The 56,060-nt window shown below is 34.8% G+C and overlaps 5 protein-coding genes across 6 annotated transcripts; 2 read left to right on the forward strand and 3 right to left on the reverse strand.

Annotated features, from left to right (window-relative positions):
• Positions 1-2,137: 2,137 nt before the first annotated feature.
• Positions 2,138-8,425, reverse strand: LOC110721539 (probable WRKY transcription factor 12). Its single transcript, XM_021900712.1, has 4 exons — positions 7,630-8,425; positions 7,287-7,375; positions 6,278-6,439; positions 2,138-2,611 (listed from the first exon to the last, which is right to left on the reverse strand). Exons 1-4 carry the CDS (start codon positions 7,999-8,001, stop codon positions 2,446-2,448), a joined length of 789 nt encoding a protein of 262 aa, XP_021756404.1. The 5' UTR covers positions 8,002-8,425; the 3' UTR covers positions 2,138-2,445.
• A 13,736-nt stretch (positions 8,426-22,161) lies between these two features.
• LOC110721540 lies at positions 22,162-28,307 on the reverse strand. The gene is made up of 5 exons (XM_021900713.1): positions 27,748-28,307; positions 26,489-26,893; positions 25,562-25,654; positions 24,067-24,206; positions 22,162-22,801 (listed from the first exon to the last, which is right to left on the reverse strand). The coding sequence occupies exons 1-5, from the start codon at positions 28,195-28,197 to the stop codon at positions 22,363-22,365; spliced, it is 1,527 nt and encodes a 508-aa protein (XP_021756405.1). The 5' UTR covers positions 28,198-28,307; the 3' UTR covers positions 22,162-22,362.
• A 447-nt stretch (positions 28,308-28,754) lies between these two features.
• LOC110721541 (ribosome production factor 2 homolog) lies at positions 28,755-33,619 on the forward strand. Of its 2 annotated transcripts, XM_021900716.1 has the most exons (8): positions 28,755-29,160; positions 29,358-29,434; positions 29,561-29,764; positions 32,068-32,313; positions 32,412-32,654; positions 32,804-32,869; positions 32,980-33,127; positions 33,195-33,619. In XM_021900716.1, exons 2-7 carry the CDS (start codon positions 29,366-29,368, stop codon positions 33,106-33,108), a joined length of 957 nt encoding a protein of 318 aa, XP_021756408.1. In that variant the 5' UTR covers positions 28,755-29,160; positions 29,358-29,365; the 3' UTR covers positions 33,109-33,127; positions 33,195-33,619. The 2 variants fall into 2 exon arrangements, with proteins under 2 accessions (XP_021756408.1, XP_021756407.1); XM_021900715.1 differs by having other exon boundaries at positions 28,756-29,160; positions 32,980-33,619.
• Positions 33,620-35,532: 1,913 nt separating this feature from the next.
• LOC110721542 (ELMO domain-containing protein C-like) lies at positions 35,533-41,196 on the forward strand. Its single transcript, XM_021900717.1, has 9 exons — positions 35,533-36,196; positions 36,965-37,074; positions 37,460-37,528; positions 37,704-37,819; positions 37,899-37,953; positions 39,083-39,203; positions 39,770-39,817; positions 39,917-40,011; positions 40,369-41,196. Exons 1-9 carry the CDS (start codon positions 36,115-36,117, stop codon positions 40,468-40,470), a joined length of 798 nt encoding a protein of 265 aa, XP_021756409.1. The 5' UTR covers positions 35,533-36,114; the 3' UTR covers positions 40,471-41,196.
• A 2,619-nt stretch (positions 41,197-43,815) lies between these two features.
• On the reverse strand, positions 43,816-46,093 carry LOC110721543 (nucleoside diphosphate kinase 1). The gene is made up of 4 exons (XM_021900718.1): positions 45,929-46,093; positions 45,599-45,647; positions 44,967-45,198; positions 43,816-44,179 (listed from the first exon to the last, which is right to left on the reverse strand). The coding sequence occupies exons 1-4, from the start codon at positions 45,977-45,979 to the stop codon at positions 44,065-44,067; spliced, it is 447 nt and encodes a 148-aa protein (XP_021756410.1). The 5' UTR covers positions 45,980-46,093; the 3' UTR covers positions 43,816-44,064.
• Between the last annotated feature and the right edge of the window lie 9,967 nt (positions 46,094-56,060).

Here is a 56,060-nt window from a genome sequence, read left to right on the forward strand (position 1 = left end):
TTTTTTTTAATTTTTTTTGGATATGTTCCTTTTGTTGGCTGCTATCAGACATTAGTTGGCTGATATATTTCTTTGGTTAGCTGATATCATTATTTTGTTGGTTGATATGTATATTTTAATTGTTGGCTTATATGTTTCATTGTGTTGGCTGATGTGTTTATTTTGTTGGCTTACCTATTGTTTTTGTTTGCTAATTTCATCCTTTTGTTGGCTGATATGCTTCAGTTGTTGGCTGATATGTTTCGTCTCTTGGCTGGTAAGTACCTTTTGTTGTCTGATATATTCCTCTTGTTGGTTGATATGTATATTTTGTTGGCTGATAGGTTCCTTTTGTTGGCTGATACGTTTTTATTAATGTTTGATATGTCCATAATATTGACTGGTATCAGACATTTATTAGCTGATATGTTAGTTTTTTTGGCTTATATGCGTCATTCTCCTTCTCCCTTTTTTTTTATAGAACGTCATTCTCCTTCTTCTTCTCCTTTATTCCTCACTTACTCTTAATTTCCTCACGCCAAATCCTCACGCCGCCCCTCAGTCCTTCGATCTCCTTCGTTCCTCACTTCCCCCTAATTTCCTCCTCCACAAATCAGTCCGGCCACCCCCCGCCACGTCGTTTTTGCCGCCGTCGTTCAAGCCTACGCCAGGTCGCCGCCACTGAACCCAACAGCCACCGTTCCAGCAGCCACGGCCAGCCGCGCAGCCAGGCGGAGTGCCCAACCACGCAAACCAGCAGCGAACTCCACCGTATCAGCCGCTGCTTCACATCTAGGGTTTCTAATCGCGAATCGGCATTTTCATATCGTCATCGTCGTCAGCAATGGAGTCGTCATCGTCATCATCGTCGTCTTTATCGTCATCTCCTCCGCCACCGCACGAAACATATTGGGTGCGGACCGCACCCAATTGTTTGTGAAAAAGACCGCACCTAATTGTTTGTGAAAAAGACCACACCTAATTGTCCGTGGAAAAAAAAAAAGGAAAAATTGCCCGGAATAATCCCACCTTTGGGGCGTCCGCTAAAAATAATCCCACCTTTGGGTTATTTTTAAATAATCCCACCTTTACCTTCAATCTGCTCCCAATGGTCCCACATGACTGGTTACATGTTAAAAAGGGGTTTTTTTTTAAGTACACGTGTCACCATACAATTTGTCTAAAATTTTAAATTAAAAAAATGAATTTAAAAAAAAAAAGGGGATTCAGCCAGCCACCACCTCCACCAGCCCAGCCGCCGCACTTGGTCATCGAATTGCAGCAAATCGGATCGGAGCTTGTGGCTAAGGAGAGTGACAAAGGCCGAAATTGTGGCGAGGGATTGTGAAGGAGGCCGGAATCGGAACGAAGATGGGGTTTTCGAGGGTGGCGAGATGATTTTATGGACTGGAAAAGGGACAAGGGAAGAGGAGAGGGCCGAAAACGTGGCGGGGGAAGGAGGTTAGGATCGGGACGGGGAAAGGTTTCGAAGGTGTTTGGTGGTTCAAGGGGAGGGATACGGCGGTCGGCACGTTCAAGGGGGGGTACGACGGTCGAAACCTGGGGTTTTCGAGGGTGGAGGTTGCCTAGTTTCGTGAGGGAGGGGGTTTGGTGCTTCAGGGGTGGGGATCTTGGTGACCAGAGCCACGGGGCAGGGGTGTAGGGGCGGTGGGGAAGGTTTGGGCTGGTGGTGGTTTTAAATAATTATTAATTTTATTTATGTTTTTCTTTAAAAAATAATTTAACTTTTTTTTTAAATTTTTTTTTTTTTTGTCAAATCATAGGCTGACACGTGTCAAGTAACTTATTATAACAAGTTACATGACCGATTGGGACCATTTTGAGCGGATCAATATCAAAGGTGAGATTATTTAAAAATAACCCAAAGGTGGGATTATTTTTAACAGAAGCCCCCAAGGTGGGATTATTCCGAACAATTTTTCCAAAAAAAAAAAAAAAAGTCGTATTGCAATAGGTGGGCTATTGCAACAAGTTTCAATAGTCCAAGATGACTTTTTTTCAATGTAGTAAATTGTTGCAAATCTTGCAATACTCAAATATATCTTTGTTGAAGTTGGTTTAACAACAAACAAAAATTAGTAATGAATTTAGTGACGATATTAAGGAATTTTTAAGAGAGAAAATAAAAGGACAAACAATAACCACTTAGTAGTTAGTACGCATCGTCGGAATCACACGTACTTTCATTCAAGGTACTTGTATACATATTGATATTTAATATCACGATTATATGTTATCAAAATTGTACTACACACCTAAAGACTAAAGAAAATCGAATACTATCTTATACATATGCATGCTCTCTACTTTTTCCTTACAAATAATAGGTACGTACTGCTAAATATTTGGCATCATATTATACAATAATATGATACTGTATATGATTATAGACATGATAGAATAAGAATAATACTAATAACATAGGAGTATTATTATTGCAATTAACTAAAAAGAAGAGAAGCATTGATCATGATCGGAAGAGTTGGAGTCATCAAACGGAGAATGATTATGCCTGCCTTCATAAGTTGTTATTACCATTCGACAATCTTCAGATAGCCTTTCCACTCTTTTCTTCACTCTACAATTGCTATGTGTGCATCGGTAATAACTCCTGTAATATCGAATTATAATCAGTAATACGTGACAACAATGAACTAGATCGAGTTCATTACATCAACAATCATGTATTGTGGATGCCTTTCACACGTACATAGAGATATTGGAAACACACATAGAGTTAACGGTCTGTGGTACTAATAAATTCTCTTTACATATTTATCATATATGAATGTTAATGTCCCATTGTCACCAACCAAGATATTGCATCGATCCTCAGCTCGTCTCATCAGTAAGTAATTAAGGTGAGGGTATCACACTACGTTACATAATTTGTTCACCAACTGTTCTCCCATGCCTTTCTTGGTCGGACCAAATCAGCCGATGATTGGTTTAGGAAGAAATATACTATAACTACGTGATCATAACGTATGAGAGGCTATCTATGGCCTTATAGGGTCACCTATCCTAATTAGGGCGGCCTGTCAAAACAATATTCAATTCAAAATCAATGGAAAATCTAAGCGAAGAAAAAAAAAATCGTGTTAAGTTTTCCCCAATTGGTATGTAACATGTCAGTCATACATCTGAGTATACGGATTTCTCTATACAAAGCATATTTTGACAGCAACTAGTTAGATCAATTACGTCGTACTTAGTTTGACTTAAAGAGTATGCATTATGCTCATTGGAATTAAATTTTAACCAGGTCAGATGACATCAATATTAGATTTCTAGATCTATAATTACCTCAATATATATAGACATATTTCTAAAACCTTCTCCACAACTAATACAATCATCGATCAATCTATTATGAATTTATAATATATACGAAACTCTATATTAACTGTGTATATCTTTATTTTATAATTACCATTAATATTACTACGTAATATATATACTCAGGATCCTTTTAGGTTTAATTTGATCACTGTATATCTTGTCTTATACCCCACCATTTTTTTTTTGCCACGTAATCAATAAAGGCGTGTTATTTTAAAATATTTCCAAAGAGTCAAAGACCACTACCATGCAATAGCTACATAATGTGGCAAGAAGAAAAAGAAATATACGGAATAGTAGATAAGACGAGACGCAAATTGAGAGATGTTTTTGGGCAGACCAACATCCCCAAAGACACTATTCCTAAATACATGTGTAACAGCGTTAAGAGTATCCTTTAGAACGTACGAAACCATGATTAACTGAAACTTTTTAAGAAGAAATAACAAGCATATATAGCATCAACTGCGCTGCCAATTGATAGATGTAATGCACTTGTTGAATAAAATCAAAGTAACATAAGATATATTCTAAAATCAACAATATTACAAGTACAAAAAGACGACCTATATAGAGAAATGCTAGCCCACTACCCGGGAGTGACAATACCAATATATGGCCTTCATTCAGTCACACATCTCACATTTAGAGATGTCAAAAACTGATCCAACCAACCCAAAAAAACTCGATTCAGATTTCGACTTGTGTGGACACATGATTCAATTTTGAAATACACCCGACCTATCCCAACCTTACCGAACCCAACCCAGGTACCCGAATTATTGACACCTCTAATCGCACCTCTTGAATCAAGTCTTCTAGTCACACCTATTGAATCAACCCCATTATGAACTTATTAACGGGACATGGACTTTAATGTATAGTGCAACTCTCTTTTTAACCGAAGAATTATATACTACCTCCATTTCATATTTTTTGCAACTTTGGAATATTTTATCTCACAAATAATACCCCAAAGTTGCAAAAAATATGAAACGGAGGTAGTAAGCAATTTTTTTGGTTGACTATATTCAGAGGGGGACCTTCCACCGGGGCCATTTAGGGCCCGGCCCCCGGTAAAATATAGTAACTAATTAGTTAATGAACTTAAATAACCTTATTTTACTTATAAAAATATTAGAAGATAGTGATTAATTTGAACGAGAGGTAAAAGATTTAAATATCGACCCCTCTAATATTTTTGACCAAGATCGCTACTGACTATATAGTTTACAAAAAAAATTCGTTGCCCAAAAGTCTCACAGCAAAACTATATTACAAACTAAAGATTATAATCTTGCATGTATCTTTTACTCTTTTTGAAATCTTGGTATTATATATGCCTAGCTAGCTAATTTTCTCTGTCCCTGAAATCTAATTAATTAAAAACTAAGGCCATGCAAAGTTACGTCACGTTATTCCATGCAGCAATTAACTTAGGAACATTGAATATATTTTTGCACTAAATAACCAAAATTAGGGATCTTTCAGAAGATACTTAATTAAACCGATCAGAAATACAGTGTACTAATTAAATAACGCGTTTATAATTTGAGTGACGAAAAAAGAAAAGAAAAAGTTAGCTAAGTGGTGAAATAACTTGGGATAGATCGAATAGAATATTCATATAGTTGTATAGTGAAGTAATATAGACCTGCTAGTCGCACAATTAGTTAAGATCACAATATTAAGCAACTAATAAGTCGCCTTGCCAGCATCAAAAGCTACCAAATTAGTTATACTAATGATGTTTCTGTTGATTTTACAGCTATTGATCTGATCTAAGTCCATCAGCAGGTAATAACCAACGTAACATTTAACAATTCAATCACCAAATTAAATTCTCCGTCTTCATGTAACAACTAAGGCATGCATATGCAACGCTACCAATACTGAATGCAAAGACCCTAGTATAGTTAGACCAATCTCAAATCCTCCTCATCTCGTCAATAAGGGTATAAAGACAAAATTAATGACTCTAAATTATAAAATGTGACAAATTTTTAACATTTTTAAAAAGACTAATTTTTCAGCGTTAAACATAGTTTTTGAGAGGGGGTATGAATACATATATAGGGGATCTGTGGCATTATATAAAAGCAGTGCACATTCATTTCTCGTATGTGCTTATCCATGTGTTCCACTTTCTTAAAACCACACTATACGTATACCACACATATATTGTGGTCCAAATTTGCCACATTTATGTACTAATTTTTCACTTGTGATGCTCTGAAAATGTGAGCTTGCAACACATTATTTTCTAGGATTTGACACTGGGATTGGAAACGTTACAGATGATTGATTGTGGAAGGATGATGAGAAAATTGGCGTAACCAATTATAACGTACATTTTAAGATCTTGTGTTATTTTATTCCCAAAACTCCGTCCCTTGTTTTTCAATAGTAGTTTCAAAGAAATGCACTACTAATATGGTGCAGCTGTTGTACTTATTCCATTTACTTGTAGTTGTAATAGTTTGACTAACAGAGTAAGTATATAGTTATGGAAATTGAAAAAACTAGTTTTTGTACTCCTTTGTTACTAAAAAGACCTTTCTACTTACATTCTACATATGGTCGAATTTATGCAATACAATGTTAAAGATTACTCATGAAATGTCTTACATTATAAGGATAAGATATTACAATTGACTATGTCATCGAAATATTAACGATGCTATACTATAGACAACCTAATTACTAACTAATGATCCCTTAACATTTGTTAAACACCAATCTAAAAGTATGATTTGCACATTAAACTCATTAAATAATATTGGATGGTTTGATTTGATATTTTTTTGAAGAGTAAAATTGAAGCTAGTATAATGCGCACTTTTCAATTAGCAAACCATCAATCAAAATCTCAACAAATTAACTTAAAATGAAGCAAATTAATTAAGTCAATGAAATTAAGTATGTATTTAACTACCTTGGATGAAGACTATTCTTGACAACTTTCTGACCATATTTGCGCCACTTATAACCATCTTCAAGTACGTCGATGTCACTCCTTGTTTGAAAACAAAACCTTGGCTCCCTTAGCTTCCTCCTTATCTTCATCTTGTTCTTTTCTGAGCTCGAGTTCTTCCACCTATATCATTACAATAATTTTGATAATGTACAAGGTGCAAAAATTGATTAATCGATAACTTATCATCTTTAGAAACAAATCACACAATAACTAATGAAATTATGAAAATGCTTATTGCATTGAAAGTATTAGAAGATATATAACATTATTGACAATAAGCATTAATTAACTAAGCACGAACATTATCTTGTACAACCACATCATTTATCGAGCTACAAATCAAACACTCCCTTTATCAGACTGTCAAATTAATTGTAACATTAGCATAGTATGTATTTTCAACTATTAATGTGACAATTAATTAAACTTGAACTAATGTAGTAGTGAACAACAATATACAACGTGACATGGCACGTGCACGGACATGGTAGTCATGAATCTAGCATTTATTGTAGTTGCACCTTATGCAAAACAAGTTCATGAATGTGTACGCAACGTAAATGACTTGTCTTAGCTCAATTAATAATCGAATTTTAAGTTCAAGTTCAATGCCTAGGGCAGTTTACATTTGAATTAGTGCATATATAATAGTATTTCTTCAAATCGAACCAATAATTATTGTTTTATAGATACACTAGTTAGACTAATTACTACACACATTTCTTTTCTTTGGAGAAATTTTATTTAAAGGATGATAGGTTGCTAAAAGATATATGGAGTAGCAAAACATTTATAGTACAACAAATAACCGAGAAGGATAGTAGACTAAGACTTCATTCTTATCCGTAACCCTTCTCATCCCTCCGTTCTTTTTTTTTCTTCCTTTTTAGATTTTTTTTTTTTTTTTTTTTTGAGACAATAAAATAAAACAGAGGGAGTATAGCTCAGAGATGAAGATGACTAGTACCAAGAATGCTCAGCTCCATCGTTATCGCGGCCATTATTACCATTGGAGTTGTCCCCAGCAAAAGCTTTCGGATCTGATGATCCTTCAACCTGAATAATCACCATGTAAATTATACATTATTGTTAAACAACATCATATATACACTACTATAATTATCATACAAATACAAATATATACTGTACTATACAAATAATAATCATTACTTTAACACTTTGGATTAATAGTGCAATTTTATATAAACTTAAAACATAGGTATATCTCCAGGGTTTCCAATATGAAAAGAACATAATATATATATGCATGTCATAAAATTTAAATACTATATATAGATATTCATATTAACCTGTTGATCAGTAGTATTGTTACTACTATTCCAAGACTGCCTTGTAGTGACATAATTATCAAAATTACCAACAAGCCCCTTAGTAGTGGTGGTGGCCGCGGTGTTGTTGCTGTGTGAATCGGATCCCCGATGATCCGTGATCTGATACGGAGGCGGTGGCGGAGGTGGTGGTGGGTGGTGGTGACTCAAGAAGGTGGTGAGCATAACATGGTTAGAATGATCAGATAATTCCAAGGATTGAGGAAACCCTTGTAAATTAGAAGGATTATTAGTAGTATTATTAGAAGTAGAAGGATTATTTGAATGAATCAAGGACATGTGGAGGTCATAGTTTGGGAAATTTGTGCTACTTCTAGTATGATCTCTTTCCATGATATAATGATAATATTCAAGTGGTGTTATTGTATGATTTTTGCTTTTTTTTTTTAGGAGAGAGAAAGAGGAAGAGATGAGAAATATTGGGGTTTTTTCTTCAAGAAGTAATTATAAAACCCTTGAAAGTAATCATGGAATATTTTAGTACACACACATAATACAAGCACTTTAGTTTGATATATACTATTTCAAAAAAGAGAAAAATAAAAGTCACAAATTAATGTTTCAGCTCTTTTTGCTTTTTTTTTTTACCATGCTACAATTTTTTTTTTTCCTCCTTAAAAAACAATAATTTTTATATGTAACTGTTTTCTGGCCATTTAACAACTCGGAGTATTGCTCGATCAAAACCAAATGATAGCTAGTTTACTAGTTATCATTTCAATACGAGGTATATATAATACAGCTTAATTAGTAAAATTAATTATACTCCGTAGTGATTACCTTATAACATTAGTTATTTACTAAAATAGCGATGTAGTGAAATTAAACACTCGATCTATAATTTGAATATATTATTTGATTGAATTGATGTTCCTCAAACTAAATTAACTTTGACGGAACTTAATTTACATTAGCAAAATTATGGGCTCGCATTTCCTCTGAAAAAGATACTTCTACAAGGTACTCGTACAAGATAGGACTCAAAGTGGAAAAATAATTAAAATGCATGCATGAACATATATATACTCCGTATTAATTATTAGAAGGTCCATATGATCATCATATATACCACCCGAAACAAGTAGTCTTTTGTTATTTTGTAATTAACTTATACTCAGGAATCTTTTTCCCTTCTCCTATCTTATGACTTACTGTACAATATTTCTTCTTACATTATTTGAATTACTGTTGTGAATTAGGTTTCTGCCCCAAAAAATATTCTTCATGCTTTAATTTAATTTGGTAATGATTGTAAACAATAATGGCATTAGCCATGATCTAAGACGAACTAAGCTAGCTAGCACGATCGAGCAGCGGCAGGCCACGGCCCATGGCTAGCTTACCTACGTGTTGCATGGCTCGCTTGACCATGCTAAGTGCATGCCTTTGTGTTGGTATTGCTACAGTTTTTGGCCTTAATTTAGACCTCTTGGAAAAATTAAGAAGCTTATAATTAGGGAGTTTGCGAGTGTTTGTGGTATGGAAGAATGTTTATATTAATCATTTAGCATTTATCATTTAGCATATAATTAGGGGTATGAGAAAAAGTACTTTTCCCAATTACCAAGAAAACATGAAGATCTTCTAGATGAGAGCATAAACAGTGTAAGAATAGATGAATAAAGATGGGATATAATAATGTTTGGACAGTCAAAATGCAATATATTCCTAATTTGTTTTTTTCATTCAGAAAAACCCTATTCAAGGCCTGCTGAAAAGACCCTCCCAACATCCATATCATATCCTTCAAAATGCCAACAAATAGCAATTACCACCCTCAACCTTTTTAGTATATTTAACACTATATTTAGAGATTTAGATAGTGACTTAATTCCAAGTGAACCTATTAGCTAGCTACCAATCTCTTTCCTATTATTTTTCAAGAGAGAATCTAATGATAGCTGCTAAACAAACGACAATGCCATTTTCCTAACAATGTTTATTTACACCTCCTCGATCAAGAGAAACGTAATATGCTACCAATGGAAGTCATTACAGAGAATAAAAAAGTATGTAGATGGTGAGCCTTGAACTTGTAGTATCAGAGTTTCTCACAATCACCACCGAGCTGAGATTATTTGGTTTTAATAATCAATAGTACGTATGTATAGGTTATGCTTCAGATTGAGTTTTTGTTCTCTTAGTTTGAAATAAGGTGTTTTAGTCAACTTTATAAAGTATGATTTGTTTGATTTGAATTTCACTAATAATATAGTTTATTTGGTCAAATCTTATCATCTTATTTAACTAGATTTGATTGACTTTAATTTTACGTTAATGTATAATAAAAAATATGATTGTCAAGTAGGATCTTGTATTGTAAGATTCGTCTTGGTATAATTCTAATTGTAAGGTCAAACAAAGACAATGCACATCTATCAATAGTTAACAGGATGGCAGTTTTAAAATGAATAAAATGAGAAGTTGTCTTGTTATTCAATTCACAAAACAAAAACACATTTTACCAATGATGACTACGTTCCATCAACAATTAGCTGTAAATTAGATACTACACGCAATAGTATGATGCACACTATGTTTTTGAATATGAATAATGAAGAGGTCAATTATATTTTGTGAATGATTCTGAAACATGGAGTATCATATACATAAAAACAACGGTTACGTGGTAAAAATTGTCATAATCCAGGAGAAAACCCTTAGCTTACTTATAACATGAAGAAAACAATTAGCTTACTTATAATGATCAAATTGATTCACAATGCAATTGTCACACTTAATCATACAAGACTGGTGCATACACCTTGCAATATAATTATTCCAGTATCCCACAAATGAAACACATAATGAATTGCTTGACCACTAAATACAAAGCTCAAGTAAATAATCACTTAAACATGAAATTAAAGAGAAACAGAAGTTGACAACTGATAGACTAGGAAACCAATAGAATTGTCATTTTCTTGGTCACGTGTAATTAACCCCATCCTCTTGCATTATTGATCAAAATACTTGTATATACGAGGTAAAAAAATCTGATTTATTTTTATTTTTTTTGTCTAATTATGTAAGAAATTCTAACTCGAAATTCAAATATATAAATTAAATGAATTTTAAAAATAAGAAAAAACATTTATAAATAATTTTCTCATAAAAAATAAATCATAAATCAGGCAATAAAAAAATTAGTATATTGGTTACCATTTTAATAATTACTACCATAGAATTTTCATTCAAAATAACTCAAAATTAAAAATACGGTTGTAAATTACATATGAAGTGATATTTAGAAGAATACATGCGCTAATTTTGTTTTTTTTTTTTTAATACTCTTTTTCATTGAGTATATTATTGTAAATGAAGGATTTTTTAAAAGAATTATGATTTATGAATTATGATGTATATTTACAGAGTATATAAAAAGTGAGTAGCTGGAAACAACAGTGAAAAACACTCGATCTTCTGTCGAGTGATCGAATTTCAATAAAATGAGTAGTATTTGGATTTGAGATATACAACCTAGTAGAGTCCAAAAAAAACAAGTAAGAAAGAAAGACGGACACAAGGCCCTACAAAAAAATTTGTTGATGCTAATGACAACTTAAGTAATGATAATAACAAGGGTAATTTGAGGACAAAAAAAAATAATTGTAAATTGTGACTCTTCTTCTTTTGATTATCGAGTCATATATAGCCCCGTCCTGTCTTGAAAATTAAATAAGTCTAATAAAATACTCTATAAGACTATAAGTCTTGACTTATTTTATTTCACTTTTCATGGCATCCAATTCTCCAAATACACATTTGACCATTAATTTTTTTTCTTTCTTAATTAATATTTATAATCACTATTAAAAATTAAAATTATAAAACACATTATTGAAACAAATCTAACCAGACTAATCATTTCTTATTTTGTACTTCTTATTTAGTAGTGAAAATAATAGTCAAAGTAAAATCGAATAAGTAATATGAGTTGGAATATAATTCTTTCACTATTTAATGGGGCTTGATTTTGACATTAAAATGTTTAAAAGTATGTATATCTTGATTATGCTAATCTCTAAACCATTTGTGTCTGGTATCTCCTTTTTCCAAATAATTAAAGTTTCACTTTGCAGCCTAAACACGGCCTATTAGTCAAATCACACTCCCATGATTAACAATCAGAGAAAGAATTATGCCCGTAATTTGCGTAGCAAAAATCTAAATATAACCTAGCTAGCTTAATGAAGAAACTTAAATATTAGTAACAACCTAACGGCTAACATAACGGTTAACGCCAAAGATTAAAAAATAAAAAGCATTTAGTAGTGCATAGGGAAGAGTAGTTAGGGTCTGAACTTAGTAAAAGGTCAACTAACACATATTTTCCTAAGACAAATATTCAATATTAAGCTTTTTTTTTAAAGAAAAATTAAGCCCTCCTTGGATAAAAGGAATGAGATTTTGTCATAAATAGTTTTAAACTTTCTAGTGATCACTAATTTCACTAAATCAATATGTGAAATTGTTATTCCTCCGACTCTCCGTAAACTTAAATGTTTTGGAAACTCAAAAATTGCATAACTCGAATTTTCAATTATAAAACAATAGCGTTTAGTAATAAAAGTATAAGAATCAAGTAAGAGCTTAATGTGATTCTCATAATCTCACTACCCCAATTCTGTAGTTGGAGGATTAGGGTATTGAGGTAATTGTTAGCTTATGGGTAACAATATTTAGACTCTGTTCTTTTAAGCTTCTGGGCAGAGCAGAACAGATTTCAGCAGAGCAGGGCAAAGCAGAGCAGAGCTTATAAACAAAAACCTACAAAGTCAATCGATTTACAAGAAAGTAGTGGGGACGCGAGATACAATCTGAGCCCCCACCCCTCTAGCTATAGCGAACCCGATCCTGTTGAAGATGTGAGCAGCTGCACGAGCACCAATATCCCGAGTCCTAGCGAACGCCTGAACCCGCTTCAGCAACGCAACAGCATCCCTCTCTAATTCCCCCAAAGAAGAAAAAGAGAAAGGAAGAAAACCATAGCCAATAGCCCTGCAACGCGCCCCATACTTGTCTCGCTTCCGCTGAGCCGCAACTGACACAACACGACCAGGGACAAAGTCAGACAACCCAGATTGCGTCAAAGGGGAAGACCCCGTCAAGTCAACACATACATCAAAGCCTCTATCCAAGGAATAAAGCAACACATATGCTGGTCGAAGAGCTCTGTCGTTCCCTCCAGTCAACCCAACGTTAACCTTCTTTCTTGCAGAAATCCCAGAGCGAAAACAAATATCAACAAGGGTATCACGAACAACGTTGTGCCGATGTTTAATACCCACCAACCCAGCACATGACACGACATGATCCCCATAAATATTCCCATCAAAAACCCTTGAGCAAGCAGAACACGGTGTCAAAACAGAGAACAAGAGAACACCCAAACGGTAGCAAAGAACACAACGGTAAATCTTACCATTCATAGTCTGACCCAAACCTGATATTGGGATCGCTCGCAACCAGACAGAAGTGTGATCCCCCTGCTGGGATTTCCATAAGGCAACCTGACGCGGAAATAAGGAGAAAATGGATTCTACAGATGCAGTGACCTTCGCAAAATATATATCTGCCAATTTCTTCATGAGTTTGGGGGTAGCGATCTCACTAGGGTTACGCATAGATCAGTCTCCACAGTCCTATTAAAAAGACTAAGAGCACCATCGAAGGCTGGTCCTAGATCAACAATACCAGAATTGCGAAGAAGCGAAGCCTGAAGACTAGAAGACTGCAAACGCGACGCAAGGAAAGCATAGTGCCGGACATCACCCTCTGAATAGACACCCAATCCACCAAAAGAAAAAGGTAAGGTGGCAAGTCGCCATTGCCAATCACCATAACCTGGCCCCGAAGTAGTTACAATACGCTCCAAAGAAGCTCGAAAGGCCATATTAAAAGAAATCTGGGCCGCTTCAAAAAGATGAGGAGGACAAGTGCGCATAGAAAAATAGAGTTTTGAAACCCCAGTACATGCGCGAAGTAGTAACAACTCACATTGGGGATCATTAAGCTTAGCAACAGCATCCATTAACACGATGGTCTTTGACACTCTCTACGAAACAAGCTCACCACAGAAAGAGGAATCCGCACTGACAGGACCACCAAGCAACTTAACACCATGAATAGGACGAGCAATATTTGGAGGAAAGACACCGACCAGACGGCTACGTGGGTCCTCCGTGGGCTAGAAAACTTCCGTTTTTTGAACGTTTACATGGAGGCCGAGACGAGGTCTCTCACCAAAATCAACTCCATAACCTTTCCTACTACCAAGGTGTCACCAATAATAGTGCCATCATCCAAATACCAAGCCTGCAAACACTAGTCGAAAAAATCCCTGATTCGGCACACCAACGGATGGAGCACCAAAGCAAAAAGCAAAGGGCCAAGAGGATCATCCTGCTACACTCCCTGACATGACCTTAAGGTATGCTCCCCATAAAACAATCTGGCTGGAGAAGAGTAACAAAATTCAACCCAACGCGAGAGAACTGGACAACGGAGGCGGACCTCACGCAGTAAAGCCGTGCGGTCAACCAAATTAAAGGCATTCTGGAAATCCACCAGCAACATAGCGAGGCCAACATCACCACCACGAGCCTCAACCAACTGATTTATTATTATTATTATTATTATTATTATTATTATTATTATTATTATTATTATTATTATTATTATTATTATTATTATTATTATTATCGCATTTTTATCATTAATTTTTTTTTTTTTTATTATTATTATTATTATTATTATTATTATTATCTCAAAAACAGACAAAGTCATACAACCTACAATAAATTAGTGGGAAGTCAAAATACAATCTGGGCCCCCACTCCTCTAGCTATAGCAAAGCCTACCCTAGTGAAGATATAAGCTGCAGCACGAGCCCTAGTGTCTTGCGTCGTCGAGAACCTCTGAACCCACTTCAGCAACGCAACAGCCTCCTTCTCTAATTCCCCAAGCGAAGAAAAGGAGAAGGGAATGAAACCATATCCAATCAGCCGACAACTAGCTTCATACTTCACCCGCTTCCGATGAGCCGCATCAGCCACAACCCGTCCAAGAACAAAGTCAGATAGCCCTGTATGTGTCAAAGGAGAAGACCCTGTTAAGTCCACACATACATCGCGACCACGATCCCAGGAATAAAGTAACACATCAGCACGTCTGAGGGCCCCGTCATTCCCTCCAAACAACCCTATGTCAACCTCCTTTCTTGCTGAAATCTTAGATCTGTAGCAGATATCAACAAGGGTATCCCAGACAACATTATGCCGATGTTTAATACCCACAATACCAGCACACGACACCGCGTGATCACTGAAAGTATCCCCAGTAAAAACCCGAGAACAAGCAGAGCACAGCGTCGAGATAGAGAACAATGGAACACCCACCTTGTAGCACAACACACATCGGTAGGTCTTTGGGTTCATCGTCTGACCCAACCCAGAAATAGGGATTGCCCGAAGCCAAGCATAGGTGTGATCTCTCTGATGCAATTTTCACAATGCTGATTGCCAAGGAGACAAAGAATAGGCGGATTCTGCAGAAGCGGTAACCTTTGTGAAATATATATCTGTCAATTTCTTCATGGGTTTAGGGGAAGCAACCTCGCTAGGATTACTCATAATGTTAGACTCCACTATTCCATTAAACAGACTCAACGCATCTCCAAAGGCTCGTCCATGACCAACAATGCCAGCATGTCGTAAAAGATGTGTCTGCAACCCAACAGATTGTAACCGAGAAGCAAGAAAAGCATAATGACGAACATCACCTGCAGAATATACCCCAAGCCCTCCAAACGCAAATGGTAAGGTGGCAAGTCTCCATTGCCAATCGCCAAACCCAGGCCCCGAAGCAGTAACAATACGCTCCAAGGAAGATTGAAGAGCCCCGTCGAATGTGCGCTGAGCCGTCTCATAAGTACTTGGAGGACAAGTACGCAATGCCAAAGTAGAGTTTAGAAACTCCGGTACATGCCCTAAGTAACAATAGCTCACACTGAGGATCATCAAGCATAGCAACCTTATCTATAAACGCAATGGTCTTGGTCACCCTCTGCATCACAAGCTCAACACCAAAACCGGAATCGGAACTAACAGGACCACCAAGCAACTTAACACCACGTAAAGGTCGAGCAATATTGGGCGGAAAAACACCCACAAGCTTGCTTCGAGGGTCTTCTGTAGGCCAGAAAACTTCAGTTTTTTCCACATTAAGATGTAACCCAAAACGAGGTCCTTCCTCCATAATCAACTGCAGAACCTTCCCCCACCAACAAAGTGTCACCAATAACAGTGTTGTCATCCAAAAACCACGCATGAAGACATAAGTCAAAAGCATCTCTGATTTTACAAACCAGGGGCTGTAAAACCAAAGCAAAAAGTAGAGGACCAAGGGGATCACCCTGCTGCACTCATTGACACGACCATAAGGATTGGTCCCCATAATACAATATGGCTGGATTAGAATAGCAGAATTCAACCCATCGCGAAATGCCCGAACAACGACGACAAACTTCACGCAACATGACCGTACGATCAACAAGATTGAAGGCATTTTGAAAATCCACCAACAACATAGAAAGACCAACATCAGAACCACGGTCCTCAATCAACCGATTCACAGCATGAAGAATTGCCTCACCACCTGAAGAAACCCCAACGCCAAATTGAAGACCATCAAAATAACTTCCTAAAGACTGGCCAACCATAACAGCACCCACCTTCGAAACCAGACGCCGCCAAATAATACCCACAGCTATAGGACGAATACCACCACTGGGCTTGACAAGTAGGGTAAAAGGAGGACTAGCAATATACTCTCCTAGTTCCATAGGACACTTTCCAGCTAGAAAGAGATTAACCACGCGGAAATAGAGTCAACTAACTCATCTGATATAGCCACAGCAGCACCACTCAAGCAATCCAGAAGGTGCTGAGCACGTAAATCGTCCCTACCACATGATGTGCCACGTGGAAAACTCTTAATCCGATCCAAAACAACAGTAGAAGTAGTAACGAGATGAAGGCCATCAACAGGTATATCAGGCAAGGATAGAGCTGGAGAAGTAGGGTGTTTAGACTGTAAATCCGCGAGAGTGGCGTCATTATAAGGAGCAACGCCTGAAGAAGAAAGAACCCGGACTGCAGCAGTGTAATGGCCGTCACAAATCTTCCTACGACATTGCTTGATATTACGCTCCTCCAAATCAAGGTCCTCATCACCAACCATTGATAAAGTAGGAGAATACTCTACCAAAGTATCCCTCACAAGCTGCAAATTACCACCTGGTGCACTCCAAGAACAAATAGCGCGGGAAATACTCTCTTCTTGATGCTGACGTTTTACCGAAGACCTAGACTCAGAGCTGCTCCGTGGGCGAAAGGTTTTAAGGGTGCAAAGAGGTAACACTAACAAAGAGACCCAACTAGAAATGTCATCAGGCCTAGAGATCACCTTATCAAGGGCACCTTTCAGAACCCGAGAAAACCCCAAACGACCTTGGGAGGTATAGACTTCACAGTACGAAACCCCTTGGAGAACAAACAATGAAGAAGAGCCACATCAAAACCAAAATGTTGATCTTGCACCAAACCACCTATGCGCCCAAGCTGAGCCGAAGAAGAGGGAGCTTATGGCTTGGAGAAACCATGAAGCACAAAACGAACAACACCACCTCCTTCATCCGGGGGTGACACAATCTCACTCGGACTATGACGACACTTAGCCCGATGCGTATGCATTTTGTAGCAAACCTCACATAACCAAATCCACATACGCGAAAAAGTAACTTCAGCCTCAGTATAAACAGCCAAATTAGAAGTAAGAGAATGTCGTGTGATATCCCGCGCACCAATACAAAAATGACGATCACAAAGATGTTTGATAAGAGAACTTCTACTAAGGCCATTGCCACGTCCATCTTGACAACCCCTAAGACCCACAAAGGGGCAATGAAACTTCAAACGGGCAGCCGACATAGCTATACACAGCCACCCCCAAAAACTACAACAGAAACTAGCCGCAAGAAACACCAATAAAAACCAAGACACAACAACTAACAAACCGCCCAAAAGCTAACAAACGAGAAAACCACTACTGCTCCCTGAAAAACACCCAAAATCCTTGAGAAAAACAGCTTCCAACCGCACCAAAAATCATCCAAAACTGCACCAAAAATACACCCAAAATCCTCGAGAAGTGGCTAAAATAAACCACTGCCTCACCACTGCCTGTAACAACCAGAAAATCAACCAAAAATACACCCAAAACGCCTCACCACTGCCTGAAACAACCAGAAAATCATCCAGAAGACTTCCTGGAAAACGGCCAGAAATAGCTTGAAACTGCTTGAAACTAAAACTGCTTGAATCGCGCGCTAAAACAGCTTGAAATTCTCCGGGAAATAGCTGCTCCAAACTAGAATACACAACTTGAAATTTGCCGGGTAATAGCCGGTCGAAACTGGAATACACGGCCTGAAATTCGCTGGGAAATAACTCTCCCAAAACTGACCAGAAACGCTGCCGAACGCCGATGAATTCGCAACCTAAAAACGCCTGAAAACAACCAGCAAAAAGGGTTGATGCCGCCGCACGCCGGTACTATTAGCCGCCGAAATAGCTGCCGTAGAACCTGCCGAATTATTGCCGTTGAACCTTACGGATTATGGACGTGATCGTAGAACCTAATTGCACCCTAATCACCCCATAATCGCCCCTCCCCTTTTTATTATTATTATTTTAATTATTATTATTATTATTATTTTCACATTATTATTATTATTATTATTATTATTATTATGATATCAAAAACAAACAAAGTCATACAACCTACAATAAATTAGTGAGAAGTCGAGATACAATCTAGGCCCCCACTCCTTTAGCTATTGCAAAGCCTACCCTAGTGAAGATATGAGCTGCAGCACGAGCTCCAATGCCTTGCATTGCTGAGAACCTCTGTACCCGTTTCAGCAACGCAATAGCCACCTTCTCTACTTCCCTAAGCGAAGAAAAGGAGAAGGGAATGAAACCTTATCCAATCAGCCGACAACTAGCTTCATACTTCATCCGCTTTCGATGAGCCGCATCAGCCACAACCCGTCTAGGAACAAAGTCAGATAGCCCTGTTTGTGTCAAAGGAGAAGACCTTGTTAAGTCCACACATACATCGCGACCACGATCCCAGGAATAAAGTAACACATCTGCAGGTCTGAGGGCCCGTCATTTCCTCCAGACAACCCTATGTCAACCTCCTTTCATGTCGAAATCTCAGATCTGTAGCAAATATCAACAAGGGTATCCCGGAAAGCATTATGCCGATGTTTAATACCCACAATACCAGCACACGATACCGCGTGATCACCGAAAATATCCTGAGTAAAAACTCGAGAACAAGCAGAGCACGACGCCGAGATAGAGAACAATGAAACACCCATCCGGTAGCACAACACACATCGGTAAGTCTCTGCGTTCATTGTCTGACCCAACCCGAAAATAGGGACCGCCCGAAGCCAAGAGGAGGAGTGATCTCCCTGCTGCGATTTCCACAATGTCGATTGTCGAGGAGACAAAGAAAAGGCGGATTCTGCAGAAGCGGTAACCTTTGTGAAATATATATCTGCCAATTTCTTCATGAGTTTAGGGGCAGCGACCTCACTAGGATTACACATAATGTCAGACTCCACCGTTCTATTGAACAAGCTCAACGCATCCTCAAAGGCTCAACCAAGGCCAACAACGCCAGCATGCCGTAGAAGCCTTGTCTGCAACCCAGCAGACTGTAACCAGGAAGCAAGAAAAGCATAATAACGAACATCACCTGCGGAATAAACACCAAGCCCGCCATACGCAAAAGGCAAGGTGGCAAGCCGCCACTGCCAATCGCCAAACCCAGGCCCTGAAGCAGTAACAATACGCTCCAAGGAAGATCTAAGAGCCCCATAGAATGTGCGCTGAGCTGTCTCAAAAGTACTAGGATGACAAGTACGCAATGTAAAGTAGAGCTTAGAAACTCTGGTACAAGCCCTAAGCAACAACAGCTCGCACTGAGGATTATTATTATTATATTATCATCATCATCATCATCATCATCATCATCATCATCATCATCATCATTATTATTATCATCGCATTATTATTATTATTATTATTATTATTATTATTATTATTATTATTATTATTTGATTTTTTTTAGATTTTTTTACTCTTTTTATAACATTAGAAAATGTGTTAAATAATATAAAATATTAATTATTATCATTAAATATTAGTTATTATTATCAATTAATAATATATATTAATTATTAATATTATTAATTATTATTATTATTAAATATTAATTATTATTATTTATAAATACTAGTTATTATTATTAAATATTAATAATTATTATTATTATTATTAAATATTAATTATTATTAATTATTATTATTATTATTAATTATTATTTTTAAGCAGCACAACGCATGACAGAGTAAAGCAGATTTCAGCAGAGCAGAGTACAACAGCTCAAAAGAACAGGGCCTAGTTACTTTTCAGAATCATTGTGTTTTTTTTATAACTTGAAATTCATTTTTCACTTGCAAGCATCTCAATGACTCGCACTTTGAGGAAGTTAATTATCAAATAATATATACACCTAGTATTCTTAATTCCTTATCCTATTCTATTTGCCGGTGTTTAAATATTTTGATATATTGATCTCTTTATCTACTTTTCTTTTTAAAATGTGTGTTATAAAACTATGTTGCAAGCTAAGTAAAATAAATAAAAAGAGGGTGTATAATGTAGGAACCAATAACTCAATAAAGATTGGTAAAGAGGTGGGGAAAAAAGAAGGTTGAAAGTTTGAAACCTAGGAATGAAGAAAATAAGATTTACAACTAATTTTTCAAATTTCACTCCTCGTGTGAAGTTAAAATCAAATGCAACTATTAAGCAATTAATCAACCAAAAGAAGAACAGTGAATAAAATGAAAAACTGACAGAAGAAGAAAAGAAAGAAAATAATAAGTGGAATAGAACAAACTCCACTGAATTCCATGCAGCAATTATAACATTTCCAATTAAACCTCAAAAGTCTTCACAAATCTAATGATGTTATAGATCGCTCAATATTTTTACTAGGTCCCACTATGTGTCAACCCCTTTTTTATGTCTAAAACTCTCTTAATTATTGAAATAAAAATAAAGGTTAATACAATACGCAGCCCTTAGGGCTACATATAAGTACTTAATATACTTATTTTTTTTAATATTAAGTTAGAAATTTATCGACAATTCACGAGTAAATCGGTGTAATAAATGTTTATTTATTGTTTATTCTTTCCACTTTTAGTTTCTTATATGCAGCTTTTAGCTGTATATATCTTTTTCCAAAAAGTCTATCATTATTGCGATTTTCTAACATTATGCTTCATTTTAATCCTTGATCAAGGTATTCATTAGTTGAGACTTAATTATCGATCACCAAACTATGGATTTATTATACTATTTGGAATGTTCATAAATGGAGACAGGATAATTTAGGTGTTTGAAGTTTTTTTTGTGTTTGATTTCTGATTTTACAGAAAGAGGTTGTAGTTGTAGAAAAATAATATAAGGTCCTTTTTTAGTGAAGTTTCTATTTGGATATGAAAAGAGGAAACATTGAAAGACTTGAATGGTAGACTTATAAAGATAGATTAGACAGTAGTCACCCTTTTAACCCCATGACTCAGACACCAAAGATTTCATCAAATACCTCATTATTATTGTATTGTATTGTATATTCATCAATCAAAAAAATAAAAATTAAATAGTCGCCGAGATAGGGAGAGTGATTGGGTTAATTCAAGAGACTTGAAAATTAGTAATTGACATTGTACATGTTTTAGACATTTCAGTGTTTTTTTTTCTATTGGATCACAATACAAGTTACTATATTTTCACCTTTAAAAAAATGGAGAGTATGTCACAAGAAAAGTGCAAAAAAACATGCATCATTTTCAATTTGAAAGCTTTCATACAAAAATTTGAGTTGTTTTTTCTAATTTACCTTTTTTTATCTAGATTATAATCCACCATCTAGAAATATGGAGTAAAAGATTAAAAATACATTTGAAATTGTTGAGTTGAATTCCGCTATATATTTATGTCTATCTCTAATTTGTTTTTTTTTTTTTTTTTTGACAAGAACTAATGTGTATTGGGTTGATTGTCTAATAGATTGACAAAGTTTTTTTCAGGGCCAATCCAATCCAAGCCGGAATCATGAAAGATGAAGAATGATAGTGGATAGCCTTCTCGCATAAGTGTTAAGGTTAACATGACTATTGTGAGTTTGTGACACAGTGTGTGTGTGATTAGCTATTTTGGAAGTATGATCAAGGTACTTCAGAAATTCATCTACTTGGAAAAAAAAACCCAAGCCCAATTTTGGGGCTTTAGTCAGTATCATCAACTTTAACCTTTAGCCTCCCAACTCACCAAGCCTATCAAGTTTCATTACCTTCGATACCTGATTACTTCTCTTTCAGAAAACAGCTATCTAATTTCGCTTATTGGAATTGGAACATATACAGAGTTACAGTCAATCCATCCGTCCAATATTATGAGAAGGATGGATATATATTTTACTGTAAGAAAAAAAGGGAAAATTTACACTAGGAGAAACAATGTAACAAACCTCGTAGCAGAAGATTTACACAGGAGGTTCTGACCACCTCCTCTTTACCTCAGATTTATACCGGACCTCTTTGAGTTTCCCGTCTGTTTCATAATCTCTTTCCATTACAAGGTTGATCCCTTCATCAGAGTACCACCCAACTCCAATGCAAAGGATTCCATCATTGTTGACATCAACATAAGCAGTGACACCACCTGGGAGCCAAAGAACAGCCACATCCTGCATGTCTATCATCTCTTCTTCCCCAAAGTAAGCAGGAATCTCTGGCAAGTTTCTCTTTTTCATGGTCTCCATGCAAAGATGAACAAAAGGAGGATTGTTGCTTATCTCTGCTGTTGTCTCGTCAGCAAAGATGGGTGTAGCACTCATCTCAAACACCTTCCATGATCCTGCAAGCTCTGATGGCCGTGTTCTCTTTCTCTGAGAAAATGGCTTCATATCAAGCTCAACCTCACTGTTTCAAATAGATTCAGGTCCACGGACTTGTTAGGCTTCAAGTCTTCAAGATAAAAAGTTCAATGAGTAGTATGACTGTACTCTGTAGAATAAGCCTACATTATGTATACTCCATATTTCATACAAAGATGTACAGGCGCAACCCTGACTGCTGCCCGCATTATCAGTGTTTCACGGAGTTGCATACAGAAGATAAACAAGCATACATAGCAAGCACTAGTTCTAAGTTCTAACAACAAATTTAAGATGGCATTCTAGAGCAATCCCGTCGCATATTGCAGACCAAAGTCCAAAATATGCAATAAACCCAGTCATTTTTTAAGGATTGATAAAATGATAAACATACAAATCTATAATCCCACTAACAGTGGATTATTGCAGCATAAACTGATTTCCTAAATGGAGTTTTTCAAGAGAGCCTTATTAAATATTTTCTCATTATATCCACCAAACACAGAGCCATTCCTGATTTTGAAGTTTTAGAGCATATTCCTCACTAAAACCAATAAATCGACACATGAAATCTTTTTGCAGTATCACTTACATAAAATGTACTTCGTATGATATTAGACATATCTATAATTTATGCAATTTGAGCTTTTTTTTCCAACTAAGGATAAAATTTCTATCACAAGTCATACTGTGTAGAAGTATGATAGATTTCAGAACAGCCTACACAAATGGGAGCAAGGATAAAGTTGAATCACGAAGGTGCTTTAAATTTATTTTTAGAGCTGCACAACATAGAAAACATCCATCCTTCAAAAATCACATTCAAAAAGCCTCAAGTGTTTGTGTGTCCTCTGAGATTAATCAAACACAACGAGGAAGTAGCAAACTTTGCTATGCAAAAAATTATCTTCACTAAAGACAATAAAAATGATTCAGCTGTGTCATAAAAAATCCAAGCAAATAACAAACAGTGACAAACACAAATTTTTAGAGCATGCATCAATTAGAATAAAAGACTCCAAACATATAAATTCCCAATTGTTTCATAAATGGCATTCTGCAAGAAAAATTACATATGGACTTGTTGATCGACAATCAAATCAGAACTGAAACACTTGCTAATCAACTCACAGTATACCATGGTAACTGTTATGATGCAAAAAGGGGAGGCAAATATTAACAGCATTTAGAAATTTTAAGACATTAAATTCCAGCTAAATGTAAAACTCATCATGAAATCATAGATAATACAAGCATGACAGTGATGTGTAAGTTTCCTCGCATACTCAAGAACAAAAGAGGTGCCTGTACCTTTGCTCCTCAAAGTTGGCAGGACCAACCCATTGTTCTTCATATACAGCAACCCTTAGTATCTGGATGTCTGCGCCACCATTGCTAAATTCAATAGTATGGACAATACGCAGTCTCTTGTGGCATCCCTTAACTAAACACTAAGAAAGAAAACAAAATTTAAACCCTTTAGACAATCAATCAAATATTATTCAGGGAAGCATTGTTTTAAAGAACACGATAAATCTTGGAGCATCTAGAGTAAAGGTTGACCGATGAACATGAGTATTCTAATAGAGGTACTATTGTTAGTACCAAATTACCAATCATAATAGATGCCCATAAACTTTATCAAGCAATGCATTTCTTCACAGCATAATACCATAGGGGCATATAATTTGACATCAAGATTATATACTCCAAGAATCAAATGTAAATATCTTTAAAATGCTATATACTACCATATCAACCGATCCCAAGAGAGAATGAAAAAATCCATGAGTGCTATATGAATTGGGGTTCTGAATTCATGAGATCGAATTCTAATGGTCAAAAGGGGGAAAAGCTTCAAGAAAATGCTGGAACCTCTATAGTTGTGGGATTGAACTCAAAACAGAACTCAAATGGTAAGGCTGCTGTTCTGAACGATAGAGTTAAGGACGAGGAAAATGATAGCGACATTGATAGGAAGGCCGACGAGTTCATTGCCAAGTTTAAGCAGCAAATTAGACAACAAAAAGTTGCTCCAAGGAGTGACTCAAGCAGACAACATAAAAAATCTTTGTATCAAACTTAAAGTTTGATTAGTCTGCATAAATCCCTTTTCATTTCTATGTTTTTGCACTCTTCTTGCACTATACTGATCAGATCACATGTGAAGCTTATGTATCATTGTTACATTTTACTGTGTAACTTCATTATATGGCAGCTACGAAGTAATTCCTTTGATGTAATATATAGTATGTTTTGGCCTTAATTCACTGTTACAAAAACATAGCAGCTAAATGTAGAAGAGAAAAGCAAACAAACATTGGGTAAATAGTTACGACAACTACCAGTTTAGTTTTGTAAAAATTCTAATTTTTTATTCTTCGAAATTAAAATCAGTTTTATCTGGAGCACATATGCTTTACATTTTATAAATTTAAACTTTCTAATTCCAAATGAAGTTTCCTTCACTAATTAACATGTTAAAAAAAATACAAGACTCCAACCAAGGGGTGACCAAGCCCTTATGAACACCTTCAAGGATTTTCTTTCTGTAATTTACGAAGTACGAAATTAATGCTACAATGAGTTAATGACTACAAGATCAAGAAGTCATCAGTTGGGACCAAGAAAACATGGTTCTTTGTTTTCAATCCAGTTCCAGGAAAAAGGAACCTCTGTTTTCAATCCAGAAGGACCGAAACTAGTATGATATAAACTAGTATGATACAACCAACTTTTACAACAAAGCAACAAGGTCTACATGACATCACATTTCACAAAAGTATTTCATAGAATCAGAACCTACTTGCTCAAACTTGTATGTTGGTGAAAGATAGTACTCAGACTCATCAATGTCACCAACTGGAATGTCAACTGGTCCTCTAGAATAAGATCCATCCTGCGGAGGAAAAAAATATCATAGAACTTATCAGCCAGTAGTAGGTAAGAGCAAGAAAAAGGAGTACTGTTCTCCTGTAAAGAATCAAGCACACAGCCGCAAAAAAATACTGATAGCTAATACACTCCAAGCTAAAGGCCAATAAAACAAGCTTGCCATTCAAAGCCTACTAAGTAATACAATTTTGTAACTAAAGAGATCCATTATTGTGGACGATGAACAAATTAAAAATTTCATGCGCGTTAAAACGAGCTCTTCATTATCATGTTTCCAGTATGATATTATTCTTCAAATTAGTTATGGTCAAGCAGGGTTTCAACGTTGAAAATTAAGCATTTTCCATATGTAATGTGGACAAGCTTCTTCCAGTACCAAAATTATAGCAGCCTGTGTCAACAACTTCACACAAGGCACTGTAGACCTGTAGTAATATTATGGAGTTAAATAATATTGCAAGACCAGAAACATCAAAATATGGAGTTAAAAAGAAGAAGGCCTGGTTATAAGGAGGATTGACTCAATTGAATTCCATAATATGAATTATATAGCCTTTTAAAGGACTTCCATCAGCTGCTTCTTTAAAGCCGGGAAATAATTTCACAAAAGCAACTAAAAATTAAGGTTATGATTTTCATGTAACAAAGAGCATGTGAGGTTATGAGCAAATACGGAGGCAAGTTTCTATCAGAATTGTTACAGGCATCCCATGATCTGCAGTTCTGCACTAATCTGTTAAGTATGAAGCCTTTTTGCACTTCATCTACTGCAGTATAACATACATTGTATGTATAAAAAAAGAGGGGGGTGGGGGGGATATGGTGTAATGAGACCTACCTCAAAGAAAACAAGACCAGGTTCCAACCCCATGATATCCTCTTCCATCACATCACTCTTTGCAAAATCAAAAGACTCAAATTTCGGCAAAATATGATCTGCCTTGCCCCTATGACCTTTTTTTTTCACGCCGCCATTGTCACTGCCTCCATTTTCTTGTGCTTTCTCACCATGAGGATTTAGAGTAACCCAATTGGTTTTCCTCTGGATTTGAAATGTATTCTCTCCAGATTGCGCAGCTTGGACACGAGAAAGAGTATAGCAGTCATACAGATACTCGCTCTTACCTCCCAAGTCAACCGGCTCCATTTCAGCAGTAATTGGTGAAAAGATTGCTCCAACTCCCTTCCAAATCCCACTTAAACTACTCACAAATGTGTTCCATGCTGGTCGAATAACAGGCTCCTGAGAAAAATAACCCTCATCAGCATACATCAAATTGGTCAGCAAAAGTATCCAACAGACCAACATAAATGCCAAAGTTTGCAAGTCATGACAGCACAACACCACCAAACAGACAAGACACTCAAAGTTCATACTTTTCATAATAAATTTCTTTGTACATCTTTTAAGCCAAATAGGCAATATGACCAAATTATTTGGCCTGAAAATACTCTACTCCTGTACAAAATCCTAATCTTTGCCATGTATGCCACTTATGACTTACGAGTATCATATTACATCAGCAAAAACCCAAAAACCACATACAATTTGGTTGCTACCATACATAGAGTCAATGCAAAGTCTAAGATAAGACAGGTATATACAGCAATGGTCAAATTCACCCCATTTTCATCAAAAAATCACCCAAACAGTCTTTGAAAGTCACCCTCAACCAAAAAAGTCACCCCATATCTAGTAAAAAACACCCTATGTCATCACCTAAAATGATGCTCCCCGGTTCCTAGTTCCTACTAAGATATCTAATACACGTGCACGTGTGAGGAGGGGTGCGTATTATATAACCGAGGGTACACACACCTCACAAACCATGTGTGTGACGCACTAGCCGGCAGATTATAATGATCCTGGGAGCACGGAGGATCACGGCATAGGCATTATCTTACCTTATAACTAGATCATAATATAACAGTATAACACTTCCCCAAAACTAACAACCCTACTTCATAGTACGAAATTCATACTATTAATTCAACCAACCAAAACTTCATACAATAACAAATATTCCAATAATTTGACATCAAAATTCACAATATACTTAAAATTAGACAAAATAAATGTAATAAAACCAGTAGTACCTGAGTTTGCAAAACAGTTTCAAGCTCCATCAACATAGCACCAGAAACCATAACATTAGAACCTTTAGCAACCTTCTTTACTCTCATACCACTCTTTCCTCTTCTCCTCCTTCTCTTCCCCTTTCCTCTCTCCTTCTCTTCCGCCTCTTTCGCCACCTCATTATCGACGCTCCAAACATTATCCTTCGCCTTCGCATCAACCTTCACTCTCTCTCCTCGACAATCACTGATTTTCTCTATCCTAAGGTTAGGGTTAGAGTCGCTGAAACTGCAGGAAACCCTAGGATGATGACGATGATGTTGATTCCGGTGAGCGAAGAAAGGGGAATTAGGAATTGATTGGTGGTGGAAGTGGAGAGAGTGGTGGTGGAAGAGAGGGAATTGACGACGGCGGAGTGAAATTCCGGCGAAAGTGTTGGATACGTCGAGAATTCTCGTCGGAGTTTGCATATCGACGGTAGAATTTCGCCGGTCGAGAATAGTTATTCTAATTAATCGACCTTATCCTTAAATAAGGGAAATTGGGTCTTGCACTTTTTGGCTAAGGGCTAAAGGCTAATGGTGGTTTGGTGTCATTGGTCTAGCCTCTTAGGCAAGTATTTGGACCCTAGTTAGCAATCACTTGTACGAGTAACAATTATTTACGGTAAAAATAATTTCAGTTTAGTAAAAATAAATTCAATGCTGTAAAAATCAGTAACTTTAAAATAGAAAAATCAATAAAATAAAAATACTTTTAGTTCAACAAAAATAAGGTGAAGTGAACGTGACGGATTTCCCAATGGTGAAATTGCTAGAGGAGAGTGAGGATGTCGGTGATGATGTGGTCGATTTGTCATGGAATAGACCAAGTCCTTTTTAGAGCATTGACCACAAGGAGATTATCACCTTCAATGTGTAAATGTTGAATCCAATGCTAAATAGCAAGTAGAATGCTTTTGTGGAGAGTTGTAGCTTATGCGACGAAGACATTGGTATTGCCAAGGTTAAAGGTGCGAGCTGCAATCAAAGTACTGACATTATCTCATGGTAACACCTAATATCGTTGAATTATTTTTAAGTGATCCATTAAAATTAAGATTAAAAGAATTTGAAGGAGGGGCCTCCCGGGCGGCCTCGTGAGGAGTATAATATGGAGCACTCCATAACAATTTTTAACTACTCACCACACGTACAAAAATACTACGAAGTAAATACTTTTATTTAAAAAAAAAAAACATAAAAAGGGAAAAATTATAGGTCAAGTGGTTGAAGCAAAAACCCTCCTTGTACCCTTTGTTAGCATAACAATAACCTCCGCCTCTCTCCTCCTCTTTCAGTAAAACCTGCTCGCAGCCGACGACCAACCACCTTCTCCACTTCCGCCGCGACGACCGTCTTTCACCGTTGCTTAGCTCTGTAAACCCATTCTTGGTACCTTCATTTTCTCTCTCCTCCCCTTTTATTTTGCACTTTTAATTTCACTTTTTTTTATCAATTTATTTATCCTCCATTTTTGCTCGATAAATTCATGGAATCTCGAATTAAACTTATTTAAGCATCTAATTAATATAAGAATTCCATTTTATTTGGTTTTATCTTCGTTTATTTATGAATTTTGAATGATACAGTTGTAGAAATGTTGGAAATTAAAACAGCTAAAACTCACAGAGGTAGACGAATTCTTGAGAAACGAGCCCCTAAACTTGTAAGTTTTTATTTTATTTTTTTAATTAAATAATTACAAAAAAATTATGTTGAGATTTGCTATAATTTCCCCAATTTTTGTGTAGTATTTTGGTGGGTAATTTCTGGAATTTGTTGATTTGGGTAGGTGGAAAATGAGAAGAAGACATTGTTTGTTCATGGTACAAAAACAAGTAATGTGCTTAATTCAGTTTTAACTGAGCTATATCATCTTAAGAAGGAGAATTCAGTTAAGTATACTAGGAAGAATGACAAAATTAGGCCCTTTGAAGCTGGGGGTGAAACTAATTTGGAGTTCTTCTCTCAAAAGACTGATTGCGCCCTCTTCGTGGTGAGTACGACATTTATTCGTTTTCTATTAAATTTATGATATTGTCCCATGTTTATATAAGTTTTTTAAGTAGCTATTATACGATGTACCGTGTAAAATTGAGATTTTTGATGAAGGGAAGTTGATCGAGGAAAATGGTTGTGTAAATTGATGTGCACCTTTTCATGGGGTTGTATTGTATTAATTTTTTTTAGTGCTCATAATATGTGGTATTTGAAAATAATGATGAAAACACATGCTTGCTAGTATTGATGCACTCCAGTTAAAACTTTCTGTAAGAGGTGTGCCTTTTACTATAGATGTGTTGCTTGTGTAAGTTTCTTGGCGTACTTTTCCATGCCTATGGCATGGAATGGTACAACTCCTCCTTGCTCTTATGCTAAACTCTTTTCTTCCCAAAATTGTTTGTAGGCTTTCCACCTATTCGTCAAGTATTGGGTTGAGCATAAACTAACTAGCTAGTTGCTTGAGTATAAAACACTCATTTAAATAAATCAAACTAATCAAAGCCTTGCACTCCACAATATATATGAAAAAATATAATAATGTACAATCACATATTCCTTCGGTCACATCCATTCCATACAATGCTCTGCTTCGGCCTGGAATGAAATTAAAACTTCTGAACTTTCAGGGTGGCTCTAAAACTGTTAGCAAGAAAAAATTCCATAAAGAATATGGACCTTGCTAAATCAGCGGGCTTGGGTAATTAACCACATTGAACTGCAAGAAGGCTTTATAATCACTATCCTAGTGGTATGATTCTTTCTTGGGGGGTGTTTGCATAGTCATTTGGATTGATATTTGCCGCAAATTTTGTCCCCAACATCAAGTGGTGCAACAATTTTTGCACCCTAAATCCAGTATAATTGCAAATACCCCAAAATCCATTGTTGCAACAATTTTTGTACCCCAGAAGCCATGGACCCAGGTCCTTGATATTATCAACTTTTCATACTTTAAGACATACGAAGTATTATTCAACTTGCAAATAATTTTGTGCTATGTATCTGAAGTTTGAAACTACATTCTTATGTTGTTCGGTTAAGTATACTTTTATCGATAACAACTAACTAGTTGAGTATGTTGATACTAGTGGCATTTCCTTTTAAACGAACTGAGATAGAAGTAGTGACATTATTTTTTGGGACGGAAGTGTGAAATATAAACTTATTTCCATGCTTATCAAAACATGAGCTTAATTTCCTAAGTGCATGGCTAAAAGTTTATGTCCTTTTGTTCCAAAAGTGAATGTCATTTCTTCTGTATTTGGTCGTTCAAGAAAGAAGTGTATTACTTGTATGTCAAAATTGTAGAGCATCATGCTAATGCCTTATATGGCAATTATTGAAAGAATTCTTGCCATTGAAAAATCTCTAGATCTCAAGAATTTGTGTGCCCTAATAAAAATGAAGGACAAAGTATTCTGAAATACTTTAAATACTGGTTTAAAAGCAATTTTATGTATGTGAAGTTCAAAAAGAAGTCCTTTTGATTTGCTTAAGTGAGTCTAGTTTGGTTATTTGTGAGTGGAGTATAAAAGGATCAGCAACTTTCTTTTAGAACAAACTGATATTGACATTATTTTTGGGATGAAAGTGTGTGCTATAAACTTATTGAAGCTTAAACTTGGTTTTTTAAATGATGACTACATGTTATGACTAAACTTGCCAGTGCTGCATTGCACCTATATTAGGTCTTCAAAAAAGAAATGTAACTATTTGAAATCGTGGACAGTCACCATAATCCTATGTACTGGTAAAGATTGAAAGAATTCTTGCCAATTGAAATATTCTAAGGTCCAATGCTCTCTGTCCTCTGTAAAGTCATAGTCATAAGTTTCCCCTGTGATATTATGTCCTTTAGTTTCCGAACTTTGCCCCTTTCTCTCCAATCTCCATAGAACTAATGGAGAATTGAGAAGTGGATGTCTTTTGTTTGAGAAGTGGATGTCTGTGTTCCTTGTTTATTTTTTTTGTGTTAGTAGTGAAGCTTTATGTTGGGTGAGGCTCCTATCTTTCATGGAAAAGGTAGTTATAAAATTTAGCTATATTGTTACCTCACATTTTTATGAACTGGAGCTGAGTCATGACCAGGCTTACAGAGGACCTCTAATTTGGTATTGCTTGTTAATGTGGTTTTGCAAGACAAAAGTAGAAAATTGTTACTGATATACTCTATATTGAATAATACTTTTGTATTATTTTGCAATTACTACTGAATGCATGCTATTATCAGCTTCTAGATGTTTATTGTCACATCGACCTGCTAATTCATTTGTTTGTTTTATTGCTGTTTTGCAGTTTGGTTCTCACTCAAAAAAGCGGCCTGACAATCTTGTTATGGGGCGATTCTATGATAATCATGTCTATGACCTTGTAGAAGTTGGGGTTGAGAATTATAGATCACTCCAATCCTTCTCATATGATAAAAAGATTTCCCCGAAGATGGGGTCCAAACCTTTAATAGCTTTCATTGGTGAAGGATTTGAGAGTGTTGACGAGCTGAAGCATTTGAAGGAAATTCTCTTAGAATTGTTGAGAGGAGAGGTAATTTCTCCAAGACCTTGAATATATTTGTTATAATTAATTGTGTTTACTATGGTGGTATTATATATTTATATGTATGTTAAATACAACTGTTGCAGGTAATCGAAAATTTGAATCTTGCTGGAGTTGACCGAATTTACGTATGCACTGCTATTTCTTCAAATAGGGTGTACCTCAGTCACTGTGCTTTGAGACTAAAGAAATCTGGAACTGTTGTTCCAAGAATGGAATTGGTTGAAGTAGGCCCTTCCATGGATTTGGTAGTCAGGCGACATCGTCTTCCTAATGAAGGCTTGAGGAAAGAAGCTATGAAGACTGCCCCAGACCGCACAAAGAAGAAGGTTGGCTTTACTACATTTCCGCATCATTCTTCTGATAAGGCCTAATCGCTAAATGAAAAGAAGAAACACTAAAATCATTTTTTTTTTCCTTTTCTTTTTAATGCATTTAACTCATTTACCTTTGTGTTTATTATTTTCTTATAATGCAGTTGAAAAATGTCAAAGGAGATCCTTTACTGGGCAAGACAGGAAAGATTTACATTCCAGATCAGAAGGTTAGCTTAACTCATTTTAACATCCCTGTTATAGTGTTACATGCCAAACATTTGCAATTTCATGCAACAATCCGTATTCAACAATCTAACATCTAATCTTTGATGTTTAGTTGGGAGACATGGCAATTCCTTACAAAGCCAAGGGAGTAAAGAGGGAACGTCGAGAAGCCAAGAGGAACAAAGGGGATGCGGACACACAAGCTTCAAAAAAGCAGAAGGGAGAAGAAGTTTCTACCTGAGATGCCTGTCACGCTTCGCATTCACAATTTTGACTTGTAATCACAATTATCCCAACTCTAATCAAAAGATGTTTACTTTTAGACATGAAAACTTTGAAATTACAGAGAGCATTCTTGTATGAGGTTTATGATGATGGATGCGTGTGGACCAAAAGAAAGAGACTTTTTTGAGCTACTATATATTATGAGAATAGATATATGATCATGCGCAAACAAGAAGCAGCAAAACACTTTCGGTGGGGTAAATGGGGTGGGGTTTTAGCATCATATCCAACATGGTGTATGTTATCAACAACCCATGTGATAGAAACCCTAGCTTCTCTAGTTTAAAGTAGTTATGTTCTTTTGTATTGTTACAATCTATTGCAATCCCAAACCTAACTATAGATCATTAGATCCTCTCACTATCATTAGTACACTCATGGTGGTGCCTATGCACCTAAATCTATCATGGGGCATGCCACAATGTTCCATGTTTGCCTTTTTAGTTTTATTATTATTTAATTTGTAATATTGTTATTTTGCCATTTTTCATATTATGGTAAGCACAACTGCTCTATCAGGCTGGAACTTTACATGAGTCAACTTACCCTACATTAGTTGTGTATGCATTTTAAAAGTAGGAATAAGAGATTTCCAAACCTCAAGGTTGAAAATTACAATCTATACCAGTAGTCTTAATTATGTTTGATACGGAGTATATCTTTCTCATCACATGAGCTTATGAGGGGAACATCTTTATGTCTATGATAATAGAAATTTTAACTTCATTGGTCCCTATTGAGCTTTAATCTAATGTGTAAAGATAGTCTTTTACTCTATAATGGCTATTTGCATTTGATTGTATTGAGTTTGCATATACCTAGACTATACTGTTTGATTGAAAATACTGATCATTAAAGTTGATTATGTTATTTTACACCGTATATTATAAGTCATTGAAAATACTCTCACTTGTACTTTGTATTAATGAGCCTGACATATTTTCCATGTATTAATAACATATACTCTCTCTGTCCCTTTTTTATGCCCCATTGCCATTTCTGAGGTCAAACTTTGAAAACTTTGACTATAAATTAACGTTAATCTATAGAAGATAATTTAGTCATGAGTGGTCTTGTTAGATTCGTCTCATTGTATTTTTTATTAATATCGCGTTTTTATAATTTTTACGTGGAAAAAAAAATATATGTATTTTAATACACGTCTTGAAAACCGTACACATTCAAATGGGGCAAAAAGATAGGAAAAGAGACAGTAGTCTTTAACATAAATATCCTACAATAAAAGGGACAGCTACCTTGATGATGATTGATTCATTGCAGTCTCATTATATATTATGACCACAATTAGTACCTCCCTATCAGATTATTATCTTTGTTAATATTAATTAAGTTAACATCAAATCAAAATGAAATTAAATTCTCAAGGTTCGTTCTTACGAAAAAGTCTTAGACCGCACTTGACCACCATTGAAAAAGACCATGGTCAACCATACGACTGTGTCATGTTTGAATTAGTGTCCTATGCATTTATAAAGGCTACTTAAAAGTTAGACCATGTCTACCCTACCCATAATTTGTTTAGTGTATTGCATTCATTATTTTAAACTAACTGGCTATTTAATCTAATTATATATACTTGTATTTATAAATCATTTGTATTTTAAAGTGACATGATACTCCATAATATAAAATATAGGTATTATGCTTCTAAAGACTAATATTCCATAATTTAAAATAAAGGTACCGAATTTTTCGAAATATTATTAAATAAATACATATTACTTTTTTTTTTTTTTTTTTGTTTTGTTTTGTTTTGTTTATGAGTTTTTGCAAGAGCTACCGATATTGTATTTTAATAATATAATTTCAATAGTTGCACTTCCCAAAATATAAAGCACTTGATTACATTATATCTCAAGCTAAATTTTGAAAAATTGCATATTATCTTTATTGATACAAGTAACGAAAAACTTTATAAAAGGTTAACTTATACGATAATTGAGATGTATAATTATAAAGCATGTATAATAGATTAATAGGTTGATATATAATCCCTTAATCAAACCAAAATAAACTAATTCAAAAACGGAAAAAGTACTTTACGAATTATTAAGAGGAAATACTTTATACCACCCAATTTTTAAACCAACATACTTTCCAATTTCCATTCCCCAAAGCCTAGCAAATCAACTTTGCTTTTTTATCACACCACCTCTTGTAATTTGTAACACATACATTGACCATAATACCCTCATTATTATGGACTTACCAAAGCACAATTAATAATTATCATACCTTTCTCAAAAAAAAAAAAAAAAATATTATCATACCTTTTGGTACCTTTTTTACAAGTCAAAAAAATCATTACATTAAAAATCCAATTAATTAAGCAACTTTATCATTAAAATGGATGGAAATCTAATATATACATAATTAGTTTAATTACATATGTTTACTATTACTAACCAATAATTAAAATTAAAAAAAAGTCGTAAAACACAGCGCTTTACTTCCACCTTCCTAACAAACACTGAACGCCTCCGAGCATATATAGAGAGAGAAAGAGTGCGAGGTTGAAGAGAGAGAAACCACTGAAACAAGAGAGAGAAAGTTTCAAGCTCCAACAATGGCGATTATATTGCAGATCTCGAAACCCTAATTTCTCTCTCAGAAGCTAATATTTTCTCCTTGTTTTTCTCGTTAAAGAAATCATTTCTTGATTTCTGCGTTCAGTTTCAGTTCGAGATCGGCGTTTTTTGGCGGTTCGATTTCTTGGAGAGTGTCATTTTTCCTTTTGCGACACTTTACAGCGTCGATTCTTGCAGTTCTCTTCGCATTATACTTTGTTATTTTCACTTTTTTTGCATTCGATTAAACTCGCGAGAGTTTCGCATTATTCCTTCATTTTTGTACTGATAATAAGGTTTTCCGGCGGAAATTTGCCGGAATGAACTGAAAATTTGAGCTCGTTTACGCCTGAAAATAAGGTTTTCGCCGGGAAATGGACGACCGCGGTGGTTCGTTCGTCGCTGTTCGCCGAATTTCTCAGAGTTTGGACCGTGGCTCTTACCATACGAATTCCGGTACTCTCTCCATTTTCTCTCTCCTCTCTTATGTAGATAACAAGTGGAATGATGCAAATATGATTGATTCATAATTCATTGAATGTGAATTTAAAAATACGAGTAATAATTAATTAATTTGATGATACAATTGAATTTCTGATGATGTTACGCAGTAGTTTATAGTATTGAGTCAATTTGATGTTAAAAGCTGTGAGTTAGCTGGAAATTGAATGTTGAGAGAATGACTGGAGTCTTCATTATTATGTTTGGCGTCACGTTCGTCATTTACTGAGTCTTCAACAAATTATTATACATATTAATATGTATGTGGTAGGCTAACTGCTCTAACGATTTATTGAAATAAATTGTGTAATTATAGTGGAAGAATTGCTGTTGTAATGATTTTTTCTGATCATTTGTCAGCAAATTTGAGTGGAAAAAATATGGATCAACTGCACCCACCCATAGTCTTATATAGAAATGGTGATTATTTATTTTCTTTATTTTATATAAGGAAATGTTTAGTTTTATATAATTTTTTGTTGATTTGTTTGGTAGATATTCTGCTGTTGAGTGGATTATGTTTGGTTTCGTTGTTGCTCGGAACAATTAAATAAAGTTGGTGCTGGATTAGTTTGAGAAAATCAGTTGGTTGATTTTGATGTTTAATCATTTAAGGGGTTTTTGTTTTCAATTTGTGTCGAATTGATCATGTTTATTTGGGTAAATTTTAGAATTTAGTGTTTTTTAGCATTGTCTTACATCAGCGATGGTTATTGTTTGCAGCTGAAGTTGTTGCGGGATCAACAGCTTGGATAGGTAAAGGTCTTTCGTGTGTTTGTGCTCAAAGAAGAGATAGTGATGCTCGGCCATCGTTTGATTTGACTCCAACACAGGTAATTATTTTGAGATTAAAGCAGCTAACTATTTAAGTTTCCTCCTTTTTTTGTCAGTATCACTTGTACCATTGATCCATTGTTCTTAACATGACACCTTTCTCAGCTGATACCAATATGAATCTGTTGTGAAGCTTTTTCATTAGTCATGTTTCTGGTACCCATTTGCTCGTGTAAGCAATGATGTACCAGATAACAAATCTCATATTAAGACCATTTAGTTTATGTCAGAAGTGTTTTAGATTTACATTTTGGTTCATTAAATTAGAAAATTAGCTTTTTATTTGTTTCATCTGCGTTCTTTCTCTCATTTGTAGAACATGCTCATATGGAAGTTCTGATAGGATATCTGAGTTTTTTTTGTATTTGGCTCGTGTGTTTTCAGGAAGAGTGCTTGCAACGGTTGCAGAGTCGCATTGATGTTCCCTATGATAGTTCAAACCCAGAACATCAGGTACCTCCTGCCATGCCCATTGTAGAGGTTTTCTTAGAGATTTAATATAAGTAACGTGTCGATTGTGATTGGTTACTATATTTTTCGTCTTCTCAAGCCTGTTTAGCTAACATTAACATGTAAATTGAGAGTAATGCTGTTACTGACTCTAGTTTCTTGGTGGTGATTTTCGAAGGAAGCTTTGAGGGCATTGTGGAATGCTTCCTTTCCTCATGAAGAACTTCATGATTTGATATCTGAACAATGGAAGGAGATGGGATGGCAAGGGAAAGATCCATCCACAGATTTTAGGTATCTCAGCATTCTTTTGTTCAGTCTTCCTCTGTTTTGCTAAATCATAGTACTTAACTTAATTTTCAATGTTCAACAGGGGTGGTGGCTTCATATCACTGGAGAACTTGTTGTTTTTTGCTAAAAATTTTCCGGTATGTTATCATTTTCCTTTCTTTCCACTTTAGACATCAGATTGCTGTCTCTATTCAGTTTACTTTAAAAACATTACTAACATTTATGTGTATATCATTGTAAATTTGTTTATCTTTGTTAAGACTTTCAGTCTGGATTTATTGAGTTAGATATGGAGAAGTTGGCCTTTCCTTAGTTGCCTTGTCATGGTATTTTGAATGATGAAGGCATTTAATGATTAGAATTGTTTGTATATATCTTGGATAGTTCTGAATGCTACAATATCAAATTCTCTTTGACTTTTTGGCCATGGTATCATTTTAACTATCTTTGACTCCTTGTTATGGTATTTTGACACTTCATTCTGTATCCCCCCAGTTGTTCTAGTTAGGGGGAGGTTATTTTATGGCATTTTAATAGATATGGTACAAATGGTACAAGATCCTATTAAAAAGCAGATATTGAGGGTATTCTTAAAACCAAATAAAAAGGTGTGAATGATAGTGCATGTTGATGAGAGTGGGAACTAGTAATCGCATGCTTGGAAATATCAGGCTATTAAGTGCAGTTTGTCACAAGGGCACTCACGCACATGAGTTATTTTAGTTATTATTTTGTGATGGACTATGTGATATTTTGGTGTGCAGTAGTTTGGGAATGCCACAAGAACACTTCCACTCTAGTTCTAGGCTCCAGTCCATGAACGAAATTGAATTAAGAGCTGTTTGATTGTGAAAGTATTCTAGGATACTCATCTATGAAGAATTGGCGCACACTTGTATAATGCAATCAACTTAGAGGGAGATAGTTTAATTACAGGCTTGTCATTTTTAAATTATGATGAATATATTATCATGGGGTTTACTCTGGGTTCTTTTGAAGTTCAATGCACCCTTTTTGTCATCAGCTTTTCTCAATGTTGTTTGATGTATATTAGTTATTTCTTACCACCTGTGAACTTAATGTCAAATTAGTCATATGGGGAGATTTATCTATGATTAGAAAGATGGAACATCATTGCATGTCTATACTCTATAGTCTATACACAAGCCAGTTTTAGCCATCTCACAGCTCAAATTCACTTCCCTTTCTGCTTTTTACTGTTTGTAATATGTATGCTGACATGCATTATCTGCTTGTGTTATCTAGAAATCCTTTCAGGACCTTCTGCGTAAGCAGGAGGGAGATCGGGCTATGTGGGAATACCCATTTGCTGTAGCAGGTGTGAATATTACCTTCATGCTGATCCAGATGTTAGATCTTGAAGCAGGTGCATTTTCTCTATAAATTTGAATTTTGTTATTAGCGGTCTGGATTTACAGGTTCTGATTCTTGTATTCATTATTCTGCTACTTGAAGAGAAATCACTCTGTACTTTTCATTTGACGTTTATAGTTTTTGGCCTTGCAATTTCAGATGTTTTATCTAGAATGAGTTATATGATTGCTCTATATTGGCATTTAAAAAGGTTTCTTCTTCGCAATGTTGTTGTAGAGCAATGTGACATGGTATTGGACATATATATTTCATGTACCATAGGATTTGGTGGTGCCACTCTTAGTAGAGTTATATAAATGGATACTTAAAATTTATCCTAGATACGTGTCAATGCTTTGGGTATATAAACAATTATGTTCAATATAGAGGACTTTGGCCTTTCTCCTTCGATAAGTTGGTGTCTGAAATTTTGTATATATTCATCTGTTTGGACACTGCATCTGCACTATAGCTCCTGAATAAATGTAGAATCCATAGTTTATCTGTGATGGTTAATCAAAGTAGGTTCTCACTGCAAACTTTCTAATTGTGCTGATAAACCGTGCTTCATTGATCCAGTCAAGCCACGAACACTGGTGGGAGCAATTTTCCTAAAATGCCTATCTGGTAATTTCACCTCCCTTTACAAACCACCTAATTTTTATGGGATATTGATATCTTGTGTGATCGGTGTTACTTAGATGACATTGCCTATTCCTTTTCCAGAAAATGACTCAGCATTTGATCTGCTCTATTGCATCACCTTCAAGCTGCTTGACCATCTTTGGCTTGAGATGCATGCTTCGTACATGGACTTTAATGTAAGTTCTCTTCAGCAAAAATCTTGCAGTAGTTGAAAAGGTGGTCTTTTGCATTTGTATTTTTCATCTCTAAACTCATTTATTTTTCAATTGCCTTGGCCTAAAGCTCTATTTTGCTCTTTTTTGTACTTCTCCGTCTTTGAACCCAGCCAACTTGCAAGCTTGCTATTACTATCAGAGAGTTTTCCGTTATTGTATTTCCTATGAGGAATAAATATCATTGATTATGTTTTAAGGTCTTGGGATGCTTGGTTTTGGTCTATCTTTTACTGTACTGACTGAACTTTGTTTAAGTTGGTTCTAGTTCGCTTGAATTCTGTGATGTTTGCTTATCATATTTTTTTTGTATCTTTGTAGGCGGTGATGAAGGCTACACGCCGTCAGCTTGAGAAAGAAATGATGCTTGAGGATATTATTCGGCTTGAAGACCTGCCATCATATAGTCTTCTCTCTAAATAGGTAGCTTTCAAGAGAACTAAGATGAACGTTAGATGCAAGATGTTGGAAACCTTTATTCTCTTATTGAAATAGTCCATTCCTTCCACGGGAAATCCTGTCTTTGATACCTAACTGGATGGTGCTGGTCCTAGAAGATTTGGTGTGCCATCTTGAAACCCGGATTCATTGTCAATTTGATTTTAGGAGTGGCTTTTGTAAGCACCACACAGTCATAAATCAGCAGTTCTAGTACCTAACTGAATTGCTATAGGTGTGGCCAGTTTTATCTTGTCAATGAAAATATGCCATTTTTAGGGCTTGGGTTTTCTTAATCAGATGTTCTCGTCGTCGCTAGTTAGTGCGTTTTTCTTAGTATTTTCAAGAGGCAAGAATGTTAATGTTCAATCTCCTGGAAGAAGCAGAAGCAGCTAGCAGAGCTTCACTCTCTGGTCAGATTGGCGAGTGGTAATGGTGATTTGGAGACACTAGCTCAGGGATTGAGTTTATCTTTTCTATCATGCTTTGATGGGAAGGTGTGAAAGGTAGATCGAACTGTCAAGCTCTTAACTTTCTAACCATAGGACTATAGGAGCATCTCTTGATTCTTAATCAGAATTCTTTGCTCATTCAGAAATATTAAATTCTATGTTGTCCTTGCATGTTGAAGTGTGAAGACTGTGTGAATGTTAATCATTTAGCTAAGAATATTAATAATAGGCCTAACTATACTACGAGTATTTTTATTTATTGTTGGTTATTTTGCAATGCAAGAATTGTGGGTCTGTAGGATGGGGGGATTGAATGCGTGTTTCTTCATTGTTAGGGCTCGCATCTAGCTTGACCCAAGTTTAGGGCCTCAGGCTTCGAAACACAGACACGCTTCTCAGAAACACCACTGTGAAGAGGTAATAGAGGAAGGGCATGCTGAGATTGGTGTTGCGTGAGGGGTGAGGGGTGAGGGGTGATTTGTTGACCTGTTCAAAACTGCAGAGCTTGATAACAAAGAAAGCCAATTCGGTGCTGGAGTCCTGTGTTTCGGTATGCAATGAGAATACGAGACTGCGATGATACAGATCTGTTACCATCAGATACCTACTGTAGTTTGTAACAGAACCTTGACAAAAACAGAAACTTGACAAAAACAGAAACTAAATCAACCTGCCACTATCACATTGATTCTTGCAAACATGTAATCCGTATATCACTTAATTTTTCTCCCGTCCGACTTCATAAATCATAACATTGTGCCAAAATTTCTTCCTTCAATCATCACAAATTTCACAAATCGTGAACTTTTATCGCCTTTCTACACTTCCGAGAAATTACCCAAATCATTGCTGGAAAATCTAGCAGATCGGATACTTGCATTCAGGACTACTCTAAAAACTAAAGATAAACCTGATGTCGGCACATCCCCAGAAAGTGGTATATATCAACCAGTAAGGCGACAACCAACAAGCATCATTCTGGTATATTGGTATATCCGTATATATGCTGCATTTTGAAAATGAATAATGATAGAGGCAAAGTGATTGCACACTTTAGCTCAAGAGCTGGCTATATTTTTTCCAGGCTTCGACAGGAAGGTGCAAACCAACCTTTCAACTTCGAACCACTCAAATATATCGGCAAAAAATGGATGGATAACAATTTTTCTTGTAGCGTTATACAGCACATTTTGAATACAGGAATAATGGTCTTTGAGGGCTCAACAACTCGTAAGTGAAAGATGGGAACCGCGTGAACTGATCATATCCAATGAACTCACAACTGTCGTCCAGGTAATGATGCTCGACGCAGGGAGTCAAGGGAATAAATTGGCAAAGATTATAGGTGCCTAGCCCACCGTGCTGTTGAGATGAATAACTGACACAAGGAAACACTAAAAAACTGTGCTTAGAAAGCTTACAAGGACCGCAGAACTCAAGTCCTTAATTAGTTAATCTGATGTTCTCTTAATCTCTTAGATTATGTTGGTACTCTCTCCCCGTCCCACAATATATTTCCTGTTTTTCCTATTTTAGAAACCCAAAATGTTGTTCCCATTTCTATTTTTGGATAATATGTAAAGACCATTATACCCTCATTTTTTTATCTCTATTCATTGTACTTCCTAATTTATCCTTGAATTTTGCACATGTCTACTTTTTTCCGCTTAATTTTCACTTTTTTTTAGTGTACTTCATCCACTTTCTACCCCCATTTCTTAAATACCGTGAAAAAACACAAACGGAAACTATATACTGGGACGGAGAAAGTACAATAGGAATAAAATCTAATTTAGGAAACTATACTACTTCGTACCCCGCCCCCCCCCCCCCCCCCCTCCTACAATACTAAACTGAATTTATGCTTCTGAAAACTCAACTACTCTAGTTTGGAGGAAGTAATGATGGAGGTTAGTTTTGTACGAACAAAAACATAACAATATTAAAATATAATAAAAGTACATAGAAGAAAGATTAAAGAAAAAAAAAAGTGTTGTGGACCCCATTTCACATAAAAAGAGATAAAATAGTGATGGGACCACACTTTGACTGTACCATTGAAAGCTTATAAAATACTATTGGAATTTTTATTCAAGTACTACTGAGAGTATATTTAGTAACACGTAAAGCATTTATAGTGTCACTAAATATACAATGGTATTATTTGACTAATTAAATGAGGACCACACTCTATTTGTACTATTGAAAGTTTATAAAATACCCCTGAGAGTATATTTAGTGCCAGTACAAGCATATGTAATACAACTAAGATTACTATTTAATCATCCAATGATACCACGTGAGTGCTGATTAGGATTTTTCAAATTTCATGTGAAAAGACTCTCATACCTCTCCTTATGCATTTCTATATACCTCGCTAACTTCCCTTCGAAAGCTCTCCTCCAGTTTGTACTATTCGTACTAAAAACCACTACAACTCTTAAATATATTTACTCGTGTGCCTTTATATTTTATTTTTTGTTACTTTTGCATTAAAAAAATTTCAATTGTTAATTAGTCATTCGAGTATTCTTTGCCCAAACAAAATCCTACTGTTCGTCCCCGTACAAGCTTGTTTGAGTTTGTTAGCAAACCTTTTACTTAGTTTGTAATAGTTCTGTTGATTAAGCATGTCAAATTAAAAAAATAAAAAAAATAAAAAATAAAAAAAATAAAAAAAAAAGGAAGAAGAGAGAGAAGTTGTTCATCCAACAATCTGGCCAATAAATAGAAGCTTTTCTAAGTCTATACTACGTATTTTGAAAGAGAGGTGATAGAACGAATAAAGGTTATTTTTAAACTTTTTATCCGGGTTTTTAGTCTTTTTACAGCTCTGGATGAAGAAACACCAAGACATTAAAATTAAATATTAAGATGTCAGCTCGCAAACACCTTGCATCAACCATTTATAGAGCAAAAATAAATTAGTATGTCATCAAATGCTCCTGCAAAACACATAGTAACACAATAAACAGAACACCGCAATCAAAAGAAGCTGTCTAATAAGATTAACCAACACCAAAATGTCTAATTTGGCAAATATGTTTTCTCAAGATAATAGCAACTCTTAGATAGTCAAGTTCCACATGGAGGGTTGGCAAGTAAACCATATTAAGCAGGTATAGATCTATTCATAGATCCATGAGTGTAGGCTGCTTTGCCAGTGAACAACTCCCTCGGGGAACCAAAGAGCAATCTCCTTTGTTGCGCTGTCAACAGCATCACTGCCATGGATGACATTTCTGCAGAAATCATAGATTCATCGATTAACAATAGCACGGGAACAATAAAGTAAATCATAGGGTTGAAAATAAAAAAATTAGCTACCTCCCCCGTAAAAAAGAGGAAAAAACACATAAGTGATTAATCTTGAACTACATTGATACAAAGCTCCAACTTTAAAAGGAATGTACAATTAAAGGTCAAGGAGATACAGGACAATCAAGAGTCTTCTTGGTAAAAATGACAATCAGACAAAAGAGTCCTTTCGACAGTTTTGTTCAATGATTACACCTCGAATAAAGGGGAATTTTAGTTTTCACACAATATAATTGCCGTTCATGCATCAAGACCCCTGTGTCGGTCAAAATTAAGAAATGATCATTAATCCAAATCTACTTTAGTGTACAACTCTTACTGTGCCTAACAGCATATTTATTCATGTAAAAGTGCAAAATTATATTGCATTGATTTGTAAGCAGTTAGCGCTACAAGTGACACGATGAAAGGAAAATCAAAACACACAACATTTCATTGATAAGCATTTAAATATAGAATAACATTTTCTATCCGTACGTATAGACTACTTTCTGATAGTCAGTCAAATATGATTGTGGCTAAATTGTTTGGAGCTGTTTCTTTAAGCAGAGAGGACTATCAATCATCACAGAAGTCACTACTATACCTAGTACATCAGGTAAAACACATTAAAGACAGCATAATACTCATAAAATATCCAGCACAAACACACAGGAAATACTTCAAAATCGAGTTACTAAGCAAATATTAATGCATAGGCAATTTAAGTACCTGCCAATGTCGATGGCAAAATCACCACGGATGGTTCCTGGCTCGGAAGCAAGTGGGTTGGTGGCTCCAATGAGCTTCCTTCCGGTGGCAACAACACCCTTACCCTCCCAGACCATAGCAACCACTGGCCCGGAAACAATGTACTCAACCAAACCGTTGAAGAAGGGCTTGGCAGACAAGTCAGCGTAGTGCTTCTCGGCAAAAGGACGGTCCACATTCACAAATTTCAAAGCTACACAGACCAAACATCATTCAATAGACAGCCACATCAACCAAAACTTAAGCTTTTAACATCAACCAAAACTAGATCATTCCCAATCCCATTTACATAGCTTAATTCGACTAACAAGCATGCAATGATTCATGAGATAGCTTCTCCTTCATCAGATTGGTTCCGGATTCGAGTCTTGGTCAACTCATTATTAATATTGAAATCAGACATGGGGCAGCAATTAAAAAACATAATTGTATTCTTGGACACAATTATAGGCATCAAATAAACACACTTTTGAGCTAATATCATTAGTTTAAGCAACATATTAACCTTGAATTAACCTTGCAATTATTTACATAATACTGAAGCAGAGGAGATATTTGTTTGAAGGTCCAAGTTTGTAAAATTCAGATCATACCTTTCAAAGAGAAACCCTTCTTCTCAAATCTGCTGATGATCTCACCAACCTACACATTTAAAAAACGATTTCAGAATCACAACTCACAATCTGACACTAAAATCTTCCAACTCTGTATTTTACAACCAAATTAAACAAGAAAAGCTTATTATCTCAAAAACCCAGTTCAAAAATCAATCAACCCAGTTAAATTTGCCATTAAATCAATGATTAATCAAGTTTAACAACCCAATCAAGCAGCAAAAAAATCAAATTGAAACTTTAACAACCCAAATAAGCAGCAAAAAAATTTGGAAAAATTGAATTAAAAGGGTGAAAATTGAAACTAACCAGTCCTCTTTGGACGCCATCAGGCTTGATCATGATGAAAGTTTGCTCCATTTTTGAATTGGCGTTTAAGATTCTTTGAAAGATGTAGAGATTAAAGATGGAATAATGGTGGAGAGTAGAAAATGACGGAAAGAAGAGTATATATATGAGAGAGAGTGGGAAGCAAATACAGAACCCTAACCCTAGTTTAAAATTGGAATATCCCTTATGCGATTTTTTTATTTTTATTTTTAAAACAAAAATTGTGAAAATTTGGAGCGATTTGTTTTAGGAAAAGCTAGGTGTAAAGCCCTTACGATGCACGGATTTGATAATATTTTTTTTATTATTATAATAAAATAAGAACAGATAAATTCATAAATATGAAGACATTAATTATTACTGTAATGAATAAGTTATTGCAATTGTTTTTTAAGAAAGGGAAAACTGTTACAATTAATTAAACATATTAATTGTCTTTATTATTTTGGAATCAATAATAAAGATCTTTATGTTTTTAAAATATCTTAATTATACTTAAAATTCAGTTATAACTTAATTATAACTCTAATATAGTTATTATTTATTCAAACAATATAATCTTTTAAATAATATAAAAGCTATCATTAAGGATATTGGAGGAATGCATTTTACTTCCCTTTTTTAATGAATCAAATCCATCCTCCATTAGAAAGATTAGTAGAAAATTCAAGCATACCACCATACTCTCCATAATTGCTAACCAAACACACTGTAAATGTGGTGATCTGGAGTTCAAAGAGTTTCTGCTGGTGGATTGGCTCCTACAAAGGAGTTTTATAGTGGCTTCGTGAGTTCATGCAGCTTTGTGAATATGTAAGCCTCATGTGGTGGTTTTGGGTTGAACACTATGATGGGGGACATATGATATTTCATTCAACCCGCTCAAAAAAATAAAAGGGTCTGGGGAAGTTTACCGTGCACAATAACTGATTTTTTACATCTTGATATTGTTGTAAACTTGAATTTTTATTTTAACTAATTACTTTAAGCCATGGAAACTGTATTTTTAATTTCAATTCTGGCTATTAAATCATCCTCATGCACTGCCTTAATTTTATACGAAGTATAAGTTTCGAAAAATAGTATTGCTGTAACAATTCAAAAATAAAGGTATACAAAAGTATTAAGTATATGATTTGCTGTTAATAAAAAAACATATATAAAAGAAAAACAATCATCTAGAATCTCGAAAGTTGTTACATAATTAAAAAATTAAAAAGCTAACATAAGTATTATTTGTTCCTATCATCTAAATATCTATTTCTTGAACATGGAGTTTTATTATGTTTTGAGAGAATCCTTGATTCATAAAACTAAACCCGCATCATACACAAAGTACACAAATTGAAGTGTTAATATTAGTATACTATTAAATAATCTATAAGATAAAATTAGAAATAGTAAGAAATATTTAATGAATTATATATATTCTAAAAAATATATACATTTATCTTCTTTGATGTGATTTGGTCGGATGAATCATGATTCTTTTTCGTTGAATCAATATTATCAAAAGGGCGTTTTGCGGTTTCTTCAACGACTGTAACTTCATCTTTTGAAGTATCTTTATTATCTTTTATGACATCTTTATTCTACATCAAAATTATTTATGTAAAGCTGTAAGAAATTAAAATTTTAAATTCATGACTTGTAAATAAACATTAAATACTTGTAACAATTATTTAGTACCTCAATGACTCTTTTGTCAAAAATTCTCATCACCGTAAAAGTTTGTCGAATTGTTGTACGGTTATAAGCGGTGATTTTAACTTTGAACACTAACTCTCTTCCAATGATATTTGCAATCATCTTTGGAATTTGTGTATCATCATCTTCATTATCATTATCATCATCATTATGATCATTGATCTGTCAATTTTAATTGAAATAAGTGATAAAAGCATTTGTAGAACAATTTAATATTTCAACTATTGTTAAAAAGCAATTTTTAAAACCTTTTCATAAGTATGAGCTTCAAAAAGAGTACTTGCATCTTGTCATATTAGTTTCTTAGCTTCTTCATCAAAAACTACAAATATTGTTTTCCCACCATGATCGATAACACTAAACTCCAATCGATATCTGATTGAGAAAAAAAAAATAATGCATGAAGAAATTAGGCATTATATAGTTTATTATTCGTTTAATCTATTATTGTAATATGGATAAAGAAAAAATTTGAAACAAACCTTGGGATTGACCTTTCAATTTGTTTCTCACAAGGAATGCCCCAAAAATCTGTTCTTCTTGGAATGATACGTCTTTTACATGATGGGCATGAGATATAATACCAACTATTTTCACTCATAATTGTATCCACTTTAGCCATGCAATAGAAGATCAAATCCTATATGATTTTAAAAATAAAATTAGGTTTGAATTTAAGATTTATCATATACTTCGTATTAAGTATAATAAAGTGATGTATTAAAATACCTTTTCTAAAGTTTTTTGTACATGATTCATAAGTGTTAAAATATCAACTTTTGTAGAGTTGATTTCATCCGGTCCTATGTTGATATGTTGAATTTCAAGTTTTCCAATGGTAGCATTATCTAACTTCTCACTGCATTATAATGATCATATATAAGAGATATATTTATGTAGAAAGAATAGCATAAAAATTAAAATTACCGAAATAACATACCTCCATAAAGGTTTCAATTCATCAACCTCAGAAATTTGAAGATCAATATAAATTTTGGTTGATGCAGAAGTATTTAGATTAATTTTCCCTGTAAACAAAATGACAATGGCAAATTAGGTTATTCGTTGTAAATATTTTAAAAAAAAAAAAAAGTTATTATAATGACTAATATATGATACTTACCATTAAAATATTTGACCATTGTTGAAGTAACAACTATACCAAAAGGCTTACTGGAATCAGCAAGTAGGTCTTTTTGTCTTAAATAATCAGGAAATACTTTATCCCAAATCTTTAATTGGATTCGTTGTCCCCTAACCATGATATCAAAATACAAATAATATACTAATAAATCTAGAATAAATCAAATATAAATTATCTTACAATTATAAGTTATTTTATGAAAGATAGATGTTTTCATACAGTCGACTTGTCGAGTGCTACAATTCATAGAATATCTTTCAAGTGAATTACGTTTGGTTTCATCAATTTTCCACCCAACCAAAAAAATAAAAAAATAAAATAAAAGAAGTAACCACACCTGACACTTCTACTACCTCCATTATATATTTTTGTAGTCGTATTTTACAAGCGCCCCTAAAGAAAGATGATTAGAGATAATGATCAAAATATCAATCATCTTTGGTGGCTTTTATACTTGATTGATAAAGAGGATTATTTTGACGAAGAATTACACCATATTTGAATTGCCAACTGCCCCTAATTAACAACAATTATAAAAAAAAAAAAAAAAAAAAATCATAATAATAATAATATATACAAATATATTAAAATAATAATTACCATTTGTCTTCTATTTCAATTGAATCTCCAATTTTTTTACGACCATACCAACCACATCTTGTAGGACAAAGTGATATACAAAAAAAAAAAAAAAAAAAAAAAAAAAGTTAGTAAAACGAATGATAACACTATAGAATTTTTTAAAAAATAAAAATTGAAAATATGTAAAATATATACCAGGGAGTGTTGCATTACTGCGGAACTGATCTAAATGTTGCAATTGAACAAAATCAAATTTATGCAACGGAATTTTATTATTATCTGCAACGCCCTTAACAGATGTATTTTGAAAAAATTGTTTCATTATCTTGTTATCGCTCACAACACGATATTCATTCTTGTTAGGGACAACAGAAAAATATCGAATTGTGTAAACTTTGCCTTCAATTAGTTTTGAACGAAAATGTTGGACAAATTTCCCTTTGATTGAACCATGGACATAATCACCCTACATATGCAAAATAATATTGTATGTTAAAATAATATTGTAAGTTTCACAATGAATTTCAAAAGGTATTATATATTATTCAATGAATTTAGAACGATAAGTATTATCAAATTAAAAAATAAAATTAAAGGCATACCTCTTCGTCAATTAAAACCATGTCCAAACTAATCAAACTATTATGTTTTCGAAAGTTCAAAACATCAAAAAGCCTTGGTAGATGAAGTAGACCTAAGAAAACAATACAATGAAAAAAATAGTTAAAAATAATATTACCAGTAATTTTAATTTGAAAAAAAAATTGAGTTTAAGGAATTACACCGACATTTTCTTAAACCTCAATATGCAATTTGTTTTGTATGAGGTATTGTGTGATTTTTTGATGGTGCGTGAATTAAATTAATGCCTATTTAATAACAAATCATAAGTTAATTAAATCAATTTATATCTTTTTTCCAACTTAAATTTTATCATTTTATTAACTATTGAAATACGAAGTATATACGTATCCGTTAAAAAAAAAAAAAAAAAAAAAAAAAAAAAAGTATATACGTATGGCTGTTAGTGCATTCTTATCATATTTATTTTTGTTACTATATATTTTCCAGATTGGTAAAGCTAGAGTTATGGAAAAGGATAGACTTTTGATTTTAAAATGATACGTTTTAAAGTTTAATCTTGTGGATATACACGTGATTGGCATTATGGGCTTTTGCATCTGATCTACTCCGTGGTGCAACCTTTTGTAAGCACTAAACTTAATTAAAAAAAAAGCTATCAATTCTACTAATACTCTCACGGATAACAATAATTTAAAAAAGATAAAAAATAAAAATTAGATATATTAAATCTTTCTTCTTATTTTCTTATTGGTCGAAATAAGTATATTTTTAATTCAAAAATAAATACAAATCTTTATTCTTATTGATCAAAATAATTATATATCAAATCTTTCTTCTTATTTTCTTATTGGTCGAAATAAGTATATTTTTAATTCAAAAATAAATACAAATCTTTATTCTTACTGGTCGAAATAATTATATATCAAATCTTTCTTCTTATTTTCTTATTGGTCGAAATAAGTATATTTTTAATTCAAAAATAAAATACAAATCTTTATTCTTATTGGTCGAAAATATACCTTTGCTTATGTGGCGCGTCGAATGCTCTCCAAAAATGCCTACTTTATTTATATATATTAGATTGATTTCAATAATTTTACATTTGGTCAGTTAACTATTAATAATCACACCTTTAGATTATTATCTAATAATCCCATCTTTATAGGGCATTCGCTTCTACTGGTATTTTGTGATCGGTAACCTGTACATTGGGTTAATTTTTTTTAAAAAAAAAAAGATTAAGTGACACATGCCACTTAGTGATTGGTCAAAAATATAAGAAAAAAAAACTAAAAAAATATAAAATAAAAAAAAAAAAAAGAAAAAGAACCCCAAGCATCCCAACCACCACGCTGTTGGCAGATAATTAAGAAACATAAAAAAAAAATGGTTATTAAATAACCATGCATTACCATTGAAAATTAAAGGTGTTTCCAAATATAGGGAAAAATAACTAATGGTAATAAATATTGCAGGCTAAATTTTTTTATGGCTTAGGTTGTTTTAGGAAAACTATAAATTGAGCATTTCCTTCATTTGTATGTAATAATTTCAAGAGAAAATCTGAGAGAAGAAAATAACTCAGAGAAAAGAGGGGTTGTGTTTTTTGCACTTTGGTATAAATAGACATTTTGTTTATGTAATTTATTTCTCCCTCAAATTTTATTAAATAAAAAATTTGCATTATTTTCTTAACAATTGGTATCAGAGCTTGGTTGACAATTAGTCCACATTACGATAAAAATAAAAACGATCCTAAAAGAAAAAGTCAAATTTGAGTGGGAGAAATGGCTGCAGACAAATGAGAAGTTAAACTTGAAAAATTCGATGGTAAAGATTTCGGATTTTGGAAAATGCAGATTGAAGATTATTTATACCAGAAAAAACTCTATCAACCTCTGGAAGAGAAAAAGCCAGATGGCATGCAAGAAGAAGAATGGAAGCTTTTAGATAGACAAGCACTCGGAGTTATTCGATTGACGTTATCACGCAATGTGGCGTTTAACATTGCAAAGGAAACCACAACGACAGGTCTCATGAAAGCTCTCTCTAATATGTATGAGAAGCCATCAGCCTCCAATAAAGTTCATTTGATGAGGCGGTTGTTTAGTTTGAGGATGTCGGAAGGTGGATCGGTAGCTCAACACCTTAATGAACTCAATTCTGTCACAACCCAATTGAGTTCTGTTGAAATCAAATTTGATGATGAAGTATTAGCGTTAATACTTTTATCTTCCCTGCCAGATAGTTGGAATGCTACAGTCACAGCTGTGAGTAGCTCATCGGGAAATAACAAGTTGAAGTTTGATGACGTTCGTGATCTGGTTCTTAGTGAGGAGATTCGACGAAGAGAATCAGGTGAATCTTCATCCTCTTCAGTATTGCATACAGAGTCAAGAGGAAGAAATTTAATCAGAAGGAATGAACGCGGAAGATCAAACTATCGAGGACAATCCAGAGATAGGAGGTCAAAATCCAGGAATCCAAATAATTTCCAAAACTCAAAGACTGTGGAGTGTTGGAATTGTGGAAAGATTGGGCACTATAAAAATCAGTGCAAGGGAACACCAAAAGGCAAAGAAGTGAAGGCAGAGGCAAATGTCACTTCTACCGGAGAAGGTGATGATGCGTTGATATGCTCATTGGAGAGCAAAGAAGAGTCTTGGGTATTAGACTCTGGAGCATCGTTCCATGCTACTTCTAATAAAAACTTTTTTGAGAAGTATGTCCATAGAAACTTGGACAGGTATACCTTGGTGATGACCAACCTTGTGATATTGTTGGTCAAGGTAATGTCAAAATTAAGTTAAATGGGTCAGCTTGGGAGCTGAAGGATGTCAAACATGTTCCCGACCTAAGAAAGAACTTGATCTCAGTTAGGCAGTTGGCTCGTGAAGGTTTACACTATAATCTTTCAAGGTGATAATTGGAAGATTTCAAAGGGAGCAATGATAGTTGCTCATGGTAAAAAGAATGGTACTCTCTATTTTGACAGCTGGAGCGTGTTATTCGATTGCAGTTGCAACAGAGAATGAAAATTCCAAGTTATGGCACCAAAGACTTGGTCACATGAGTGAGAAAGGAATGAAGATCATGCATTCAATTGGAAAACTCCCTAGTCTAAAATCTGTGAATTTAGACATGTGTGAAGAATGCATACTTGGAAAGCAGAAGAGGGTAAGCTTTCAGACATATAGAAGAACTCCAATGAAAGAAAAATTGGAGCTTGTTCATTCTGATGTGTGTGGACCAACAACCACCCAGTCTATAGGTGGAAAAACAGTACTTTGTGACTTTTATTGATGATCACTCTAGGAAAGTATGGGTTTACTTTCTAAAATACAAGTCCGAAGTGTTTGAAGTTTTCAGGATATGGAAAGTTAGGGTTGAAAATGAAACAGGTCTGAAGATCAAAAGATTCAAGTCCGACAATGGAGGAGAATATGAGGACACCAAATTCCAAGAAGTTTTGCTACGAGCATGGTATTAAGATGGAAAGAACTGTGCCAGGTACGCCTCAGCATAATGGTATAGCTGAGCGGATGAACCGAACATTGACAGAAAGAGCCCAGAAGCATTCGTATACAGTCAGGTCTACCAAAACAATTCTGGGCAGAAGCAGTCAATACAGCAGCTTACTTGATCAATCGAGGACCATCAACCCCATTGGAGTACAAATTACCAGAGGAGGTATGGAGTGGCAAAGAGATCAAATTGTCGCACTTAAAGGTATTTGGTTGTGTAGCTTATGTGCACATTAGTGATCAAGGCAGAAATAAGCTTGATCCTAATCAAAAGTTTGCACTTTTATCGGTTATGGCGAAGATGAGTTCGGATACCGCATTTGGGATGATGAAAGCAAAAAGATTATTCGTTCAAGAGATGTAATTTTCAATGAGAGAGTCATGTACAAAGATAGGCATAAAATTGAGAGTTATGAAACAAATCAAAAAGAATCTACATTCATTGATGAAGATTATGTCCCAGACAGTACGATGCAAGAGTACACTATCATAAGTACTCCGCAACAAGAAGAACAGACTGTACAGGGCAGTACATCGCAATCAAATGACATACAACAACCTTCTTGTCCAACTCCTACCCTAAGAAGGAGTACTCGACCACATGTGCCTAATAGAAAATATATGAATTATTTGTTATTAACTGATGATGGGGAACCAGAAGATTATTATGAAGCATCCCAAACCAGAGATGCTAGCAAGTGGGGGCTTGCAATGAAAGATGAAATGCAATCCCTGATTTCAAACCAGACATGGGAACTAACTGAGTTACCCATAGGTAAGAAGGCCCTTCATAACAAATGGATATATCGAGCAAAAAAGGAGCACGATGATTCCAAGAGGTATAAGGCTCGACTAGTTGTCAAAGGTTTTCAACAGAAAGAAGGAGTTGATTATAATGAGATATTCGCTCCTGTTGTGAAACTCAATACCATTAGAACAGTGTTGAGTATTGTTGCAATTGAAGATCTTTATCTCGAGCAGTTAGATGTGAAGACTGCATTTCTTCATGGAGATCTTGATGAAGAAATATACATGCACCAGCCAGAAGGTTTTATAAAAAGTGGGAAAGAGCAGATGGTATGCAAACTTAAGAAAAGTTTATACGGGCTAAAACAAGCCCCAAGACAATGGTACAAAAAGTTTGATAACTTCATGCACAAGGAAGATTTCCAGAAGTGCAACGTTGACCACTGTTGCTACTTCAAGAGATATCAATCCAGTTATATCATCCTATTACTTTATGTTGATGATATGTTAATAGCAGGTTCTGATATGAATGATATTATAAAGTTGAAGCATCAATTGTCAAAGGAATTTGACATGAAGGACTTGGGTCCAGCAAAGAAGATTTTAGGAATGCAAATCACAAGAAATAAGCAGAGAGGCACTTTGCAGTTATCACAATCAGAGTACATCAAACGTGTTCTTCAGAGATTTTATATGGGTGATGCTAAGCCTGTTAGTACACCGTTGGCGAGTCATTTTCGTCTATCAAAGGATCAGTCCCCTCAGACAGATGAAGATAAAGAATATATGGCCAAGGTTCCTTATGCCTCGGCTATTGGAAGTTTGATGTATGCAATGGTTTGTACAAGACCAGATATTGGACATGCAGTGGGAGTTGTAAGCAGGTTTATGTCCAATCCAGGAAAAGTCCATTGGGAAGCTGTTAAATGGATTTTGAGGTATTTACGAGGTACAATTAATAAGTGTTTGTACTTTGGTAAAGGTGAATTGAAAATACAAGGTTACGTTGATGCAGACTTTGGCGGTGAAGTCGATAATAGAAAGAGCACAACGGGTTATGTATTTACAGTTGGAAATACAGCCGTAAGTTGGATGTCCCAACTACAAAAGATTGTTGCTTTATCCACTACAGAAGCTGAGTATGTGGCAGTGACCGAAGCTAGTAAAGAGATGATATGGCTTCAAGGTTTGTTAGATGAGCTGGGGTTCAAAAAAGTGAATAATATTTTGTATAGCGATAGTCAGAGTGCTATACATTTAGCAAAGAATTCGGCGTTTCACTCAAGAACAAAGCACATCGGTATTCGTTATCACTTTATCAGGTCTCTTCTAGAAGATGAAGTGTTAACTCTTAAAAAGATTCTTGGCAGTAAGAATCCAGCAGACATGTTAACGAACACAGTGACGATTGACAAGTTGAAATTGTGCTCAACATCAATTGGTCTTAAAATGACAGAAGACTAGTTGAGGTTCTACTCCTTGGTGTGAAGACAGATTGAAATCAGTCTTCAAGTGGGAGATTGTTGGCAGATAATTAAGAAACATAAAAAAAAAAAAAATGGTTATTAAATAACCATGCATTACCATTGAAAATTAAAGGTGTTTCCAAATATAGGGAAAAATAACTAATGGTAATAAATATTACAGGCTAAATTTTAAATGGCTTAGGTTGTTTTAGGAAAACTATAAATTGAGCATTTCCTTCATTTGTATGTAATAATTTCAAGAGAAAATCTGAGAGAAGAAAAATAACTCAGAGAAAAGAGGGGTTGTGTTTTTTGCACTTTGGTATTAATAGACATTTTGTTTATGTAATTTATTT

Source organism: Chenopodium quinoa, unplaced genomic scaffold, assembly GCF_001683475.1.
Source record: "Chenopodium quinoa cultivar QQ74 unplaced genomic scaffold, ASM168347v1, whole genome shotgun sequence".
NCBI lineage: Eukaryota > Viridiplantae > Streptophyta > Magnoliopsida > Caryophyllales > Amaranthaceae > Chenopodium > Chenopodium quinoa.

Excerpts from the sequence above, each read along its gene's own strand:
- LOC110721539 (XM_021900712.1), bottom strand. The coding sequence starts at position 8,001 with ATGGAAAGAGATCATACTAGAAGTAGCACAAATTTCCCAAACTATGAC. Across the intron at positions 7,376-7,629 it reads ACAATACTACTGATCAACAG|GTTGAAGGATCATCAGATCC; the intron begins GTTAATATGAAT and ends GTGATTATTCAG. Across the intron at positions 6,440-7,286 it reads GATGGAGCTGAGCATTCTTG|GTGGAAGAACTCGAGCTCAG; the intron begins GTACTAGTCATC and ends GTAATGATATAG.
- LOC110721540 (XM_021900713.1), bottom strand. The coding sequence starts at position 28,197 with ATGCAAACTCCGACGAGAATTCTCGACGTATCCAACACTTTCGCCGGA. Across the intron at positions 26,894-27,747 it reads AAACTGTTTTGCAAACTCAG|GAGCCTGTTATTCGACCAGC; the intron begins GTACTACTGGTT and ends TATTTTTCTCAG. Across the intron at positions 25,655-26,488 it reads CTGGTCTTGTTTTCTTTGAG|GATGGATCTTATTCTAGAGG; the intron begins GTAGGTCTCATT and ends TTTCCTCCGCAG.
- LOC110721541 (XM_021900716.1), top strand. The coding sequence starts at position 29,366 with ATGTTGGAAATTAAAACAGCTAAAACTCACAGAGGTAGACGAATTCTT. Across the intron at positions 29,435-29,560 it reads AGAAACGAGCCCCTAAACTT|GTGGAAAATGAGAAGAAGAC; the intron begins GTAAGTTTTTAT and ends TGATTTGGGTAG. Across the intron at positions 32,870-32,979 it reads TTTACATTCCAGATCAGAAG|TTGGGAGACATGGCAATTCC; the intron begins GTTAGCTTAACT and ends TTTGATGTTTAG.
- LOC110721542 (XM_021900717.1), top strand. The coding sequence starts at position 36,115 with ATGGACGACCGCGGTGGTTCGTTCGTCGCTGTTCGCCGAATTTCTCAG. Across the intron at positions 37,820-37,898 it reads GATCCATCCACAGATTTTAG|GGGTGGTGGCTTCATATCAC; the intron begins GTATCTCAGCAT and ends AATGTTCAACAG. Across the intron at positions 39,204-39,769 it reads GATGTTAGATCTTGAAGCAG|TCAAGCCACGAACACTGGTG; the intron begins GTGCATTTTCTC and ends TCATTGATCCAG.
- LOC110721543 (XM_021900718.1), bottom strand. The coding sequence starts at position 45,979 with ATGGAGCAAACTTTCATCATGATCAAGCCTGATGGCGTCCAAAGAGGA. Across the intron at positions 45,199-45,598 it reads GAAGGGTTTCTCTTTGAAAG|CTTTGAAATTTGTGAATGTG; the intron begins GTATGATCTGAA and ends TGGTCTGTGTAG. Across the intron at positions 44,180-44,966 it reads TTTGCCATCGACATTGGCAG|AAATGTCATCCATGGCAGTG; the intron begins GTACTTAAATTG and ends TGATTTCTGCAG.